The sequence below is a fragment of the Electrona antarctica genome, assembly GCF_951216825.1.
Source record: "Electrona antarctica genome assembly, chromosome: 3".
Lineage (NCBI taxonomy): Eukaryota > Metazoa > Chordata > Actinopteri > Myctophiformes > Myctophidae > Electrona > Electrona antarctica.
This window is the reverse complement of record NC_136808.1, coordinates 22,714,002-22,774,217: the sequence shown is the minus strand read 5'-3', so window position 1 is coordinate 22,774,217 and position 60,216 is coordinate 22,714,002. Positions and strand designations below refer to the sequence as shown.

The following is a 60,216-nucleotide window of genomic DNA, read 5'->3' as shown; positions in this document are numbered from 1 at the left end:
AGGCAGTATCACGCGACAAAGTTTATTACTACAAATACATTTATTACAGGGAATTTATTACAGGGAATACGTTGGAAATATGACGTGACCAGAAGATGACGCATAATAATAACAACCCGATAAGAACAAGGATGACCTTACAGTCGGCGTCTAACAGATGATCAACATCATGGCTGAGGGAAGTAGGGGTGCTGGAGGGGCTGGAGCACCTCCTCCCCCCATGCAATAATGTCAGGTGTCTTGTCTCCCCCCGTGCGTGTGCGCGTGCGTACATGCGTACATGCGTACATGCGTACGTTTGTGTGACGTGGCTTGGCCTGTTGTAGCGCCACCATGAGGCTGATTTGAAAACTGTCAAGTGGCATTTCTTCCAAAGCCTAGTGGGAATATGCATGCACAGTTTCACCACAATCGGACGCTGTGTTGAGTAGTTGTGGCGATTTGTACAAAACGGCTACTCCTGAAAAGTTCAGAAGCCAATCGTAGCCAATGAGGGTGGATTATGAGAAATCAAACAAACCCGCCTTGATCACATGACTATGGAGAGCATGTGTACCGATTTGCGTGAAATTTGGATACAATCTGAAGGAGTAATATGTCGGCCTCCTGGTGGCGCTATAAAGAGCAGATGTGAAAAATTCCAGGCAAAGGTTTTTCCTTGGCCTCTAGGGAGTTGGCATACAAAGTTATCCACAGATCCGTGCAGTTAGAGGTAAAAACACTTTTCTGCCAGTTATAGCGCCACCATGAGGCTGAGTTGAAAATGTTCATGTGGCATTTCTTCCTCGGCCTAGTGGGAATGTGCGTGCACAATTTCACGGAAATCACACGATGTATTCATGATTTGCAGCATTTTGTTTGAAACTGAGCACTCCTGCTTGCTTTGGAAGCCAATCTTAGCCAATCAGGATGGAGTCTGAGAAATCTGAAAGACCCGTTTCGTTGAATGGCTCTAGAGAGACTGTGTACCAATTTGCGTGATGTTTGGACAAAATCTGTAGGTGTACTGTCCAAAAACTTGTTTTGCACAAAGCGGCCTCCTGGTGGCGCTATAACAGGCCGTTCTGGAAATTTTGGGGCAGAGGTTCATCGTTGGCATCCAGGGAGTGTGTGTGCAAAATTTGGCATCGACCGGGTTAACGGTGCCAGAGATTAGCTGATCACAGACGGACGGAAGGACGGACGGACGGACGGACACACGGACGGACGGACGGACGGACGGAGTGCAAAACATACTCCCTTCGGCCTGGTGGAGACAATGACAGACAGCAGTGTGCACACTCAAGGCTGTTCAGCAAGGCCTTTTAGTTTAAGGAAGCTGCATTGCCCACATCCTATACTTTAGGTGCTAGGTGCCGAGGAAGTTCAGTCATGTGTTCAATAACTGAGGTACAAAACGTTTCCATTGATCAATTCTATGTATTCTCTCTGTAGCCGTTGTCCTATACTTCAGCATACAATAAATTCAGATTTTACGGGGGCCAGTTTCGAATTGCAGCCATCCGTAGGTGCCCTTTGAGAGCGGTTTTGAAGGAGTCAAGGGATTCACATGTCTTAATGACTGTTGGTAGGGCGTTCCACATTTTGGTGGCATAGGAGCGAAAATAATTTAGTCCCTTGTTTGTGCCGAATCTGGGTTGTACATGGTTGGTTGCACTCCCTCTGGTGTTGTGGGTGTGGACTTCGTTAACATTAAGGAAGTATTTAGACAGGTACATGGGTATCTTGGTGGTGTATCGAATCTTGTGGACCAGACCCATTGCAAGATGCTGTACTCTGTCGTCAACCCTAAGCCATTCCAGCCTGTCAAAGTGGGCAGGGGGAGGTGGGTTCGGGGGGTGAGGCCAAGTAGGAGCCTGACCAGTTTGTTTTGGGAGGTCTGGAGCCTTGTTTTAAGGGCCTTTGAGGTGCTGGGGTACCAAGAGGTGCATGCATAGTCAAAGAAACCTTGTACGAGGGCTCCTGTTAAGGTCTTCAAGGTGTTTTTGTTGACCAGTGAGGAGATCCTGTTCTTTGATTGACTTTTTTGATTACGTTGGTGGCCATTTTATCACCGGAAAGATTAGCCTCCAGGATGGAACCTAGTTAGGTAATTTCATATTTTCGTGTGATAATATTGTCACCCACTCTAACCAAGAAGCCATCTGCCTTGCTGAGATTACTATTTGATCCGAAGAGAATGGATTCAGTTTTTCCCAGGTGTAAGGATAGTTTGTTATCAGCGAGCCAGGTGCAGATTCTACCGAGTTCAGAGCTGGGGGTCTTGCAGTTTGTTCTTGTCCGAGACCAGCAGTGCTGAGTCATCTGCGAACAGAAACAACAGGAACAGGAACAGGAACAAGTTGCAGTCACAAGCCACAGCCAGTCACAGCCATTAATTTGAATAGATTTTGTGCATAAGAGAACATTTGTGTTGCTTCAAAATTATTCATTGTTCAACTGTTGTTGTTGAAAGAAAATAGCAACGCGACCACAGATTGACCAATGTGCTCTTTCCTTTCAGCGAGACTAAGATGGAGGTAGGGAAGGCTGCAGAAAGTGGCAGGAGTTGCAGCTGTCCGTGCAAGCGCTGGTTCTGTTTCATTTTGCTCGTGGCGGCAATTCTATTCTTCTACAACGTGAACGTCATGGAAATGGCAGCAGACTGGAGCCCACAATGGATATGTTACAACGCGACAACATGGTGGATCCCATACAAAGACCTGTTCCCGACGACAGCATCTCCCGACATCAAGGCAAGCGCTGTCGGCACAAAATTTAAGTCCAAAACAACAAAAGGGAAAATTGTTACGTCCAACTCCTCCTCTCTTTTCATGCGACCTGAGGAGATGAATGCCACGGCAACAGCATCGACCATAACGGTGGTACATACTACAACAGTGTCCACTCCACAGACAACACCGCCTACACCACCTCCCTATGTATCTCCAGGGCCGTACTTAGTGGAGTACCCATATCGCTACCACTTCACCGTGGACGAGCCAGAGAAATGTGAACAACAGAAGCCTTTCGTGGTGCTGGTCGTCCCGGTCGCTCCCCACAACAGAGACGACCGTGACGCCATCCGTAGGACGTGGGGCAGTGAGAGCCCCGTGTCGGGCAAAGTAGTGAGCCTGTTCTTTTTGTTGGGACTGCCGACGGGAGAAGACGCAGAACGAACCCAGCGGCAAGTGCTGGAGGAGAGCAGAGAGCACAGGGACCTGCTGCAGGGTGACTTTCTGGACTGCTACAAGAACCTGACCATCAAGACCATGGTGATGCTGGAGTGGCTGGACTCTCGCTGCTCCATGGCCTCCTACGCCATGAAGATTGACTCGGACATGTTTCTAAACGTGCACAACTTGGTCGACATGTTGCTGTACGCTCCCAATGATGAATATATGACAGGACTTGTGGCACATAAGGCCGCAGTTCTGAGAGACCCCCACTCTAAATGGTACCTACCTTTTGAGATATTCCGAGAGTCACAGTATCCCAATTATGCATTAGGACTGGGCTACGTTTTGTCCTTGGACCTGCCTGGAAAGATTGTGAAAGCATCAAGACACGTCAAAGCTGTTTACATTGAGGATGTATACTTGGGTTTGTGTATGAGGTACCTGGGTATAGTACCCACCGAACCCCCAAATTGGTCTTCATTTCAAGTGTTTCCTGCGACTTATAGTCGCTGTGCTTACTCCAGGCTAATAGCCACCACAACTCATCAAAATACGGATCATATAAACATTTGGAAAGACTTTAAAAGACCAGGCCCTTACTGTCATGGACGTTTAAGTTGAACCACCCCCTTTATCTAGAAAACTAGAAACCTGTGTTGCCATGTGACCTTAAATCTAGTATTAAGCATCCATAATTTACACCTGGCTGTGAAGTTGGGAAGCACATGGGGAAAGTAGAAAACATTATTTTACATTATTTTTGTCGGTCAAAGTAATATTTCGACACATCATGTAAAATGACTGTTATACAAAGCAAAATGTACCTAGGTCTAAAATGTAATATCATACATGTTGATGATTTGCCAATGGATAGAACCATGTGAATCATTTAGCAATTAAATTGTCAGAAGTAGCTTATTCTAGTCATTGTTTTCTAAAATGGTGGCTATGGGTAAGATGAGCCAATGTCCGGGGGTAAATTGAGTCAATGGGAATCACTATTCATATTTTTTTATTAAGTCTTTGCTACTCAAATTATACTGAATGACCTTTAATTGTCATGTACATACTCATTTAAGAGAAGTTTGCAATATTGTATTAACAATATTGCAAATATAAGGTTCTGAATAACAAACTTTTTTTTATTGTCTTAATATTGTTTAAATAATAAATAAACAAATAAATAAGACTATTTGCAAAAGGAAAACTGTTATTATATTATTATTGATAAGTGAATACATTATCTGTTCAAGTTTAAGCTTTTAACATTAAAATATCATGTGGTTCGACTTGCCCCTCGACTTGGATCAACTTACCCCTTACCTGGAGCATTTTTTTTTTAAAAAGGTCATATTTTCATGGCCCTTTGTCGTAGATGCTTACTCATCATTTCAATTGATAGAAGACATCCTGAAATATGGGTAGATCATTAGATTTTACTGCCATCTCATTTTGCCTTGCTTCCAGGACAACTTAAGCAAAAAGTGGTTCATCTTACCCCGTTCTCCCCTACTTGAAAAAACAGAAAAATATAGTTTTTGTATTGTCTTCACATTTTTATATTTGGTTGCTGTAATGTTTAGCAGTTTATGACCAGACAGTGGCCTTGTGGTTAGAGTGTCTGCCCTGTAATGGGGAGGTTGGGGGTTTGATCCCCGCCCGGGTCATACCAAAGACTGTAAAAGTGGGACCCAATGCCTCCCTGCTTGGCACTCAGCATCAAGGGTTGGATTGGGGGGTCAAATCTACTAATCAAATGATTCCAGAGCACGGCACGGCTGCAGCTCACCGCTCCAAGAGATGGGTCAAATGCGGAGAACAAATTTCACTGCGGTAACGTGTGTGACAAATTGTACGACTTTGACTTTGATATTGCACAAATAATGAACATATAAGCCAGACTCCAAGTGCAACCATTTTAATCCGTATCTCTGAAGTATTTCACAATGCAGCTAGCAGGTTTCTCAACTTCGATAGATAACTTAGAAAGGGTTATGAAGTGGCTTCAGGTAACTCCTGATTGGAAGTTTACTTGACTTAACTTTTTGTTTGAGTGGGGAGGGTAATTGCTTTTGAGCCCAGACACACCCACCCCCACCCCCCCAAGGCAATGGTGGGAAACACAGGCAGAAAAAAACAAGATGACACACTAGGCAGTATCACGTGACAAAGTTTATTACTACAAATACATTTATTACAGGGAATTTATTACAGGGAATACGTTGGAAATATGACGTGACCAGAAGATGACGCATAATAATAACAACCCGATAAGAACAAGGATGACCTTACAGTCGGCGTCTAACAGATGCATCGCGTCTCAACATCATGGCTGAGGGAAGTAGGGGTGCTGGAGGGGCTGGAGCACCTCCTCCCCCCATGCACAGCCCCCCCCCCCCCCCCTATCGGACAGGAGGGGAAGATAATAATAATAGAAAAAATCATTTTATGTATATGTTCAAAACAGATTTCTGTTACTATGCCTAATAAGTATGCTGTATGTATCACAGTATCGGGCCATCGGCGCCTAATTCTGGTTAATTGCATGTGTCTGTTTGTTCCAGGGGTCATCAACATGTCCGTACAAGACTGGCAAGACATGTCCATGTCTGTGACATTTTTTTTATGTTGGTTATAATGTCTACAATATATCAAAAATATTTAAATAATTAGTTTGAATTATTTTGGTGACTGGTGAAGTGTCGGGATGACATGCTCATTAATGTCAGGTGAGGATGCAAGACAAGACAGACAGCTAGAAGTAATGTTTGCTAAAAGCTGCCTTTCATTGTTGCTCTTTCATTGTTCCACTGGCATAATTCCTTACATCACACCACCTACCGGTGCGCATGTTCTAAGACTTTCTCATCAACATTGAATACTTGTTCACCTTAACGGAAACCACTACTACTCTTGGCAAACCACAAATCATTTGACTAGAACTTTCCAGCAAACAGAGAACTGAGAACAAGAAATAATTATAAAGAACTGAAATCTCAGCCATATGTATTTGTGTACCATACATGGAACTGGATAGAGCTCTCTCATCATTATTCTACTGTAATTATTTGTCTCATCAGCAAGAACTGAACAGTGATGGTGAAGAAAGAGAACTTGGAAAGACGTTTGCGGACAAACCACAAATCATTTGACTAGAACTTTCCAGCAAACAGAGAACTGAGAACAAGAAATAAAGAACTGAAATCTCAGCCATATGTATTTGTGTACATGGAAGAATTTCAACCATTTTGCCTTATCAAGTCAGGTGCAATCATCAGTATGTTAATCATAAATAATGTTTTTATTATTGTTAGATTTTTTTCATAATTATAGCCTACACATTTGAATTAGTGGTCTATAATAAGATGAAAAGGCAAGGGCTAAATAGATGTCATGCCCACAATGAGACTGTTCTGTTCTGTTCTGTTCTGTTCTGTTCTGTTCTGTTCTGTTCTGTTCTGTTCTGTTCTGTTCTGTTCTTCTTGAATTAGCCCCCCTTTAAAATGTGTAGCACACAGGCATAGTCACTATGGCACATTATGAGGCCATTCGTATACATTTAGGGCTAGCTATTTGGGTTTCTGGTAAAATTATTGACCATTTATTTTGTATGTCCGTGACTAAAATCAAGCGTAGCGTTAGTTCATTGCGGCACGGGAGGCAGATAGTTATTATAGTATATATAGGAAAGTAAAAGCCACTTTTCCGTGTGAAAATGCACAAATGTGCGTGCACGAGGTGTGTGCACGCGCATTTTGCGGCGCACGCTTACACGTGCGCACCCCCTCCTAAACGTTCAGCACCTCCTACTGTAAATACCTTCCCGCGGCCCTGCTCAATGGCAGCGGTGGCCGAACGGATTGCGGAGCGGTCTTGGGTCGCCAGTTCGAATCAGCGGTCCGACACGTTAAAATTACCACCGCTGAAGTGCCCTTGAACAAGGCATTGAACCACTACGATGAAATGTTCTATGAGCAGGGCCTGGCTGGAAACTTGAGCTTAGCCCAGATACCCTGGGTAAATATAGTAATCATTTAATTTAATTTCATTTCTGTAATTAGCTTAAGGACAACAACAAGCTTTATCTCGTATCAAGTACATAGGGCGTCATTAGATGACCATGGACAAATCCTAACACACAATAACACCAATGCGTGATTTGGAATCCCACCAGCGAGCGCTCCAGGATCCCACCGCCGTTCCAGGATCCAGGACCCGCCTTACCGTGTTTCTGATTGGCTCCCGGGCAGGCATAGTCTACGGGAACTGTCAATAGCAGCGACTACTGGCCAATCAGTCGCTGGGTTTCCAAATCACGCAACACCAATACAGCAGCAATAGCAACAGAAAGAAACTAGAAAAAGTGCCCTTCTGGGCACAGGTCTCCACCAGGAGGATAGGAGTGTGAGTGTGATGTTTGGTAAAATGTTTAGGAGAAATATAAACATGTGTGTGCGTGTGCGTGTGCGTGTGCGCGTGCGTACATGCGTACGTTTGTGTGACGTGGCTTGGCCTGTTGTAGCGCCACCATGAGGCTGATTTGAAAACTGTCAAGTCGGACGCTGTGTTGAGTAGTTGTGGCGATTTGTACAAAACGGCTACTCCTGAAAAGTTTAGAAGCCAATCGTAGCCAATGAGGGTGGATTATGAGAAATCAAACAAACCCGTCTTGATCACATGACTATGGAGAGCATGTGTACCGATTTGCGTGAAATTTGGATACAATCTGAAGGAGTAATATTAGAAAATGTGTTTTACATATGTCGGCCTCCTGGTGGCGCTATAAAGAGCAGATGTGAAAAATTCCAGGCAAAGGTTTTTCCTTGGCCTCTAGGGAGTTGGCATACAAAGTTATCCACAGATCCGTGCAGTTAGAGGTAAAAACACTTTTCTGCCAGTTATAGCGCCACCATGAGGCTGAGTTGAAAATGTTCATGTGGCATTTCTTCCTCGGCCTAGTGGGAATGTGCGTGCACAATTTCACGGAAATCACACGATGTATTCATGATTTGCAGCATTTTGTTTGAAACTGAGCACTTGCTTTGGAAGCCAATCTTAGCCAATCAGGATGGAGTCTGAGAAATCTGAAAGACCCGTTTCGTTGAATGGCTCTAGACTCTAGAGCCAATCACGCAAATTGGTACACAGTCTCTCTAGAGTCTAGAGAGACTGTGTACCAATTTGCGTGATGTTTGGACAAAATCTGTAGGTGTACTGTCCAAAAACCCTTTTTGCACAAAGCGGCCTCCTGGTGGCGCTATAACAGGCCGTTCTGGAAATTTTGGGGCAGAGGTTCATCGTTGGCATCCAGGGAGTGTGTGTGCAAAATTTGGCATAGACCGGGTTAACGGTGCCAGAGATTAGCTGATCACAGACGGACGGACACACGGACGGACGGACGGAGTGCAAAACATACTCTCTCCCCATGCCTTCGGCCTGGTGGAGACAATGACAGACAGCAGTGTGCACACTCAAGGCTGTTCAGCAAAGCCTTTTAGTTTAAGGAAGCTGCATTGCCCACATCCTATACTTTAGGTGCTAGGTGCCGAGGAAGTTCAGTCATGTGTTCAATAACTGAGGTCCAAAACGTTTCCATTGATCAATTCTATGTATTCTCTCTGTAGCCATTGTCCTATACCTCAGCATACAATAAATTCAGATTTTATGGGGGCCAGTTTCGAATTGCAGCCGTCCGTAGGTGCCCTTTGAGAGCGGTTTTGAAGGAGTCAAGGGATTCACATGTCTTAATGACTGTTGGTAGGGCGTTCCACATTTTGGTGGCATAGGAGGGAAAATAATTTAGTCCCTTGTTTGTGCCGAATCTGGGTTGTACATGTTTTTTTGCACTCCCTCTGGTGTTGTGGGTGTGGACTTCGTTAACATTAAGGAAGTATTTAGACAGATACATGGGTATCTTGGTGGTGTATCTAATCTTGTGGACCAGACCCATTGCAAGATGCTGTACTCTGTCGTCAACCCTAAGCCATTCCAGCCTGTCAAAGTGGGCAGGGGTGAGGTGGGTTCGGGGGGTGAGGCCAAGTAGGAGCCTGACCAGTTTGTTTTGGGAGGTCTGGAGCCTTGTTTTAAGGGCCTTTGAGGTGCTGTGGTACCAAGAGGTGCATGCATAGTCAAAGAAACATTGTACGAGGGCTCCTGTTAAGGTCTTCAAGGTGTTTTTGTTGACCAGTGAGGAGATCCTGTAAAGGAATCTTGTTCTTTGATTGACTTTTTTGATTACGTTGGTGGCCATTTTATCACCGGAAAGATTAGCCTCCAGGATGGAACCTAGTTAGGTAATTTCATATTTTCGTGTGATAATATTGTCACCCACTCTAACCAAGAAGCCATCTGCCTTGCTGAGATTACTATTTGATCCGAAGAGAATGGATTCAGTTTTTCCCAGGTGTAAGGATAGTTTGTTATCAGCGAGCCAGGTGCAGATTCTACCGAGTTCAGAGCTGGGGGTCTTTTCAACCTGCAGTTTGTTCTTGTCCGAGACCAGCAGTGCTGAGTCATCTGCGAACAGGAACAACAGGAACAGGAACAGGAACAAGTTGCAGTCACAAGCCACAGCCAGTCACAGCCATTCATTTGAATAGATTTTGTGCTAGGGACCCCCCATAAGAGAACATTTGTGTTGCTTCAAAATTATTCATTGTTCAACTGTTGTTGTTGAAAGAAAATAGCAACGCGACCACAGACTGACCAATGTGCTCTTTCCTTTCAGTGAGACTAAGATGGAGGCAGGGAAGGCTGCAGAAAGTGGCAGGAGTTGCAGCTGTCCGCGCAAGCGCTGGTTCTGTTTCATTTTGCTCGTGGCGTGCACAATTTCACGGAAATCACACGATGTATTCATGATTTGCAGCATTTTGTTTGAAACTGAGCACTTGCTTTGGAAGCCAATCTTAGCCAATCAGGATGGAGTCTGAGAAATCTGAAAGACCCGTTTCGTTGAATGGCTCTAGACTCTAGAGCCAATCACGCAAATTGGTACACAGTCTCTCTAGAGTCTAGAGAGACTGTGTACCAATTTGCGTGATGTTTGGACAAAATCTGTAGGTGTACTGTCCAAAAACCCTTTTTGCACAAAGCGGCCTCCTGGTGGCGCTATAACAGGCCGTTCTGGAAATTTTGGGGCAGAGGTTCATCGTTGGCATCCAGGGAGTGTGTGTGCAAAATTTGGCATAGACCGGGTTAACGGTGCCAGAGATTAGCTGATCACAGACGGACGGACACACGGACGGACGGACGGAGTGCAAAACATACTCTCTCCCCATGCCTTCGGCCTGGTGGAGACAATGACAGACAGCAGTGTGCACACTCAAGGCTGTTCAGCAAAGCCTTTTAGTTTAAGGAAGCTGCATTGCCCACATCCTATACTTTAGGTGCTAGGTGCCGAGGAAGTTCAGTCATGTGTTCAATAACTGAGGTCCAAAACGTTTCCATTGATCAATTCTATGTATTCTCTCTGTAGCCATTGTCCTATACCTCAGCATACAATAAATTCAGATTTTATGGGGGCCAGTTTCGAATTGCAGCCGTCCGTAGGTGCCCTTTGAGAGCGGTTTTGAAGGAGTCAAGGGATTCACATGTCTTAATGACTGTTGGTAGGGCGTTCCACATTTTGGTGGCATAGGAGGGAAAATAATTTAGTCCCTTGTTTGTGCCGAATCTGGGTTGTACATGTTTTTTTGCACTCCCTCTGGTGTTGTGGGTGTGGACTTCGTTAACATTAAGGAAGTATTTAGACAGATACATGGGTATCTTGGTGGTGTATCTAATCTTGTGGACCAGACCCATTGCAAGATGCTGTACTCTGTCGTCAACCCTAAGCCATTCCAGCCTGTCAAAGTGGGCAGGGGTGAGGTGGGTTCGGGGGGTGAGGCCAAGTAGGAGCCTGACCAGTTTGTTTTGGGAGGTCTGGAGCCTTGTTTTAAGGGCCTTTGAGGTGCTGTGGTACCAAGAGGTGCATGCATAGTCAAAGAAACATTGTACGAGGGCTCCTGTTAAGGTCTTCAAGGTGTTTTTGTTGACCAGTGAGGAGATCCTGTAAAGGAATCTTGTTCTTTGATTGACTTTTTTGATTACGTTGGTGGCCATTTTATCACCGGAAAGATTAGCCTCCAGGATGGAACCTAGTTAGGTAATTTCATATTTTCGTGTGATAATATTGTCACCCACTCTAACCAAGAAGCCATCTGCCTTGCTGAGATTACTATTTGATCCGAAGAGAATGGATTCAGTTTTTCCCAGGTGTAAGGATAGTTTGTTATCAGCGAGCCAGGTGCAGATTCTACCGAGTTCAGAGCTGGGGGTCTTTTCAACCTGCAGTTTGTTCTTGTCCGAGACCAGCAGTGCTGAGTCATCTGCGAACAGGAACAACAGGAACAGGAACAGGAACAAGTTGCAGTCACAAGCCACAGCCAGTCACAGCCATTCATTTGAATAGATTTTGTGCTAGGGACCCCCCATAAGAGAACATTTGTGTTGCTTCAAAATTATTCATTGTTCAACTGTTGTTGTTGAAAGAAAATAGCAACGCGACCACAGACTGACCAATGTGCTCTTTCCTTTCAGTGAGACTAAGATGGAGGCAGGGAAGGCTGCAGAAAGTGGCAGGAGTTGCAGCTGTCCGCGCAAGCGCTGGTTCTGTTTCATTTTGCTCGTGGCGTGCACAATTTCACGGAAATCACACGATGTATTCATGATTTGCAGCATTTTGTTTGAAACTGAGCACTTGCTTTGGAAGCCAATCTTAGCCAATCAGGATGGAGTCTGAGAAATCTGAAAGACCCGTTTCGTTGAATGGCTCTAGACTCTAGAGCCAATCACGCAAATTGGTACACAGTCTCTCTAGAGTCTAGAGAGACTGTGTACCAATTTGCGTGATGTTTGGACAAAATCTGTAGGTGTACTGTCCAAAAACCCTTTTTGCACAAAGCGGCCTCCTGGTGGCGCTATAACAGGCCGTTCTGGAAATTTTGGGGCAGAGGTTCATCGTTGGCATCCAGGGAGTGTGTGTGCAAAATTTGGCATAGACCGGGTTAACGGTGCCAGAGATTAGCTGATCACAGACGGACGGACACACGGACGGACGGACGGAGTGCAAAACATACTCTCTCCCCATGCCTTCGGCCTGGTGGAGACAATGACAGACAGCAGTGTGCACACTCAAGGCTGTTCAGCAAAGCCTTTTAGTTTAAGGAAGCTGCATTGCCCACATCCTATACTTTAGGTGCTAGGTGCCGAGGAAGTTCAGTCATGTGTTCAATAACTGAGGTCCAAAACGTTTCCATTGATCAATTCTATGTATTCTCTCTGTAGCCATTGTCCTATACCTCAGCATACAATAAATTCAGATTTTATGGGGGCCAGTTTCGAATTGCAGCCGTCCGTAGGTGCCCTTTGAGAGCGGTTTTGAAGGAGTCAAGGGATTCACATGTCTTAATGACTGTTGGTAGGGCGTTCCACATTTTGGTGGCATAGGAGGGAAAATAATTTAGTCCCTTGTTTGTGCCGAATCTGGGTTGTACATGTTTTTTTGCACTCCCTCTGGTGTTGTGGGTGTGGACTTCGTTAACATTAAGGAAGTATTTAGACAGATACATGGGTATCTTGGTGGTGTATCTAATCTTGTGGACCAGACCCATTGCAAGATGCTGTACTCTGTCGTCAACCCTAAGCCATTCCAGCCTGTCAAAGTGGGCAGGGGTGAGGTGGGTTCGGGGGGTGAGGCCAAGTAGGAGCCTGACCAGTTTGTTTTGGGAGGTCTGGAGCCTTGTTTTAAGGGCCTTTGAGGTGCTGTGGTACCAAGAGGTGCATGCATAGTCAAAGAAACATTGTACGAGGGCTCCTGTTAAGGTCTTCAAGGTGTTTTTGTTGACCAGTGAGGAGATCCTGTAAAGGAATCTTGTTCTTTGATTGACTTTTTTGATTACGTTGGTGGCCATTTTATCACCGGAAAGATTAGCCTCCAGGATGGAACCTAGTTAGGTAATTTCATATTTCCGTGTGATAATATTGTCACCCACTCTAACCAAGAAGCCATCTGCCTTGCTGAGATTACTATTTGATCCGAAGAGAATGGATTCAGTTTTTCCCAGGTGTAAGGATAGTTTGTTATCAGCGAGCCAGGTGCAGATTCTACCGAGTTCAGAGCTGGGGGTCTTTTCAACCTGCAGTTTGTTCTTGTCCGAGACCAGCAGTGCTGAGTCATCTGCGAACAGGAACAACAGGAACAGGAACAGGAACAAGTTGCAGTCACAAGCCACAGCCAGTCACAGCCATTCATTTGAATAGATTTTGTGCTAGGGACCCCCCATAAGAGAACATTTGTGTTGCTTCAAAATTATTCATTGTTCAACTGTTGTTGTTGAAAGAAAATAGCAACGCGACCACAGACTGACCAATGTGCTCTTTCCTTTCAGTGAGACTAAGATGGAGGCAGGGAAGGCTGCAGAAAGTGGCAGGAGTTGCAGCTGTCCGCGCAAGCGCTGGTTCTGTTTCATTTTGCTCGTGGCGGCAATTCTATTCTTCTACAACGTGAACGTCATGGAAATTGCAGCAGACTGGAGCCCACAATGGATACGTTACAACGCGACAACATGGTGGATCCCATACAAAGACCTGTTCCCGACGACAGCATCTCCCGACATCAAGGCAAGCGCTGTGGGCACAAGATTCAAATCCAAAACAACAAAAGGGAAAATTGTTACGTCCAACTCCTCCTCTCTTTTCATGCGACCTGAGGAGATGAATGCCACGGCAACAGCATCGACCATAACGGTGGTACATACTACAACAGTGTCCACTCCACAGACAACACCGCCTACACCACCTCCCTATGTATCTCCAGGGCCGTACTTAGTGGAGTACCCATATCGCTACCACTTCACCGTGGACGAGCCAGAGAAATGTGAACAACAGAAGCCTTTCGTGGTGCTGGTCGTCCCGGTCGCTCCCCACAACAGAGACGACCGTGACGCCATCCGTAGGACGTGGGGCAGTGAGAGCCCTGTGTCGGGCAAAGTAGTGAGCCTGTTCTTTTTGTTGGGACTGCCGACAGGAGAAGACGCAGAACGAACCCAGCGGCAAGTGCTGGAGGAGAGCAGAGAGCACAGGGACCTGCTGCAGGGTGACTTTCTGGACTGCTACAAGAACCTGACCATCAAGACCATGTTGATGCTGGAGTGGCTGGACTCTCGCTGCTCCATGGCCTCCTACGCCATGAAGATTGACTCGGACATGTTTCTAAACGTGCACAACTTGGTCGACATGTTGCTGTACGCTCCCAATGATGAATATATGACTGGACTTGTGGCACATGAGGCCGCAGTTCTGAGAGACCCCCACTCTAAATGGTACGTACCTTTTGAGATATTCCGAGAGTCACAGTATCCTCATTATGCATTAGGACTGGGCTACGTTATGTCCTTGGACCTGCCTGGAAAGCTTGTGAAAGCATCAAGACACGTCAAAGCTGTTTACATTGAGGATGTATACTTGGGTTTGTGTATGAGGTACCTGGGTATAGTACCCACCGAACCCCCAAATTGGTCTTCATTTCAAGTGTTTCCCGCGACTTATAGTCGCTGTGCTTACTCCAGGCTAATAGCCACCACAACTCATCAAAATACGGATCATATGAACATTTGGAAAGACTTTAAAAGACCAGGCCCTTACTGTCAGGCAATGTGAAAGAGACAATCTTTTTTTTTGCAATTATCTTGCCGGATACATTACAATTCATGTTGGACAACAGGGAAGTTTACTTCCATTTCAAATGGTGAATGTGAAAGACTGTTTTGCATATTTCATGCAGCGTTTTTACAGCATCAGAGCTAGCTTGTGTTCCGGCCCAGGGCGTTCCCGGAGGTATCATGTGTGACACCTCTTATTTGCTCTCCCTATAATGGATGTGTGGTAAAACACTGACTGTCTGCATGTGCACATTTATACGAGATGCATGTTCTATTCCTGTTCATCCTGTTCTTATCCTCGTTTTTACATCTGCTGTGTCTATAGGCCTGACGTCGACATTTAAAAAAATTCTTCTAAATCATGACAGTTTTCTGAAATACCTATGTTTCTATATCAATGGTGCTCATTATTTCATTTCAAGGACCCCAAAAATTATATGTAATTGGCCGCTGACCCCAATCTGAAAATATGTTGTTCCATCCAGGGACCTAAATATAGCTGCAAGCAGCGATAGGCGGGGCCAAGAAATAAGACAATACGCAATAAGAACAATATGCACAAATAAGACTCACGGGCTGAGTTGTAACTTGTCAGTACCCAGATTTGAACACACAACCTTGTGGTCAAAGGGCAAGAGCTCTAGTACTGACTGAGCTACACGGAGACAATCGGTTACTTCATTGTAAAAAGCAAAATCATTCAGTGTTTTTGATGACAATTATGTGTGTCCTTGTTTTGGGCATGTTCATTACTACAGTGTGTTCGCTGTTCATGTTTTCACATACAAACTTCTCTTCAACTGGGATTTCAGATAATGGTCCATAGATTGTGTGCAGAACGTTTCACGCAAATCTCTCAAAGATCCAGGCAGAACTGGAGAGGGCTAATTGAAGTATAACGGAGATTGTTGATGTTGTCATTGTTGTTACCAATGTCTACTTGTCATTCTTGTTGTTGTCATGTTGTTTATTTATGTTTGTAGCACAGATGATAACAGTCAGAAGAAAATCATGCATTTGATAGTTCTTTATACTAGGAAGGGTCGGGGAAGGGTTGGGGTTGTTTAGTTAGGAAATGTATTTATTTATAGGTTGAATTTTGTAACTGTATGTAAATGAAATGTTAAAAGCAAATAAAAGATAATAATTCAAAAAAAGAATATAAGGTATAAGCATTTTTCAAACTTCTCAAAATGGGGGAATATCTGAGGGCGGAGCTTACTTGTCAAAGCGACAGATGTGTTCCCCATTCCTTTCCCTGAAGAAGGCAACTTGTTGCCGAAACGTTGGAAAAATAAAAATGTGTTGGCATCGTGACTACGAGCTGTGCGGCCTCTCCTTTCTCAGTCAGTTTTATTTCCCGCGGTCAGCACCTCCCCACTACTGGTGTGCGCTCCTACCTTCCTGTTTGTTCGATTACCCCATGAGTCAAGGAACATGTGGAAACAAGTGCCATCACTTTTGGCCAAAAGAGGCATGAGCTTTGCCTGTTCAAAGGTGTCATTTTCAAAAAATTGCTATAGGGTGATCTAAAGGTCAGAGGACTCAAAAGTCAGAACACGAAAGTTGTTCGGCATGAGGAGACAAATATGTGTATCAAAGTGTCATTGCCAACGGTCATACGGTTCATGAGCTAAGCACGTTCAAAGTTTGCATTTTCAATTCAGTGCTATAGCGCCACCCTTTGGCCAATGGTCATGGGCTTCGCACCGACTGCACGGTTCAGCCAGAACTGCTATATTTGGCGAAGGAGAAGAAGAAGGAGAAGAAAAAAACACAAAAACAAAGTGACCAAACTCACTTCGTGACTTCTTGGTCCCTTAAAAAAGGATTTTGCAAGTGGTTGAAAACCACTGCTCTACACCAGACACCGCAGACAGAGCTGAAGTAACAAGTAGGGAAATAATTATGTCACGACTATTGCACAAAATACAAAATGATTTAAATAGTGTGTGTGTGTGTGTGTGTGTGTGTGTGTGTGTGTGTGTGTGTGTGTGTGTGTGTGTGTGTGTGTGTGTGTGTGTGTGTGTGTGTGTGTGTGTGTGTGTGTGTGTGTGTGTGTGTGTGTGTGTGTGTGTGTGTGTGTCTGTCTTGAGGTTGGTGAGGTTGTAGAGTCCAATCCACAAAACATTACAGCCTGAATTATTGTCTATGCAGTCAGTCAGGAGTCGGACCTGTAATTCACTGCCCACAATTTCATCATAATTAAGAAACACTGATCAGCTAAGAATGTTCCGTTCCGTGACATAAATGACAATATTCACACCATTGAAACTCTAACCCCGACACTTTCTAATTTACAGGAATCAGCATCAATTTGACCCAATGTTTTCTTTCAGGATGCAGAACATTCAGCTATCCTATTAACATTTCCCCTTACTTGTTTTGTGTTATTTTTATTGTATTAAATATAGAAATGGAAATATGACTAGTCCTTGCACCTACCAACATTAACCCATTCAGGATGGGAACCAATGTTGGTGTTCATATGTGCTATTCATAGATCTGCTATTTTTGAAAAACCATGAAAATGTGGCGCAAATCTTTGAATATATTCTTTCAGGGCGAACGTTTTTAACTCAAAAACAAAAAAGGTTCTGTGGTGGGGGGGGGGGTTAGTGGTCTAAATACAGATAATTCTGGGGGTCCTTGACATGAAAACGGTTGAGCCCCACTGACATTGAAACATACTGTAGGTTTTTCAGAAAACTGTTAGGATTTAGAAGCCATTTTTTATTTAGAATCGGCCTCGAGTCTAAATGGGTTAAAGGTACATGTTGCCACCTACTGCACCATGTCTGCCAATGCCAAACAGCTTATTCTGCTGTTGCTATTGACTCTTGTTTTGAGCTTCCTGCCACAGGTGTACCCATGGTATCTTTAGTTAGTTACTTACTTTATTCACACAAATGTATAAAACATTGGGTCCCTGCGATGCGTTGTGAGCTTGTAGATCGGCTATTTTCTGCAAGTGTAAAATCTGTCATTACGACGGCATCAAGGCCCACCGAAATACATTTTAGTTGACTAAATCAACTGTAGATTTAGTCGACTTAAAATCTCATGACATTTAGTTGACTAAAACTAGACTAACAGTAAAACATTCCAGGTGACTAAAATGTGAAATGAAACTGGTATAGGACACTACCAGTGGAAGGTGAAGAACTTAAAAGGAACCCTGGCTAATAAGACAAATGTGCCTTAAAACATTATACTTGCTCTCTATAACTAAAATAAATAAATAAAAACACCTTAAATATTTTATTTCTTTCTTAAATAGAGAATCTTTCACTCAATAGGAAGTGCTCATGTCGCAAGTTGATGATGTCATTATGCGCATAATTTTTGAAGTTTGGAGTTGTCCTCTTGGAATCCTGTCGTATAGGCTTTGGAAAAGTCTATAAAGGCACCATACAGTTTCAGCTTCTTTCTGACACAATGTCCAATTATGCCACAATGCCTGTGTTCTATGCACAAAGTACAAAGTCAATAAAATAAAATAAAATAAAACTACATTTCCACCACATGCTTTTAGTCTTAGAAAACAAGAGAGACACACACTCCTGAATGTTGAGTGTGTGTCTATACAATATATATACAATATTTATGGTCTAGCCCTATGGAATGTATGGAATGCTTGGAATGTATGGAATGCATGGAATGCACAGACCATATATATACAATATGGTCTAGCCCTATGGAATGTATGGAATGCATATGCTAATAAAAACACAACTTAAAGGTAAATATGAGCATCAAAGCAATATTTTAAATACTTTTTATTAACACATGCATTCCATAGGGCTGGACCACACATGGACATATGACATCATCAACTTGCGACAGGAGCAAGTTGAGTGCAATTAAAAGGTTATCCTTAAATGTTTTTATAATCGTCATGGGGGCCCGCCCTCTCCCCCCGGTTTCACACTAAACCCAAGCGGTTTAGGTTATGGATTCCGGTTTAGGACCTGGCGCGGTACAAACGGGAGTTACGGGACGGACCGAGGCGAATATATATATTCCATAGAGTAATGATATATTCAGGTCTAATTCTTCATGGGGGCTCGAGCCCCGCCGCCCCAACGGAGTCTACGTCACTGATTCTTAACATGCACACTATCCCAGGTACAGGCAGCTTGCACCGTTACCATAATAGGCCTACTTAGTGAGCGCAGTGCAGTGCAGTGCACACGCACGCGCCCACACGCACGCACGCACACACGCACGCACGCACGCACGCACGCACGCACGCACGCACGCACGCACACACACACACACACACACACACACACACACACACACACACACACACACACACACACACACACACACACACACACACACACACACAGTATTGAAGCCTGCAGAGTGCACAACAACAGCTAGTTTATTTCAACTCACTTCCAAATTACAAATTAGCAGCAGACAACATGGGGCACAATCAATGAAAATCCATTCGGCAAAAAATACAATTATCATTATTTGATGTCGGCGGACAGCAGACGCTGGCTATTGTTGTGGAGTTGCCCAGTAAAAGGTGAAGTCCTCAGGATACAACTGTTGATTCTGTATAAAAAGTGATGGGACAAGGGACAGGACCAATGTAGAAAATCTGTCTATAATTCTAAGATTTGTAAGTAAATCCATACCAGAGGAGCATCTAATTGGATTACTTAACTTGCACCAACTTGATGCTGAGTACACCAGCACTGAGATATTAAAACACATTTCTGAGGCTGGCTACAGTGCTGACAATATAGTTAGCCAGTGTTATGATGGTGCTTTGGTGATGAGTGGAGTACGAGGTGGTGTCCAAGCACTACTTCAAAAGAAGGTGGATAGATATGTGCCATATATTCACTGTTACAGTATACAACGACCAGTTGCATTTAATGGTTGTGCATGCTATGCAGGGTGAGCCATGTGCCAAAAAGTTTTTTGACCTCTGCAATTCCCTGTATAACTTCTTCCGTCACCACTATGTGTCAGAAAGGTATGATGCTCCTTGTCTCAGACGACTAATTGGAATTCGTTGGACAAGCAATTATGATGTGACAAGGTGCATTGTTGAGAACGAAGAACATCTTTGCACTATCCTGTCAAAGATTTCAGAGGATGAGGAGGCCTCAGTTGATTTGTGCACTGAAGCATCAGGCCTTTTAATTCAAATGAAGAGGCTACATTTCTTTGAGATTGCCACATTTCTAGTGCGGGTGCTTAGTGTCTTAATTCCAGCAAATGTTATTCTACAGTCTCATGCTGTAGTCTCATGTCTTCTGCTGGTTTGGTTGTTACTGAATCACTGGAGTCCTTGAAAGACATCCGCAAAGAGGATTGCTGGACTGATCTTTCTCAGTTATCTGCGGAGGATCAGGATGTGTCTCATCAACCTAAAAGAAGAAGCATATTGAGCAAACGCCTTGGTGAAAGTGAAAGTGTACAGATACTGATAACCCCACGGTCCCCACCATCACCCCCTCTCAGTCTCTCAAAAGATCCTTGCTCAGCATCCTCGACGGGGCCATTTCAGAAATGGAAAACAGATTCTCAAAGAAGAATTTAGAACGAATGACAAATGAAGAGCCCCCCCCCCACCCTATAACATTCTGTCTGCCCACCCTAGTGGGCCTGGCTGAATCCGGCCCTGAACGGGACGGACCGAGGCGAATATATATATTCCATAGAGTAATGATATATTCAGGTCTAATTCTTCATGGGGGCTCGAGCCCCGCCGCCCCCACGGAGTCTACGTCACTGGTGGCGGTGGTTTCCGGTGTGCATGTTAAGGATTCCTTAACATGCACACTATAGTGGTGGAAAATAACGATTGATTGATTGATTGATTGATTGATTGAAATATTTATTAACAGTTTGCAGAATTACAGTACATTTCAAGCACAAACTCAATACAAAGACTGTTAACTGTGAGTGGACGACCCAATTAAGCATTACACTTGTTTACAAGAGGGTCCATGTTCAATTCATCAAAACATTTAGAGACGTTACATTTACACGGAAAAAATCGTACTTTTAATCCGCTACATTTAAAATCGGACACCTCGTTACTCGCTATAAATTAAAATCGTATTTTGTATAATTATCCGTCTGCATGGAGAAATGCGCTGTGCCCCTGTGAGAACAGAACAACGGGGCTGCCACTCACTCTCAGGGGCTGCCTTCACGAGGACGTCGCGGGCTGTTCCCCGCCTAAGTTTTGTGAACGATATAAAACTTTACTGCGTCTACATTGCGGTTATGTTAATTATGTAGGCCTACGACGTCCACTCGAGACCGGTAAACTGCTCCGTTTTCAAGATAAAGATGCAGTACACATGGCTGGCCTGTAGATGGCCATCAAAAAAAAGAAAAAGCTTCTAAAAGTAGGCTATATGAAAGCGTTGGTATTTCACACAGGTGTTGCCAAATAACTAATTATCTTGATCAGATGCGCATATGACATATCTAGGTCATATCAATTTAATGAGCAGAGCAGTGCTGCTTCTCTCTCTGAGTCTGCACACACTGACTGACCAGCTAAAGTGTATGCCTACTAAACCATAATATATGACAAACCTTGGATTAATTCTTCTGAAAACAGCAGCAAGCACAAAGTAAGTGTGAGAGAGAGAGGGAGAGAGAGAGTGTGTGAGAGAGAGAGAGAGAGAGAGAGAGAGAGCGTGCGCGCGCGCCCCTTCTCTCGGTCAGATCAGCATACACAGCTCACAACGAGGAGCGGCATGGTACATTGTGAATTTATGAGTTTGACTTTGGAGATTGAAATATATATATTCGCTGGTGCGCAACACCTCTGAATGTCAGATAATTGCTTGATTCCTTCCACCTGCTGGCAGCACAGTGCTAATCATTGCCTATTTTTTAACACGCAGCATCTCTCTCTCTCTCGTTGTGACTGTGAGACTGACACAGACTCGGTCAATAATATATAGCATAAATAATAGGCCAAATATAACACTTTCCCTCTATCTGTGATCAGCTCCTCACACACAACTCCTCTCTCGTGCATGCCTGCTCAATTGTTTGCGTGCGTGCGGGCTGCAGATCGGCTATTTTTGGAGAAGAGATTTATAGACATTATGTGCAAATATAAAATAGCTGTGATACTTATATGTAAGTGGTTATGGTGAAATAAACCATTAACACTGGTTAGTTTGGAGGGGGCGAGGGGACTATGACATCACCGTTTCAGCAAATTAGGCGGCATTCGCTGTACACACGGAGACGTGAAAGTCGCGTCTCCAAACTTTCCCACTCTGGAAGGTAGTTTCAAAATTAGCCGTTAAAGTCCCCCAAAACGCCGTCTCCGTGTGACAAAAAGGGCAGATCGGCTAATTACTTGCCCGAGAAACACCGAAAACGTCCTCGTCTGGATTGCCCCTCAGTCTCCACTCAGAGTAAAAGGGGGGCGGAGTTCCCCCTCCTTCCACACGCTGCCTGGCTGCTTGTGACACACAGTTGATTCCGACGTGACCACCATGGATTCGTCCTCGCAGTCATCGGATACAGAAGTGAAAGTCACTGCCACAACTTCTGCTGCTGATTGTGAAGCAGGTGAAGAAATACACCCGTGGCCTTATCTTTCGCCAATGTCTGCATTTGTCCGGAAGGAAGATTCCCCCCCCCCCCCCCCCCCCCCCGTGGCCTTATCTTTCGCCAATGTCTGCATTTGTCCGGAAGGAAGATTCCCCCCCCCCCCCCCCCCCCCCCCCCGCGATGCTAATACCTAGTCAATTATGTGATCCACGCTACGCGCCTGAGTGGTTGTACTGATAATATTGGAGCTATGAGCCAAACAGACAGGAACAATCAGGCTTTAGTGTGTCTCAGTTCTGTGTCCCCAGAAGTTTGGACAAAACATTTTGTTTCTTCAGTTGTGTTTATACAGCAGTGGTTATTATCAAAGTGGTGTCTGGGGACCCCTCTGGGTCACTGAGGCTGCGTACACACCTAAAGAACAAATGTTCGGTCCGTGTGCGATGCCTGATTGCTATTTGATTGCTGCTCCAATTCATTTTCAATGGGAGTCACGTCGTTTGATCGGACAAACCTGTCCGATGTGGGGGCGGAGGGCACAACAAACACACCGGACACCTTGTAGTCAAAACAGCCAACGAACAGGGTGGGACTTCAGATCGGACAGAAGGGTGTTTTTTAACCGCCAACTAATAGGAGAGAACTTCCGTTCTTGACAGCACTGGGTGGGGTTTAGGCTGTAGTCTTCTGAGTTACGTGACACAGACTATTATATCGCTTGTTTGTATGTCTTCTTTTGGCTACGGCCGTGCGTAACTTGGCGAGTCCAAGTTGCGCACGGCTGTCTCCAGTGATGAGTCCAGTCTGGTACTAAGTTCTATTCTATATACAGAAATACAGGACGATAGCCAAAATATCCGTCGGTTCACATGCGCAAATATAACAGATGTACAAGTTATCGACACGAATGGTACTTAAAGTATGGTACACGGTGTAAGCTTGTAGATCTGTTTATTTTAAGCATGCGCCACCGCCACCACGCAAAGTTATGACGCGCGCACATGTGGGGGGAGAGACCCGATATATTTTATAGCTCTATGGGAGAGACGCAGACAGAGAAATATTTAAAATCATCCTGTCTCGCTCTAGCGCACGGCCGCACGCATAAAGAGCCAATGGAGCAAATGTTAAATAAGCTACACAGGTGGTCCTAAATGATTAATTGATTACATCACTATAGCAAAAGACGTGATATAGGTCAACTGCAGCGGAGCTGTTCTGACTTGAAGCTTAACTGACCAGTACGGCTTCAAGTTTAAACCATAAGATGACATGGAAATGCCCGTCGATTTGATGCGCAGAAATAACATAGGCCTATATCGAATCAGGTTAAGGTGCACACATAGAAGAAAAGTAATTTTTATCGGGATTCGGGGATACTTTGTTGTAGGCTATGCACCAGCAGCAAGCACATTATTGTTCAAACACCTGCTCCTCTGTTCATCTGTTGTCTTATTTGGCTAATAAAATAATTATTAAGAATGAATGCAATTTCAAGTTGTTGCTGCAATCATGATTCATGTTGCTGTTCTCTTCTCTCTGTGTGACTGAAGGTTGCGCCCAAAAATTGTAGACAGTGATTTCCCGCACCCCCTCATGTTATTTTTCCCTCCGTCGTAAAATGACCTCTTTTCTTTTTTTCACTATTTGGTTCGCTTAACATGTCCACGTGTCATTTGTTTACATATTTGGTACGCTTTACAAAGTCCAGTGTGAACACCAAACGGACCAAAATCAAAATGCAAATATTTGGTCCTTGGTCCTTGATCCGGACCTTCTAAGTGAACTTTGAGTGTGAAAAACGGCCTCGACAAACTACCGCTAGCTGCTGCTGCAGTCAAGAAAACTACACTGAACATATGTGCATCTATTTCCGCGTATAGTAGCACCGCCCAAATCGCGCAAAGCATTGCGGGACATGGAGGCATCAAATCATAAAAATGTAATCAGTGGTCGGTCGGACAGATCTGTGTGTCCGAAAGGTGTGTACGAAGCCTGAGCGTTCAGTCAAATGTATTAATACTATCACAATTACTTAAACCTATGTGTGGTTCAGAACCTGGGAGGACGAGGTTCAACTAGCACTGAGGAACTGGGTTCTCCAGTGTTGTTGAACCTCTGCATCTGAGGTTCAAAATGTTTATTATTTTTTATTGTCTTTTTGTTTTTCTTTCTCCCCCTGTGATTTACAGTGATTATACAGCAGTGAATCTCCATGATAAAAAAAAGAGTATAGGGGGAGATATTTGTCACTGCATACTACAGGCTGGGGTGCCACCTGTCAGCGGGGCTCATCTGGCAGGTGAGCCAGTAGGGTACAGCAGCAGTGACAACTAAGCAAAGGGAGGAATTAAATGTAATGGAGACAAAATGGGTCAAAATAATAACAATATACTCACCATTATTTGGAGTTCATCATGGCAAGCTTAGCTAATAGCTACCTAACCAAAACCTCTATCACTCTCCTCTTGCTCCCTATATGTAGAGACCTGATATCTCTTATTCCCTCTCCCAATTACACAGACATTCCCTCTCCCTATAGGTAGACGGGACAGTGGTTGTTATCAACGTGGTGTCCGGGACCTCCAGAGGTCACTGAGAGAGTTCAGTCAAATTTGTTAATAGCATCACAATCACTTTAACCTATATATGTGTGGTTCAGAACCTGGGAGGCAGAGGTTCAACTAGCATCGAGGAACTGGATGCCCCAGTGCTGTTGAACCTTGGCCTCCCCAGGTTAAAAATGTTTATTTATTTATTATTATTTACACACACACACACACACACACACACACACACACACACACACACACACACACAGTATTGAAGCCTGCAGAGTGCACAACAACAGCTAGTTTCTTTCAACTCACTTCCAAATGACAAATTAGCAGGAGACAACATGGGGCACAATCAATGAAAATCCATTCGGCAAAAAATACAATTATGACCTTTGATGTCGGCGGACAGCAGACGCTGGCTATTGTTGTGGAGTTGCCCAGTAAAAGGTGAAGTCCTCAGAATACAACTGTTGTACAGTAGGCTAGGCTAGCTCCTCTAGGGACTGATGACTTCCTTTCTTTCCAAACATTTTGCAATAGATATGTTTGACATTGTGAGCCGAGGCTAACATTTAGGCTACTAGGTAGGCTACTGTTACGAGAAGCCCTGTTTATATTTAATCATAAACAAAGACGCAAGTTTCTGGCATTTCTGACAGGCATCAGGGAGGCATGACCAATCAATCTATGCAGGTACAGAATACAGATGGACAAACTATAGGCAGTGCCAGTACAGTGGCTACGGATCCAAATAGGGAAAAGATTAATAATAATAATAATAATAATAATAATGACAATAATAATAATAATAGATGTAATAATAATTAATAATAGTAATAATGATGATGATAATTATAATTATACACCCACTGCCATATTTTGCTAAATTGAATGTGGTGATTGCATCCACATTATGTTATCTAATGGCACTACTGTTATCATATGATATTAAAACGTTTTTTGGCTGGGCCCCGCCAGTTCAGACATTCTCGGAACCATCGATCACAGAAAAGGTGAATTAACCAATTTAACCCTGTGTACTTCATTGAACAGAGTCCCTCATGGGTCTATCCATGGCCCCTTCACCCCCCCTCCCCCCCAACACTAACCAATCTACAAGCTCACAACGGGTTGCAATGGTCGAGGCCAGTGGTTCTCAAAGGACCGCAAATAAATATGTATTTGGCCGTGGACCTTGTTGGACAAATAAAACATTAGTAGCCTATTCCAAGATTTCTTTGATGCAATGCGTTGTGAGCTTGTAGATCGTCTATTTTCAAATAGTCTATGACTGTACAGTACACGGTTGAAGTGGTTCAACCGATTTTGATGTTGAATTAACTAACATTACTGGCGAGTGGCGACTCACTGTGGAACACCCTCAAGGACGGCTGGGGGTCCCTGGAACCCACTTTAAGAACCACTGGTCTAGCTAGCCCAGGGGTGCCCACACTTTTTGACTTGAGAGCTACTCTCAAAATGACCACTGACCAACTCAACAAGATCTACTGACCAAAATAGAGGATAGAGATGGAATTGGTAGGTTTTCTTGTATATAACTTTGTAATGTTATACTGACGTTTGTGTGCAACACTCTTGAAAACAATGTATTGCTTTGTGGGTTTGAGCTGACGGCCCTTTTCAATGTCAATAAATCAAGGTCACCTTAATTCAAGTGATAGATTGTATATATTTTATGTCATGTGATCTACCTGCATAGCCTTTGTGACACGATCTACCTTTAGGGCACCCCTGGGCTAGCCCCTTCCTACACCACAGACCTTTTCACCCTACTATGAGCCAGAGTGCAGTGTAGAGTGAAGACAAATGTGATGGGGCTGTTAACACCCACAGGCATAAAACCAATCTTTAACGGTCAAAAGAGCCATTTTTGGCCACAGAATAAAAATAAAATCTGTCAAGCCTTATTTTGAATTCAATTCAATCTTTATTAGCAGACTCTAGGTCCATATAAATACATAAAAGAATACAAGATAGGATCATAATATCATAAAAAGGTAAATACATAAGACTTAATTCACAGGCAGAAGCCAGGATGTGTAGTACTGTGAACAGAGCACCATAATGATGCTGTTTTCACATACATCCAGGCAATAGGCATGCATGAACTTGAACATTTCTTAGAAGTGCTTTAAAAGTCCTCATTCCTCCAGGGACTCGCACTTCCCCCTCTGGGTTTTTTAAGGAGTATTCTCATATCCTGCAACCTTTGCATACCTTTAAAAATAATAATAATAACCACAAGTGAGCAGCAGGGCGGTGTGCAATATGCCTAAAACAGAGACACTTTCACTTTAGTACCTTATGAAGGTTTACAACACATCTCATTAAGTTTAAATTTGCCTATCAACATTACTAATAGGTCTGCAACTGCCTATAGGCTACACATTTTAACAAATGGAGACTAAGAATAACTTAGCCTGGCCTACAACAATGATAAAATAAATTGAAAAAATATATATATAAAGAAACTAAACAAATATAAAGTTATTCATATCCGTAAAGATTTTGCCAAAGCAACTGGAGAAGGGCTAAATAGCTGCCTGGTTGCCTATACCCTGGTCTAGAGACTAACATAATGCAGTGATCACCTCTTGTGTGAAAGAAACACTTTGTAGCACTGTTTGTATTCTATTCAGATAAAGTTTATAATCATGGTTATTTTAAATGACTAGGACTTTGAGAACCACTGATTTCAACCAGTGATTCTCTACCTGTGGGCTGTGGCCCACTGGTGGCCCGGGAGGATATTGCATGTGGACCAATTATAAATTATAGGAAAAACACTGATATTTAAATGGTAACATAATGATAACATTCATGTTTGACAAAAATATAGGAACTTAATGTTAGCTCCATTGATCCAAGCCGGAACACAAATATTATAACATATTATAGATATTTGAGAGCCACTGTTCTAGGCCAGGGGTTCTCAACCTGGGGGCCAAATTGTTTTTGGGGGTGGGGTCCCCAGATTATTTAAAAATAGCATGGCAACTGAATGTCTGGAAAGAGTTTACATATAGTACACAATAGTGCATGCATAAACTTTCCTTAATGATTATATCTGGTTTCAGTATTTATGTATGTATTTTCTCTATTATTAAGGTTAATTGAAGCGGTCAATTTGTATTGGTGGTGGGGAGGGGGCGGGGCGGGGGTCGTGAGACATGGCCAAAGCATTTCCGGGGGTCCCCAGCCCAAAAACATTGAGAACCCCTGCTCTAGGGCACCCCTCTAGGGCACCCCTGCTCTAGGAGCACACAAGGCTCTTTCCTTCCTGGGCTGTGACTCTTTTAGCTTATAGGCTACTAACCTGAGTTCTGTGAAACCACATGGGAAAAGCACAAGTGCTGTTGCGCTAGATTATCCAAATTGTTCAGGTTGACAAAAGTATAAATCAAGTGTAAAGCCGGCACAATGCCTAATTCATAATGTAGCATATAGCTTAAGCATTATTATAAATAATGTGTGACAGTCCAAATATTAATGGTCAGTTAGTACCATTCTAAAACAAATGCTGTGCGGTCCTAGCCCTGAGGATATTTAGAAAAAAACAATAACAACTTTAAAATTAAATAAAATACAACAAAATAAAAGGCATTTAAAAATAACGGAGAAAAAAAGGTCATGTAGGTTATTGTGGGTTATATAAAAAAATAGCTTATTTAATTTAAGGAGTTACAGAGCATGACTTTAAGCTGATGCTATAATTGCATCATAATAATAATTGAATTCTCTGTTTTGTCAACTTACACGTTTGGGCACAACACAAGTGCAGGCCACAGGGATTCGAACAGTAAACTCCTCGAACGAATATCGTCCCGGATCAGTTGGGCATTCGGTCTTGTTCAGGAATCTTGATTTGACATACACAGGCACGGAATTGTACCCCTTTTCCTCGCGCCGGTTGATGATGCAGCCCTTGCATAAGCACTCAGCTACGGCAATTTCTTGTGGAATTCTGTTCTCCTGTTTATCTATTCTGAAACACACAGACAAAATCACAGTCACAAATATGTTGGAATTAAAAAAAGAGCATCTGGAAAAAGACAGTACAACAGAAATATTGCAATGTTATTTCATTATTTCATCTTCCAATCAGTTACTTCATGCATTGATTTATTGGATTTCATGCATTTTAATGCAACATTAGATCACAGAAAATATTAATATAATTAAATAACTAATAAAAGTAGTCTTAAACTAGAAAAAGTGCCCTTCTGGGCACAGGTCTCCACCAGGAGGATAGGACTGTGTGAGATGTTTGGCAAAATGTTTAGGAGTAATATAAACATGTTTGCCTTTGATGGCAATTGGATGATTTGAGGCATTTTGTTCCAAAAATGTGTTTTGCAAAAATCAACCTGTTGGTGGCGCTATAACAGGCCAATGTGAAAAGGGTGGGATATATTCCTCAGCCCAGTAAGAAAATGTGTGAAAGATTTCACGTAAATTGCATGCTGCGTTCACGATTTGAGGCTTTTGTTCAAAACGGGGCAATCTTGCAAACTGTGAAAGCCAATTATAGCCAATTAGGATGGAATATGAAATATCAGACAGATCCGACTTGAGCACATGACCATAGAGATACTGTGTAACTATTTGTGAGATTTTTGGACAGAATCTGGAGGAGTAATATCAAAAAATGTGTTTTCCAAAAGTCGGCCTCCTGGTGGCGCTATAAAAGGCAGATGCGGAAAATGCAGGTCAAAGGTTTGTCCTTGGCCTCTAGGGAGTGTGCATGCAACGTTTCACGCAGATCCGTGCAGTTTTAGGTAAAACATGTGAAAAGCTGCCTCATGGTGGCGCTATAACAGGCCGTTCTGGAAAATGCGGGGCAGAGGTTCATCGTTGATACTGACCATGATACTGACATGATACTGACCATGATACTGACCATGATACTGACATGATACTGACATGATACTGACATGATACTGACCCTGATACTGACCCTGATACTGACCATGATACTGACCATGATACTGACCATGATACTGACCATGATACTGATCATGATACTGACCATGATACTGACAATGATACTTTTTTCCACTGATGAAAACTAAATGGAAACTAAATGAAAACTAAGCTATGATGACTAAAACAGAAAATATACTGACAATTTCGTCAACAAATAAAAACTAAATGTTAGGAAGGGACTAGTGGATCCAGTATAAGTAATTTTACAATTGGTGCTGTAGATCTGCTGAAAATAGCAGATCTACAAGCTCTGCGACGCAGAGATACTGTGTAACTATTTGTGAGATTTTTGGACAGAATCTGGAGGAGTAATATCAAAAAATGTGTTTTCCAAAAGTCGGCCTCCTGGTGGCGCTATAAAAGGCAGATGCGGAAAATGCAGGTCAAAGGTTTGTCCTTGGCCTCTAGGGAGTGTGCATGCAACGTTTCACGCAGATCCGTGCAGTTTTAGGTAAAACATGTGAAAAGCTGCCTCATGGTGGCGCTATAACAGGCCGTTCTGGAAAATGCGGGGCAGAGGTTCATCGTTGATACTGACCATGATACTGACATGATACTGACCATGATACTGACATGATACTGACATGATACTGACATGATACTGACCCTGATACTGACCGTGATACTGACCATGATACTGACATGATACTGACCATGATACTGACCATGATACTGACCGTGATACTGATCATGATACTGACCATGATACTGACAATGATACTTTTTTCCACTGATGAAAACTAAATGGAAACTAAATGAAAACTAAGCTATGATGACTAAAACAGAAAATATACTGACAATTTCGTCAACAAATAAAAACTAAATGTTAGGAAGGGACTAGTGGATCCAGTATAAGTAATTTTACAATTGGTGCTGTAGATCTGCTGAAAATAGCAGATCTACAAGCTCTGCGACGCGTTGCGAGCTTGTAGATCGGCTATTTTCAGCAAGTGTAAAATCTGCCATTATGACGGCATCAAGGCCCGTTAAAACACATTTTAGTCTAAAACTAAATGAAGTTTCATTCCAAAGAATATGATTCATCTAAAATAGAAATGTTGCTGCCAAAAACAAGTGACTATATAAAGGCAGCCTTACCTGTACCGCCAGGGGGAGAGTGAACGGTGGCTATGGTCCTCCTCCTGGTTCCAGGTGTGGGCTGTGATGAAGTCGGCGCAGGTTTTCGGGTGCATCTCCATCTCCCTCGTGCCTTTCGGACGGTCATACTTACTCACTTCCCAGTGGTGTGTCAAAAACATTGCAGCCTCCAGTTCCAGCCTCTTCCGAGTGTAACATCGTCGTTTCCCACAAGACTGGCCACTGAAGATGATGCAAAGCAACCCAATGGAAATCTGAAAATTCAATAAATTAAATGATTTATATTGATTGGATCAATTCGGATGTTTATCTAACAAATGCATTCCTAAAAATAAAAGATATAAACACAATCATCCAGAAGTCATATTTGCATTTGTCCCACCCTGGTGCAAGAATGGATCGAGACATATCAAATATATTTAATTGATTAAGAATTGTCATCATTGTCGATGCACAACATCCTAATTTAAACTAGCTAGGCAAAAGTCGGTTTACCATTTGCAGATTGCTGGCCGGTGTCATCTTGCACCCGCAATCTGGGATGTTGTGGTGTGGTGTGGTGATCCATAGTGCTCTTAACTATATATAGGCTACTTAACCTCGCGTCACCACGCTTAATATTATACTGTAGTGTAGTGTACAATAACTAAGGTTACCTCTGGGGAAATCCTCATTCCTCACAGCGCTGCATGTAAAACGGCATGGGGGGGTTGGGGGTTGTCCTAGAGTCTAGACGTCACGTGAGTACTTGACTAGTCAATACAACAACGTGGTACTCAGTGGGAGCTTCTTCTTTTTTTTTTACCGTGTAACCCTGTAGCAAGGAGGATTATCTCTATGGTTGTTCGACTATTAAGTGACCGCTTCTGACCGAGGCTAAGTCATTGATTTTGTTTTAATCTTCGTTTTTTCATGTCATATGAAAACAGGGAATCAGTAGCTACAAATTGACATATTGGTTGTTCAGTTTGACCCACCAGTTTTGGAGATAAGGCTTATAGAGTAATGTCTTGCAGAACACAGAGTTGAGAAAACACCTATAGCACGCCACATAGCCATGACTGTCTCTGTCATGTAATGCTCCCATACAGCCCCAACAGGGCTAGCTGACTGCATGGCAATCCATGTTAAATTAAAGGCAAAAACGACCTTGTGCTGTCAGTGTACTAGTATCACTATACAGGCTGCCCTGCCCACTTTTTTGTTTCTGGTGTGTGTGTTTATAAATAATAAAGTAAAATAAATAAATACAAATAAAATAACGAATTGGATATCTTACAATTATACATTCATAATAATAATAATAATAATAATAATAATAATAATAATAATAATAATAATAATAAAGATGTAAAACACCTGTTGCATTGTGTGTATGAGGTGACATTGGAGGTATGTCATCATCACACTTCAGTGACTGGCTTGTCACAATGAGGTGATGTAATGCTGTAGTAGCGAAACTCCACCCCCTCAGTCCTTTCTCCTCATTACAGTATAAATGTGTGTATCCTGTATTTAGACCATGATGCAGCCAGAGGCATGCAGGAAAAGGTGCTTGCAGCTTCATCATCAATGTTGCCAGAGAGTCTGGGAAACTCTTCAACATGTTGATCGCATGTTGTCATATAGTTCTAAAGAAAAAAATCACACTCGTGTGAAGTGAGCTTGGGGCGCTAATATGTTAAAGTCTAACTCATGTTGATTAAAGGTGATGTAATGGTGATGTAAAACAAACAGTGACAAAACAAACATTAAATTATCTTTATAGTTTAATGGCATTTAATGTTTGCATGTTAGGGACAAGATGACATTTTCCCTTCATTGTCAATGGCGTTTTTAAAACAAATATTGAACTAAAAACAAACATTAAACTCTCTTCATTGTCAATGGCGTTTTTAAAACCAACTGTTTTTTTATTATTATAAAAAAACATGATGTGAACTCTATCATGACCTCTTAATTATTCATAAAGGAGAACCAAAGGAGAACTATCCAGAACTATCCATGGGGTGGTGGTGATGCAATATTAAACTAACTCCTCCCCTCGATCCTTGCTGAGTATAAACGTGTTCCTCCTGCATTTAGACCAGGCCCAGTCAAAGTGCCTTGTCATAACACAAGCTGCTTTCACTCTGTACTTTCATGTGAACATTTCCTGTTCAAAGGAAATGTAACCCAGAGGTTCCCAAACGTGTTCATTAAGGACCCCCCATTTGAAATTATATGCCAAGGACCCCCATGAGAGAAGATTTCTAATATGGCTCTATCAGTGATTTTCAACCATTTTCAATTCAAGGGCCCCCACGGTTCGACCTGAATTAGGCTACGGTCCCCTATTTAATGACATTTCTATCTCTGGGACTCCAATATCAAAGTTAATTTCACTCTGAGTTACAGACCCATAAGGGTCCATTTGGTTCCTATAATTATCATTTAGCTGGCGATCCCCTGGAACTCCCTCAAGGACCCCTAGGGAACCACTGCCATATCCAGTCCAATAACAATCCAATTAGTTATTGCCATTTCAATGAGTACACTGAGTCACTGACTGCACGCACAAACAAAACTAATTGCACTGGCTGCTGCATGAGGGGGGTCTGATTATTGTTGCACTTATCCTTGGAAATTGAATCAGGTGGTTGGTAAATCCTGAACAATAAAGTCAGCCTTTTTAACCTCATTTATGTCATCAACTGAACAGTTGTCATACCAACTGTGATAGAATATGTAAGAACACTCTATCAAGTCACGCGTATACCTGCCTTTGACAGAATGTCTGCACAAAAAGCCTTACATCGACATTGATGTTGACATTTACAACCGAAGAAGACATTTGAAGCTATAGTCTCTCGACCAGCTCAGTGGCCCTGCGATTGCAATGGTTTTCAAACCTTTTAATTTCAAGCACCCCATAACTCTAGAGTGTACGAATGGAACCAAATTGACTGATGATTGATTTGATTGATTGATTTGCACACTCTCAGATTACAGGTGTGTATGGGTCCATTTTGGAACCCCCTGAGGGTCCCTGGTCCCCGCTGGGAGCTAGGATTCAATCCCAGACAAAGTCATACCAAAAAATTTATGCCACAGACGAAAAACAGTCTAAGTCCACACTATTGATCCATAATGTATAAATGATAGATAAGGGTTCAGGACAACGAGGCCTTTTCGTGGAGGGATCAGAATGAAATTTGGACTGTTTTTCGTCTGCAGTACTCAAATGATAAAAACAAGACTGGGCAATATATAACAGCATGGCTTCATGTGGGTCTTCTCTTGAACCCACATGAAGCCATGTGGGTTCAATGATGCCAATCACATATGATACATTAATGATGTATCTATGATGATTGTTTCATTTGTTTGGCAGAATAAAACAAATCAGTTCACCAGCAAGTACACATGTACTTAATTGATTGATTGAAGTATTTATTAACAGTTTGCAGAATGGGTACATTTCACATGAAAGCATAACTCAATACAAAGACTGTTACTGTGGACGACACACTGATAAAGCATTACACTTGTTTACAACAGGGTCCACCTTTTTCAATTCATCAGAACATTTAGAGACGAACAAATATACACTTCTATATAAAAAACAGGAAATCATGTAAGGAGGTAAAAAGGGAAATGAAACATATACAGTAAGGGGGCGGGGGATTCAGATTGTATTGTTTAGCCATCCGTATAGGTGTCCTTTGAGAGCGGTTTTGAAGCTACTGTTGAGATGTTCCCAATCCTAATTTGGACATCCTCCTCTGCTCCTCAGACACTTTTTTCTTCTTCATTCCAAACAAGAATAAGCACACATGGGTTACGGTAACTGTATAAATTAGCACACATTGGCTGGCCTATAACCTGACATACTGGCTGCAATGAAAGCCAGAGACAAAAAATGCTCTGAATTTCTAAAATGCAAGTCAAAGCTAGCCAAGCGCTTCGACAGTGTTCGCCAAGCTCGTTTGGACAACCTAAATACCCAACGAACCAAGCTAAGAAACAGTGTAACTGCCATGACCAAATCAGCTAAAAGTAACTTCATCAATGATAAAGCACAGGAAAACAAAAACAATCCTCGTGAGCTCTGGAAGCTACTAAACAATCAACTAGGCTGTGGTCAGAAACTAAAAACCAGGTTTTCAAACATAAACATCAAATCGGACGACACTCTCATCACTGACAAGCTTGATGTGGCCAACTACTTGAATATCTTCTTTACAAACATAGCAACAACTCTGGTTAACAAACTGCCCTCCCACTCTGGGCTCTTTGGTGTAGAGCACATTACAACCTTCTACAGAAACCTAGGTGTTTGTAAAGACGATTTTAAACTAGTTATGGTAACAACTGATGAGGTAATTAAGAAACTGAGTGCCCTCCAACCCCACAAGGCCACAGGCCATGACAATATTCCCTCCAAATTTCTCAGAGACTCAGCCATCTCTATAGCTCCAATCATCACCCACATAGTAAACCTCTCCATCAAACAGGGACAGGTCCCCCAAGATTTCAAACTGGCCAAAGTAACCCCCTTGCACAAGAAAGGGAGTAAATTAGACCCCGGCAACTACCGCCCTATTTCTATTCTAAGCTCCATCTCGAAAGTGATGGAAAAAATAGTCTATGAACAGGTTGAAAAGTATCTTGCCACTAATAAATTAATGTACGAGTTCCAATCTGGCTTCAGAACGTCCCACTCCACTGACACATGCCTTCTCTATTTGAGGGACCACATCAAACATGAGGTGGATGCTGGCAAATACTGCGGCATGGTCATGCTGGACCTCCAAAATGCTTTTGACACCGTGAACCACTCCATACTGGTTAACAAGCTAAAAGCAATTGGTTTCGATAGCACATCAGTGAGCTGGATGCAATCCTACCTGGAGGGGAGAGAACAGATGGTGGAGGTGAATGGAACACTGTCCCCCCCCCTCCCAGTGAGCTGTGGCGTTCCACAAGGGAGCATACTAGGGCCTTTACTGTTCCTAATATATGTTAACGACATGACTTCAGCTTGTGACTGCAACTTGTTCCTGTTCGCAGATGACTCGGCACTGCTAGTCTCGGACAGGAACAAACTGCAGGTTGAAAAGGCCCTCAGCTCTGAACTCGGTAGAATCTGCACCTGGCTCGCTGATAACAAACTATCTTTACACCTGGGAAAAACTGAATCCATTCTCTTTGGCTCTAATAGTAATCTCAGCAAGGCAAATGGCTTCTTGGTTAGAGTGGGTGACAATGTTATCACACGTAAAGATGAAATTACCTACCTAGGTTCCATCCTGGAGGCTAATCTTTCCGGTGATAAAATGGCCACCAACGTAATCAAAAAGGTCAACCATAGAACAAGATTCCTTTACAGGATCTCCTCACTGGTCAACAAAAACACCTTGAAGACCTTAACAGGAGCCCTTGTACAGGGTTTCTTTGACTATGCATGCACCTCCTGGTACCACAGCACCTCAAAGGCCCTTAAAACCAGGCTCCAGACTTCCCAAAACAAACTGGTCAGGCTCCTACTTGACCTCGCCCCCCGAACTCACCCCTGCCCACTTCGACAGGCTGGAATGGCTTAGGGTCGACGACAGAGTACAGCATCTTGCAATGGGTCTGGTCCACAAGATTCGATACACCACCAAGATACCCATGTACCTGTCTAGATACTTCCTTAATGTTAACGAAGTCCACACCCACAACACCAGAGGGAGTGCAACGAACCATGTACAACCCAGATTCGGCACAAACAAGGGACTAAATTATTTTCGCTCCTATGCCACCAAAATGGGGAACGCCCTACCAACAGTCATTAAGACATGCGAATCCCTTGACTCCTTCAAAACCGCTCTCAAAGGGCACCTACGGACGGCTGCAATTCGAAACTGGCCCCTGTAAAATCGGAATCCCTCAAACACGGACGCAAGGACAACACAAGAGACGGTCGCGGCCACACAGCCAACTCAAGGTATGGCCACTGAGCCGACTTGGGGACCCAACACAAGGACAACACAAGAGACGGTCACGGCCACACAGCCAACTCAAGGTACGGCCACGGAGCCGACTTGGGGACCCAACGCAGCTCCTCCAAGGAAAACAAACAAATTAACAGAGCTGAACGTGAATCCCCCCCACCGCCCACCCCTTTTTTTCCCTCACTGTATATGTTTCTTTTCCCTTTTTACCTCCTTTATGATGAATTCCTGTTCTGTCCTTTGTCTATATAGAAGTGTCTATTTGTACGTCTCTAAATGTTTTTGATGATTTGAACATGGTGGACCCTATTGGAAACAAGTGTAATGCCTAATTGGGTCGTCCACTCACAGTTAACAGCCTTTGTATTGAGTTTGTGCTTGAAATGTACTGTAATTCTGCAAACTGTTAATACATTTTTCAATCAATCAATCAATCAATCAATACAGCACTACACAAGCCAGCCCTGAAGATTACATACTGTAGCAACAGCCAAGAACTGTGGTGGAAGTCTGGATAAATCAGGCAATGTAGGACTCAAGACAATATTCTCAGGTGGTGATGGTTATGCTTTATGTAACATGATATCATGGGGAGAATAACACTCGGGTGGTGGTATGGTAGTTCTGCCAAGAGCACAGGGCAGAACTCATAGTTATATACTATAGCTGCCTCAAACTAAACCATTTTTTTGGGGGCCCCCCTAGTCGGGGGCCCCCGGGCTGCAGCCCACCCTAGCCCAACAGTAAGTCCGGCTCTGCAAGATAGGCTGTAACATAAGCTATTAGGCTTAGTGGAGACATCTAGGATATAGGCCCTTACAGCTACCAAATATCACTGCTGTATAGCTGCAAAGCTCGCATTCCTTTATCTTTTGCACATTTCTCACCTTTGAATTCATTCTTCTAAACTGGGCATCTGATGGTTTATAGACAGAGCCTACTGACCCTGAGCCCCCCCCAACCCGCCCCCCTCCCCCTCGCAGCTCATACCTCCTGTCAGACTGCATGGCTCCCAGACCCAGGCAGCAGACAGGCAGTAACAAACACATTAGAATCACAATGTAAATTCACCCGCATGGTGACATAACTTGCGTCATCACAAATGAGGGATGAAATACCGATCGTACAAGTTTATTATTCAATTCCCCCCCCCCCCCCTCCCCCCACCACCACCGCTGAAGTAAAGACAATAGGGTTGCATAATTGGCCCATGCATGGCCAATTTGACCATTATACTGGCCATGGCCGGGCTAGCAGATTACAAAATCTGTGCCACAATTTGGTGAATCCGAGTCACATTAACTTCTATTATAAAAGTCAATCAATCGATCAATCAATCAAACTTTATTGTCACACAAAGTAATAATGGGTGCAAGATCTCAACATTGCAGTGTTGACCGAGGTCCCTTTTCTCCCCTACTCCATCATCTAAATCTCTTCACCGAAAGTAGCTGATCTGTTCATTTCACAGAATGTTCGCCTATTATTACGTTAGAGCCAGAATAGGGAGGATAAGGTTCATGTGTTTAAATGAAGAGTATTCAAAAAAATGCACATAAAGTGCACAAAGACCCACACACCGTCTGCACTTGCAATACGAACTTTATTTATAGGCAACGTTTATAGGCAAACTCCTCAGTTTGAATTACATTTCGCTCACCGCAGAGTTGTGGGTGACCAACTATACTCTGTACTGTACAGTACGAGTATGTACTCATACTGTACTCGTACTGTAAGCGTAGTGTACTTAACCGAATATGTACGCATACTGTACTCATACTGTGCTGTAATGTACTGTACTGTACTGTACTGTACTGTAAGCATAGTGTACTAACCGAATATGTACGTATACTGTACTCATACTGTACTGTACTGTACTGTACTGTACTAATAATAAATAATAATAAACGTTATTTATATAGCACCTTTTTAGGCCAAGGAGCTAACAAATCTCAGGTCCAGTGGCAGGCTGTTCTAAAGCCTCATGGGAGCCCTACTTGCAAAGGCCCTATCCCCCTTTGTCACCAGGTTTGTTTTTGGAACCTCAAGTAGGGCTAAATGTGAGGACCGTAATTGGCAAACAGGCACGTGGGGTTCAAGTCGATCCGCTAGGTATTGCGGTGCAAGGCCATTTCGAGCTTTAAAAGTCAGTATTAAAATCTTTAAAAAATGTACAGGGAGCCAGTCCAGTGAGGCCAGTACCGGGGTGATGTGTTCAGATTTTCTTGTTCCAGTGATCGAGTCTTGCAGCTGCGTTCTGTACTAACTGTATAGGCGGTGTATGGATACTTTGCTGAGTGTTGAATAGAGGGCGTTACAATAGTCCAAACGGGATGAAATGAGTGCGTTGACAATTTTATGAAGGTTAGGGGTGGAAAGGACTGGTCGGATTCTGTAAATGTTGTGCAAAATCACGAATACTGTACTGTACTCTGTACTGTACTGGGACACGTTTATTGTTATAGTTACAGTGCTCAGTGTGAAGCTCAACAGCGACAGGCCTAGCGGTAGGCCTATTGCTGCTGGTGAGGCCTCATACTCAATACAGACAGACAGACACAAAGTTAGTCATTGGAGAGACAGACAGACAGACAGACAGACAGAAATGAAATGAAATGAAATGAAATTAAATCTATATTTACCCAGGGTATCTGGGCTAAGCTCAAGAACTTGTTTCCAGCCAGGCCCTGCTCATAGAACACATTTCATCGTAGTGGTTCAATGCCTTGTTCAAGGGCACTTCAGCGGTGGTAATTTTAACGTGTCGGACGGCTGATTCGAACTAGGAACCTTCCGGTATCAAGACCGCGCCGCTATCCGTTCGGCCACCGCTGCCAGACACACAAAGTTATTGGAGCCGTTCGGCCCAGACACACAAAGTTATTGGAGCGCTGTGCACCGGTCAGAAATAGGGAATAATCAAGCTGTCTCAAGGATCTTGACCTATGGGGCACATGGTCCGGGAACCATTGGTTCCCAAGACTACTTACTTACTCCCTCGGCAGCTGAATAGGCTCCCTTTTGAGCGGTGCAGAGTGGTCTGACGTTAGATACCTCCTTGGTTTTGTAAATGTTTATGTATAAGTGGTTACAAACACATCACTCAGCTAGTGAGGACTGGAGATCTGCTGGAGATCTGCTCTGTATTTCATCATTACAGGAGCTGCTGTGCTATCAGAATGAGAACAGTTGTTGTCACCGGTGGAACTGCTGTGCTCAGCTGTCGTGTTGGCTCACCCTGGAATTACTAAATGTAATCCAAGTAAACTATACTCAAACAGTTAAACGGTAACCTAACCTTATTCCTAACAGTATAACCTCAGCAAAACGGTGCCAAAACCTAACCCTATTCCTAAACTTAACCCCAGTAAAACTATGCCCGGGCTAACCTTAAACGTATGTCTAACCTTATTCTCAATAGGCACTAAAAATAAATGGGAATCCACTTTCATAGCTTGTTTTTAACTTTAGCAACTCGTGATCTATTGGTCAAAAGGTCACACAACAAAAGTACAAGTTCATTTCCCAATATATCTGACTGAAACTATACTGCAGTGCTAGCCCAATTGGCACATTTGGATACACTGGATGGAATCGTTCCCGGGACACACTGTCAGGCATCAGAGCTTATGTGGTACGTGCCTTTACCACTCGGTGTGTGTGTGTGTGTGTGTGTGTGTGTGTGCGTTCGTGCAGGCATTCACTGCATTTATGTATAGTATGTTGGTTACTTTAACTTCACATAATTATGTTAAAATAGATAGACATAATGTTGAGAGCGAGAGAGTTATTCATACAGTAGAATGGATATAGTTTTACTTACACATTCATTTCGGTCAAAAAGGAGGTCACTTTTTACCAGGAACAGTAAAGGTGTAAGAAAGTTAAATAAACCACTGTAGGAAAGTGGCTTGTGTGCGACACAGCGAGGCGGGTGAAGCATAGAGGATTCCCACATTCTACCAGACAGTGGCCTTGTGGTTAGAGTGTCCGCCCTGAAACTGGAAAGGTCGGGGGTTCGATCCCCAATACCAAAAGACTGTAAAAATGGGACCCAATGCCTCCCTGCTTGGCACTCGGCATCAAGGTCTGGATTGGGGGGTCAAATCAACTAATGTTTCCCGAGCGTGGCGCATGCTGAGGCTCACCGCCCCAAGAGATGGGTCAAATGCGGAGAACAAATTTCACTGCGGTAACGTGTGTGACTAATCGTACGACTTTGACTATCTGGGTGGTTTTGGGCGGTTATACTTAAATTGGGCCAGGCAGATTGGTGTAGAGGGCGGAGAGTGCCGTGAAGGGCAGGGATTTTTTTCCCGAAGTCTCCTGAACTTGAACACAGTATTTTGCGTTGAACAAATTAGTTTAGAACTCCAATGTCGTACACCGCGGGTGCAGTACTTAGTTTAGACAGTACTTGGTTTAGACTAGTCATTGGTTAGACCAGTCATTAGTCCTACAACTACAACCTATCTCAAAACCTCTAACCCAGGCCTGTCTAACTCAACTTGGGGTGAGGGCCGCATTGATCAAAAGGTCACTTGATGGGGGCCACAGCCAGTTGCGGACGCGCGCTCGATGTCTCTGTCAGTCACTGCTATAACTACATATATGTGTGTGTATGTATATATATATATATATATATATATATATATATATATGTAGGGTTAGAGTCTAACCCTAACCTCCCACGGGGCAGCACAACTAAACCTAACCTTAACCCATGTCTAACCAATGACTAGTCTAAACTAAGTATGCACCCCGTACACCGCATCTCCACTAGCTAAAGAGTGCTGGGTTGCGCCCCGAAAATAGCTTGTAGATCTGCTATTTTTGTCCAAAAGTGCCCTCTTACAGGATTTCAGCCCTGCATGCACTCTCTTGGGTACAACGTCCAGATGCCTTCTCTAGAAGCATGGATCAATTTAGAACAATCAGAAAAGAATGTTTGCTGCAGAGAGAGTCCAGACTTGGAAGTTGGAACAGCTCCATGATGAGGGTAAGTGAGGGATACTCAAAAGTTCAAAACCCATGCCCTGGCTGTGACTGTGAGCCACACTTGATGGACATCATGTTGGAAGCTGTACAATTATGTTTGCCCCTTAGCCACACAGAGGTTCCTCAAGCCTGCATGCATCATATGGAATCATTTCATTTTCCTAGAATGGTAGGATAAAACAGTAGACTGTTTAGTCATACTATTCTATTTCACACTGTCACTTTGACTAATGTTTGGTCAAACACACAGATATTTTTTCTTTCAAAACAACGTCAAACTCACCAACATTGCAGCTGTACGAAAAGCTTGAATTATTCTCTTTCTATCCTCAAAGTGTTTGTTTCATAAAAATCCACTGTAGACATGTTATGAGTTACTTTCTGTCCTTGCAGCTGATTCTTGTGAAGAACACTGAAGTGTTGCAGTTTGGAAGTTCTCGTTAGATATCACTCAACTGCCCTGCGTAGGCTACCACCTGTTTTGAATTTGCACATAGGCCTAATGCAAATGCAGGAGACAGCATGACATTGCTTTACTGAAAACGAGTGCTTCCAAACTCTGATGGCAAGATCTGGCCGCGGTCTGAAAATGGTCAATAGGGACAGACAGGCCCAGGCGGTGGCGTAACCGTCTGGGCACCCGACTGGTAATCCAGTCGCAGTGTGCCGCGGGTTCGACTCCCGAGCCCGACACGGCCTTTACTGCATGTCTTCCCCCATCTCTCTCCCGTTTCCTGTCAGCCTACTGTCTGTCCCTTCAAAAACCAATATAAGGTGTAAGCCGCAAAAAAAATATCTTTAAAAAAAAAAATAATAGGGACAGACAGACACATTGCTGTTCATTGGAGTGGCTGCACCACTCAAAAAGGTCTGATGAAATTAATTAAGAAAATGTGCACTTGAATATATGCTGCTGAGTGGACTCGTCCAAAGGTGACAGTGAGTACAGATTCTACCACGTGTCATAATATTATGGAAAATGAAGAACCGCTTTATGTAAATGAAGAACATGCCACAATCCACCTCTTAATATCTCCTCCCATCGCCACACCCTCATCTGTCACTAAGTGTTGTGACAACAGAAGTTGCGAGAAGTTTTTATTATTTTTACTTTCTGTTTCTGTGTGTGTGCGCGTGTGTGTGTGTGTGTGTGTGTGTGTGTACGTACTATACTTGAGATGAAATGTTTGGTAACCCCTGCTGTACAGTATCCTAAAACAATAACTGTATAACACATGATTGATGTGATTGTAATATTATTTTTCTGGTCACATGTATAGCTTGTTAATGTATATTTTGTGCTTTCAGTTGTCCTATAGTGAGCCGGCGCTCCCTTACTGTTAAGTATTTATTAATTGTATTGTTTATTTATTGAATTGCATTTTTGTTTTCATTGGGGTATTTATTATTAAAGTTTTAGTATTTATTATTACATTTTGGACCTCTGGACTTCCATAGTTAGGCCTACTGTATATTAATGATTAAGGCAACACTATGCAGATGCACTGGTGCAACAAAAACAATAGGACAAGGCAGATAGGCTACTGTCTCTACTCTCTAGTCAGTCTAGTGTATATGTTTTGTAGACAATTGCTCCCTCTGCTGTGCCAATTTGATAACTGCAATTAGTTGATATTGAAGTGCCTAGGCATGGGGCTGCATGCTTATTTAAAATACATTTCAATATTCCTTTAGGACTTAGGAGAATATAGTTAACAGATGAAAATATCTGTTAGTAGTGTGATCTGTCATAATGTAGATGCATTATTCAAATAATGTACATATGTCTTGTCTGTACAGATCAAAATGGAGTTGGAACAACTGAGGTCCGGGAGGTTTGACCAAGCAGAGGACGACCAAACACAACTCCACCAGCCATTACCAACTCCATCCTTGTGCCACCCGTGCCAACCACTCACCAGCCTTCAATCAGGCTGTCCACTCCTACCATGCCAATCACTGGGGTATTCAAATGCAAGTTTAAAAAATGGCAGCGTGGCCTGGGCCGTGGCTCAGCGGTCCAGGCACCTTGGCCGGTAGCCATGTCACCCCTAGGTTACGTCACCCCCCCCCCCCCCCCCCCCCCCATCTCTCTTCCTGTCAGCCTACTGCTGTCTGTCCCTCTATAAAACATAAAATGAAGGCGAAAACCACAAAAAAAACATTTAAAAAAAATGGCGGCATGCATAGTTTCCAGTAACCCTCCCTCCCTGTTTTCTTCTCCAGGTTCCAGAGTGGCAGGCTTATGCCTCGACCCCTAAGCCAAAGTATCTGGCTCATGCACAACCCCCCTAATCACACTGCCATCCATGTCCCGTGCTCTTACCACCACTACACGCCTTCGTGTGGTGATGACCTTAGTTAGATGATCATGCCGGCACCTTTAATGGCAAGGATTTTTGAGTTAAACTTAAAGAGCCCTAAGCCAGCTGTGTTTCTTAACCTTTCTTAACCTTTTGTTATCTGTGCATCGACATGACCACGCTGGCTCGCCAAACGTAATTTCATGCCGTGGTCATTCTAAGCCTTAGATCTAAGGTCTAAGGTCATCACTACATGCAAGCGGAGAGTGATGACCTTAGATGACCATTTCGGTTACGTAATAGGGTTGTGGCTGGGCTGAGGGAACAAACAGATACGCTCCCCCGTCTGTGTGTCCATCCTTCCGTCTGTTACCAGCTAATCTCCGGCACCGTTCGCTACGAATCTGTGCATGCACACACTCCCTTTTTTAAATAAATCAACACATGCTGTACCACACCATCAATATATTACAAACAATGTGTATTACATCATAGAATCTGATAATTATGAATCATGTGTCATTATAAAATAATGACACGTCCATTTTACATACCTTTGTATAACCAGACAAATAAAGGCCTATTCAGTCCAGTTTTCGGTGAAGAGGTGACCACGTGGTTAGTAAAAACAGAGAGATGTGCTGTGTGAGCGCTGAGCACCGCAGCGTGACGTCATGTTGTAGTTGGCAGTGGTGGATTAACCCAAGCTTTCATGTCATGTCATGATAGGCAAACATTAGGTTATTTTTCAGCGAAGAGATTTGGTGTAGAGGTGGAAGAAGGATAGGATATTTAGAGCGCTGAGGGCTCAACAAAGTATTTGTCGCTGTCAGGCAGAAACGTCTTGTCTACATATTTTAACTTTTTTTAGTTTTTTGCGTACGGCCTGCGTACGTGATCAAGCTACTGCGTCACACAAAAGCATCAAAAGTAGCAGATGGACAAGCGACGAAGCGCAATCTCCTACCTTTTTATTTTGTATTTCTTTCATCATGAAAAGTAACTCTGTTAAATGTTTCCTCCTGACAGAGACAATATAGGCTAGTATAAGTGTAATGGGGTTTAAGTGGTTACAGATACAGATCATGTTGGAGACCAAGAATTCTGAAAATACTGTAGGGTTTCCCGATCGGATCGGGTGATCGGAGATCGGAGAGAAAAGATCGGATTTTTAATTGTCTAATGTAAATCTCAAAGAAATATGTATAAGCAATGAGATTTTGTAAAAACTGTTGTGTTTATGCTAGTTGTTTTCCTTCTGGTCCCAGTCAGAGATCATCAAACAAAGACTAGTCACACTCAGAGGCGTGAAAGACACCTGCTTGATGGCATAGGTGTCTGTAGTACTCTCTCTGAATGAGAGAGATACTCTTGAAGAGTCTTAACTTGACTTCAGTTCTATAAGCTGTAGAACTGTATTCACTTTTAACCAATACATAATTATTTTGCTATGATTCCATGCTTTCATAGAAAGAAAAAGAAAAACACAATGACAGACATTCTAATAAAAGTATAGTCCCATTTTGCCTTTCAATAATTGAAAGGCAACACAAAAGACTAGACTAGACTGACATACATTAGGATATTTGCTATTGTGATATGGCATAAGTGTTATATAAAAATATAAAGATCGGATCGGGAAAGATCGGTATGTCTCAAAATCAATTGATTGGAATCGGATCAGGAACAAAAAAGCTTGATCGGGACATCCCTAGAAAATAGCTAAAGATTTAATAAACGGCTTACATATGTATTTATTCCATTTTAGCCACTATACCTGGTGTTTTGGAATGTCTGGGTACTGTATACTGTATTATGCTATTTGTTAGTTATTTAATCAGTATTTCCCATTACATAATATGTTTGGGAAAGATCAGTGTAAACATTGATCTGATGACCATACTGCATGGCATCATGTCATACAGAAAAACAGTATCCATGTACTTGCTTTGTAGTGCTTTAATATAATCGTTGCTGTCAGGAGGAAACTACACCTTTTTGAGTTTTCCTTCTCCATAAATCAGTGCTATTGAACACCCTTTACGCCTGTGTGTTGTTACAAAACCTCTTAACTCCACTGGACCCTCAAACTGTCTGCTAAAGTAACCAACACCTCTCCCCCTGTCATGCAAGTAATTGACAATATATAAAGTCACAACACCACCTTTGATGAGGCAGTATTGTTTTCAAAAATATAAAGGTTTTCTTCATTTCCAGAAAATTTTGGAGTTAGGTGGTTTCTTCCCCGACAGCAGAGAATATGATATATTCTCTGTCAACAAACAGGACTTGGTCTTTTCAAATCTACCCACAATGACATAATATCAGTGTTGTTATACGTTGTGGTGGCTATTAGCCTGGAGTAAGCACAGTGACTATAAGGCACAGGGACCACATTAAATGAAGACAGATGTGGGGGGTCGGTGTGTGCTATACCCAGGTATCTCATACACAAACCCAAGTATACATCCTCAATGTAAACAGCTTTAACGTGTCTGGATGCTTCCACAAGCTTTCCAGGCAGGTCCAAGGACATAACGTAGCCCAGTCCTAATGCATAATGAGGATACTGCGACTCTGGGAATACCTCAACAGGCAGGTACCATTTAGAGCCCGGGTCTCTCATAACAAAAGCTACGTTGAACACACATCCAGTCATATATTCGTCCTTGCTAGCGTTCAGCAGCATGTCGACCAAGTTGTGCACGTTTAGAAACATGTCCGAGTCAATCTTCATGGCGTAGGAGGCCATGGAGCAGCTGCTCTCCTCCAGCACTTGCCGCTGGGTTCGTTCTGCGTCTTCTCCCGTCGGCAGTCCCAACAAAAAGAACAGGCTCACTACTTTGCCCGACACGGGGCTCTCACTGCCCCACGTCCTACGGATGGCGTCACGGTGGGCTCTGTTGTGGGGAGCGACCGGGACGACCAGCACCACGAAAGGCTTCTGTTGTTCACATTTCTCTGGCTCGTCCACGGTGAAGTGGTAGTCGTGTGGATAAGCGACAAAGTACGGGGACGCCGGCGCGGCGTCCTCGTACTTTGTCGCTGTGGCTGTTGTTGCATTTGTTATTATACTGTCATGCCTCCACATAACAGTGGCCCCCCACGACGGCAGGAACTCACTGTCCCAGATTGTGTACGTTGAGATGAGAAGAAGTAAGCATACGGACGGGATGAAGTATCGGAGGCAGAACCGTTTAGTCTTCCCTCCATGGTGCTGGATGTCTTCATTCCTGTGATTGAACATTTTCATAGAAACATTTGTCACAGACGGCGCATTGTGAGCTTGTAGAGCTATTTTCAAATAGCCGAAATGTATAGGATCGAAGTGGTTAATGTATGTTTTGTAATAATAATCACAATCTACTATAGCTAAAGTTTTCAAATAAATGTAGTGGAGTAAAAGTACAATATTTGGATTCAAAATGTACTATTGGAAATTGGAAATACTCATGTAAAGTACAAATAACTAAAAATAACTCAAAGTTAATTTAGACCTCTGGTCACGGAACACATTTATGTGAAGTCAAGTCACACACTTATAATAAGTAGGCTATATCTGAATAAGCAACTGAAAGGAATACCAGACACAGATGCTCACCATTAGGTTCAGTAGTTTTCTTAGAGACATATACGGTAGAAGTTACATGAATGGTTCTCCGCCAAAAATAAATCACACATATTGGCTGTATAGTTACAATTACTCATTATGGGTTCAATGACTTCTTTGCGCGCTATGAGCTTGTAGATCTGCTATTTTTCAATAGCTAAATTATAACATAATGTTTAAAACACCAAAAGGGGTTAACTGTCCTTTTGCGCAGATCACGCAAACCTCAGCAAAAAGAAAAAGGACAATATCGATGGCCTCCAACTGTAACTATAAACAGATTCCTTTCACAGCAGACACGATGACGGGTAAAGTAATACTGAAAGTAAATACCGTAGTAATGGATGCGTTTCATCTTTACAAAGAGACACTTACATGAAACACAATTACGAATTGCACACAATTACACGAACGCATCTGTGTCGCTTCAGCGTTTAACCACTTAAACCATCATTTTAAATTTAGCTGTTGAAAAATAGCAAATCTACAAGCTCATAGCGCGACACGAGTGCCGTGCTACGAGCTTGTAGATCTGATTATTATTCTTTTTTTAAATCGTGAAAATGTGGCGCAAATCTTTGAATATATTATTCTTTCACAGTGAACGTTTTTAACTCAAATGTTTGCTTCTGGGGAGGTCCCTGTCCCTGGAACAACATAATTTCAGATGGGGGGCCAATTACATATCATTTTTGGGGTCTGGTTGACATGAAATAGTTTGAGAAGTCCACTGACATAGAAACATAGGTTTATCAGAAAACGATTTAGAAGACATTTGTAGAATCTGGTCTCCCTTCCTAAATGGGTAGCTGCATTTACCTGTCAAAATGTTTGCTGTGAAAATTAAGGGTCCATTGTGACAGTGTGTCTTTTGTTCTCTGTGGCTCACCTGGATTCAGACACAACATGTGTTAGTGTTGCTAAGGCTTTCTTCATGTTTTCAACAAAACAAAGCCGCGTCCGGCCTGCGCATTAGACACCAAAAACACACAGCTCCTCCGCTGTCGATCCGGGATCTCCTCCTGATGCAGTCTAGAGCGCCCCAGTCCTTTGAGACACGAAGGAAATATAGACGGATACATCATCAGCTTTCATCTGAACGTGATGTTAATTTTCTCTTTTGACACTTATAGTACGTGAGTAGACTATACAATTCACACAGACTGGCCCTACGTATAAAGAGTGGAATGAGAACTGAAAGTTGCACCTGGAGTCTGGAGAACAACATTTTGGTTAGATTGACTGACGGTCATTCCTTTGCCTCAAGTCTGCGCTTGTCTCTCCACGCCCACACGGAGGGGTCTGAGAGAGAGGTTTGTTTTTGTGTGTGTGTGTGTGAGCACTCGGCACACCATTTCTGATGGTTCAACAAACATTCAAGGTGCTATTATTGTCACATGATGGACTCAACATTACAGCTGTATAGCAGCATTGCAGGCAGTGACTTTTTTTTTTTTTAACTATTAACTACAGTACCATCAGTGAAAATCTAAGAAAGAACCAATGTTAGTTTATAGAGGTGGCACTTATTGGAGTTGCTAGGAAATGTATTGCAATAACATGGAGGTCTCACTCCCCCTTTCCTCATTGTGAGAAGGTCCTCAGAATTGAATAGCTGTGTTTCTCTTGAGAAGATTACTTATCTTCTGCTTTCAATCCTCTGTGGGAGACAAACATTAAAAGATTGGAGAGTGAAGTGTGGTAATCAGGGACGGCTCCAGGGGGAGGGGGCGGCTTTAGCCATTATAATGTCTCCAACATATAATGAGGTGGGCAGGGTGGGGTTGGAGAGAGGTGGTATAGTAAGCAAACACAATATTAAAAAAAAAGATACAAATAATAATATCATGTATCATCAAATCAATAATCATGTTTGATGCAGCAGACCTTAAAGCTGCTATAAGCAATAATATGTCAACATTTTGTGTTTTATTTTTTAGTATTCAGACAGCCAGCAAATGAGTAAAACGCTCCCAAAAATATTTAGTCTCTGTGACACATCTAGGGCCACAATCTGCATTCAAAGATGTACCTAGAACGTTGGGAGCATTTACCCATTGCTAGCTGTCTGAATACCAAAAAATAAAAAGGTCATTACAATTTTGACATATTATTGCTTATAGCAGCTTTAATGCCAGGGCGGGAATCTATAATCCATTTGTAAGTAAGTGTGTGCGCCCACATGGAAGGAAGGCTTCACATGTCATTGGAAAATGTGCATTTTGCTGCCACTAACACCCAGCCACGAACCCAAACATGTCTACACAGTGCACACCCCACCTCACCTGTATGAGTTCATGATGAAAGATTAGTCAATGAAACTGTTAAGCCTTTTCATACTCAACTGACAGTTACAACAGAATGGTGTATTGCACTTGTAAAGTTGCCCAAAGGGCCATGGCTCCAAGAACAGTCAGAAATGCAATTTAAGGGTCTTTATTTTCCCCCAAAACTCCTCCACTAAAGTCCAGTACAGATTCAACAGTGCGAAAACAGAAAACATGTTGTGCTCAGCAACGTCTTATGTCTTGAGAGATACGTCCCGATGTTCTTATCGAGCCCATGTGTACCGTCCCAGCGTCACTTTAAAAGCGTAATTGTGTTTCCCCGGACAGTGCTAGTTGGCAGGTATCAATACACTTTTAGACAGACATGTTTGTGCCAGCATGGATGATTACATTTATTTCTTGATTGCCTCTTGTATTGATTGTTTAAACATGATGACGTCATGGGCCACTATGCTCCATAACAGGCTTGATAAGCCCAAAGCTTATTGATAACGGGTACTCAATAAGCTTGTTATCAGATGTTTCCGGGTATCGGTAATCATGCTCCATCCCTATATACTGTAGCTACACAGTCCATATGCACTAATTCCATCTCTTCTATGCCAGTGGTTCCCAAGGTGGCGTCCGGGGACCCCCAGGGGTCATTGAGGCAGTTTCAGGGGGTCCCCAGCTAAATGACAAGAACCAAATGGACCCTTATGGGTCTAACAGGTTCCATTTGTACACTCTCAGAGTTAAATTAATATTGATTTTACCATATGAATTGGGGGTCCCAGAGATAGAAATGCCATTAAATGGGCATCCGGTTGAGAATCACTGCTAGAGCCATAGAATTCTTCTCAAGTGGGGGGGTAATGGTATATGGGCATATATTTTTCAAATGGGTGTCCGCGGGCTAATACATGTCAATTTGGGGGTCCTTGGCATGAAAGGGTTTGGGAACCACTGTTCTATGCAACACAAGAGATGTATGTGTAACAGTGTTACTGTATGAATAACTAACAAGAGTCGTAGCATGGTCTTACACAACGTACCTTCATAATTAAAAGGTGCCACAATGTTCTTGTTTAAGGAACTCTCTTACATGATTTAGTAGCAGCCAACCAACAATAGACATGCAGCTACTTCTCCAGTGTCAGTGGTTTAACGTAAGGATATAACGTGTCATACTGAGTTTCCTTGAACCTGCCTCTGGGGATCAAATATAACGTTCACCATCTCACCTTATGTAGCAGTTACAGTATATAGCAGTGGCTCTCAATCTTTGCACAAATGGATCTTTGCACAAATCTTTTCGCAATTGTGTTGTACAGACCTGTAATTGGGTCAATATGGAACCCCCTAAAGGACCCTGCCCCTGAGGGCCCCTCGATCGCACTTTGAGAACCACTGTTATCGTGTTATACTATAAATTTCAGCTTTCTATGCGTTATCGCAAGATCTCGTATACACTTTTTGCGTTTAGCTAATTTAAGTGGCATAAAATACACAAATCATACAAACAACAATGGACACAACACTATGAGGTTATTCTGAAACGTATCGCTGCAATGATACTAAGATAACAACGTAACAATGGGGAAGTGACTCGCTTTTCCATGGGAGGACATGCATGGCATAAGATATCGAGAATGGCAAGTAGTAGTTCCAGGCAACTGGAACTAATGTATGTGATGCTGTATAGGTAACCGGAAGGCTCACCCCAAAACACGTTTGTTTCTGCCCGACAGGCAGTACTGTACACTGTACAGTAATCTGGCAGTAATAGTAACTTGAACCTGTAGCCACCTTTCAAACAAACTGAACCACAACGGAACCCCAATTGTTGTAATCTATCTCCTCAGTCTTCTCATGCTCAACTCAGGTCTCTAGAGGCAAACCCACTACATTGTGTTAACTAATCCAAGCCATTAAAAACTGTACCCTGCTTCGGGTCCTTGATGCTTTCCACACTACAACGCCCCTTAAACAAACACTTAACCTGTTTCGGAATCTGTGTCAATACATGTTAAATCACAGTTTTGGCTATGTGTTGTACATAAACAGATCAATTTTCACATTAATGGTTGTATTTTACATTCCCACACCCCAAATTCAACAAAACTCTACCAAACTTAGTTTTTTGGCTTTTCTGTCTTTATTGATAGTATCAAGTGAAGACTGATAGGAAAGAGAGAGAGAGAGAGAGAGAAGGGGAGAGACATGCAGCAAAGGTCGTCATGAACGGGAATCGAACACGCAACGTGCTGTCAGGCCAAAGCCTATTATGTGGCATGCGCCTGGACCACTAGGCCAGCAGGCGCCCGAAACTCAATGGCTTTGCTTCTTTTTAACGTGTCAATTGTTTTTAAATGTGACAAGCACCATGAGTAGTGGAGAACGGTATTTTGCTCCCCTGTATGCCTAGTGTATACTGTGGAAGTGACAATAAAAACTGATTCTGAAATCAGATGGGGCGGCAGTGGCTCAGGGGTAGAGTGACTGGATGGGAACCGCAAGGTTCCCGGTTCGATCCCTGGGGCTCCCCCAGAGTTAGTGTTGAAGTGTCCTTGAGCAAGACTCTGAACCCCTAATTAGTGTGGTTGCCCTAACAGGGCAACCAGACTATTGTTATTGTACATTTGGATACTTTGCCGCACTACTCCTCCCACAGTTAGTGTGGTTGCCCTAACAGGGCAACCAGACTATTGTTATTGTACATTTGGATACTTTGCCGCACTACTCCTCCCACAGTTTTTGCCGCACACACTCGAGCCATATGTCAAATCGACCGGCTTCATCGGGAATCGTGTGCTTGTATTTTGCTAAGAGATCCATTGTATAGTTTAATTGATATTAATTAATTAGTTCTCCATAGACTTATAATGGGGAAATCGAAGACAAAATTTAAGTATTTTTTTCCCTTGGGAAAAGACTTGGGGGGGAGGTTCATAATAATTATGAAAATTAATTGAAAGGGAATTACATCAGTCGGCCTCATGGTGGCGCTATTACAGCCCACTTTGCGTTTTTCCCTATAACTCTTGAACCGTAAGTCGTCAAATCTAAATTTCTTTTTCCATGGATTCCTTGGGTCATGATGCATTTCCACATATAGGCCACGCCCATTATCATCAGGGAAAAGAATCCTGCAAATTTGAATTTTCTCCAAAACACACTTTTGGCTCCTCCTCCTACAGATTTTGTCCAAATCTCACAAAAATCGGCACACATGATCTCCGGACCTATCCGATTAAAAGACCAACTGCAGAATTTTGGTAGTGCGTATACTTCGGCCGTAATCGTCGTCCGAAGTTAGTAGGAGGGGCCTATTTAAAAAAAAATGCCACAAATCACGAACGGAATGTCCAAACCATCCCAAATTTTAATCACATGTCCCGGGTGGTTCAATCAACCAAGTTCCAAAAGGAATTCCATTTTCATCCATAGGGGGCGCCGCAAATGCGAAAAGTGTAACCGATTGTTGCAAAAACATGATTTTGGGGGGATAAATCCCCTCCGAATTACTTACGCATGATCACAAGGTTGACGGACATTGTAATTGGCTACCAACATTAGTGGGAGGGGCCTATGTAAGCGACTGCAGCAACCACACTTTACACTTTTTCTAAATTGCAACCTTTCCAGTTTATATTCATATTTGAACAGAAAAGAGAGGTCGAGCTTGTAGATCAGCTATTTTCAAATGGTCGAAATGTATATAGAGTTGAAGTGGTTACAGTAATGTATGTTTTTCTAATGAAAATGTAAATCTTCAAAGTAACTAGTAACTAAAGTTTTCAAATAATTGTAGTGGAGTAAAAGTACAAATGTTGGCTCTGAGATGTAGTGGAGTAGATGTAAATGTATTGGAAATTGGAATACAGTCAAGTAAAGTACAAATACCTCAAAATTGTACTTAAGTACATTATTTGAGTAAATGTACTTAGTTACTTTCCACCACTGGGTTAACGGCAGGAGGATGAGTTAACAAAACGTCAACAAAGAGAGAAGTATATGACAAAGCTGTCCGTCTGATGACAAAAAAGATTACGAAAGAAAGGAGAGAGAAGTATGACTAAGACACAGAAGTGGTCAATGTTATCCTCAACTTCATATTGACATCTGTTGTCCACATCATATCTCACACCAGGGCTGCAGGGCTGAATCATTCAGGCCGCGGTAGTCAAGTCATACACCCAGCCAGGCCACCCTATCCCTATACCCACACGCATGTACGTTTGGATTACAACAGAGCCATAGACTAGTATAGACAGAGTTGCGACATTGAGGGGGCAGAAAACAGCCCGGTCACGTGGTTCATGTACTCACGCGAGCCCTATCGACTACAATAGATCTCTTAAATACCCTCCGAATTACTTACACATGATCACAGGTGTGACTTGAAATTGTAATTGGCTAGCAACGTTAGTGGGAGGGGCCTATGTAAGCGACTGCGGCAACCACACTTTGCAATTTTTTAAAATTGCGACCTTTCTAGTTGCTATTGCTCCCGATGTGCAGGTTGGTGCCTTGCATGGTTTCCTCCGGCATCGGTGTATGAATGTGGGTGTGAATGGGTGAATGTAATGCTGTGTAAAGCGTGTGTAAAGTGCCTTGGATAAAGACGCTATATAAATGCACCATTTACAGATGACTCTGTTTTTCCACTCCAGAAATGACATGGGTTGCCTTAAATCTCTTTTATTCAAATTATTATTATGTCAAGTACGACAAGTGCTGAACACGTGTGGAGTTACAACAAACCAGTATGTGTGTGTGTGTGTGTGTGGGTAATGAGGTAATCATTGTAATGTATGATATAATGAGGCTTGTGTTGGTGGTAGATATGAAACTATCAGCTCTGTCTATACTATGGAGTCTGGAGTAGAGCACAGGCAGAACAAGAGAAGAGGATGTGGTTGTTATGAGTTGTCCATGTACATCTAAGTCTGTGTACTTGAACTTGAGATACAGTGTACAGTGTAGTGATATGTGATAGCCTGTACTGTAGCCTACTTTATAGATAGGCCACGAGAGACATCTTTTAGTTAGCGCCAGTAAGGTCAGCCTTGCTGCCTTGTCATTATCATGTCACGTTTCTATGTCTCATATCTTGTTGTCACGTCACTATGATCCAGCACTATATATATGTTCCCCGTTTGTGTAATAAACTTTGTGAACCTTTAGCGTGATACTGTCTCGTGCCGCGTTCTCCCGGGCCCGCCGATGTCGCCCCCGTACCAAAGGAATACTTCAACTGGATTATCACACACCACCCAGCCTGCACACACTACCAGCCTGTCAGAACCAGACCGGGGGTCCATTTAGAGATTACAACAGTGGTCACAGAGTATAGCCTGTCTCACCTTTAAATGTAGACCTGAGGCTTCATTCTAAAATCAGAAGAAAAACGTTTTTTATTTGGCGCCGACACCCATCTGAAAATGTAGTTCCAGAGATTTGAGTTAAAAATGTTCGCTCTGAAAGAATATATATTAAAAGATTTGTGCCACATTTTCACGATTTTTCAAAAATAGCAGATCTACAAGCTTGTAGCGCAGCACTCTGTGCCGCGCTATGAGCTTGTAGATCTGCTATTTTTCAATAGCTAGAGTATAACATAATGCGTCAAACACCCAAAGGGGTTCCCGTCCTGAATGGGTTAACAAATCTTAACCCGATGTTGTGCAAAGAACAACAACCTGCAAGCACCTTCTACATTTAGAACAACAACCTGCAAGCACCTTCTACATTTAGAACAACAATCTGCATGCACCTTCTACATCTAGTGGTGGAAGGCAACTAAAGAACAACAACCTGCAAGCACCTTCTACATTTAGAACAACAACCTGCAAGCACCTTCTACATTTAGAACAACAATCTGCATGCACCTTCTACATCTAGTGGTGGAAGGCAACTAAAGAACAACAACCTGCAAGCACCTTCTACATCTAGTGGTGGAAGGCAACTAAAGAACAACAACCTGCAAGCACCTTCTACATCTAGTGGTGGAAGGCAACTAAAGAACAACAACCTGCAAGCACCTTCTACATCTAGTGGTGGAAGGCAACTAAAGAACAACAACCTGCAGCACCTTCTACATCTAGTGGTGGAAGGCAACTAAAGAACAACAACCTGCAGCACCTTCTACATCTAGTGGTGGAAGGCAACTAAAGAACAACAACCTGCAAGCACCTTCTACATCTAGTGGTGGAAGGCAACTAAAGAACAACAACCTGCAGCACCTTCTACATCTAGTGGTGGAAGGCAACTAAAGAACAACAACCTGCAAGCACCTTCTACATCTAGTGGTGGAAGGCAACTAAAGAACAACAACCTGCAAGCACCTTCTACATCTAGTGGTGGAAGGCAACTAAAGAACAACAACCTGCAGCACCTTCTACATCTAGTGGTGGAAGGCAACTAAAGAACAACAACCTGCAGCACCTTCTACATCTAGTGGTGGAAGGCAACTAAAGAACAACAACCTGCAAGCACCTTCTACATCTAGTGGTGGAAGGCAACTAAAGAACAACAACCTGCAAGCACCTTCTACATCTAGTGGTGGAAGGCAACTAAAGAACAACAACCTGCAAGCACCTTCTACATCTAGTGGTGGAAGGCAACTAAAGAACAACAACCTGCAAGCACCTTCTACATCTAGTGGTGGAAGGCAACTAAAGAACAACAACCTGCAAGCACCTTCTACATCTAGTGGTGGAAGGCAACTAAAGAACAACAACCTGCAAGCACCTTCTACATCTAGTGGTGGAAGGCAACTAAAGAACAACAACCTGCAGCACCTTCTACATCTAGTGGTGGAAGGCAACTAAAGAACAACAACCTGCAAGCACCTTCTACATCTAGTGGTGGAAGGCAACTAAAGAACAACAACCTGCAAGCACCTTCTACATCTAGTGGTGGAAGGCAACTAAAGAACAACAACCTGCAAGCACCTTCTACATTTAGAACAACAACCTGCAAGCACCTTCTACATCTAGTGGTGGAAGGCAACTAAAGAACAACAACCTGCAGCACCTTCTACATCTAGTGGTGGAAGGCAACTAAAGAACAACAACCTGCATGCACCTTCTACATTTAGTGGTGGAAGGCAACTAAAGAACAACAACCTGCAAGCACCTTCTACATTTAGAACAACAACCTGCAGCACCTTCTACATCTAGTGGTGGAAGGCAACTAAAGAACAACAACCTGCAAGCACCTTCTACATTTAGAACAACAACCTGCATGCACCTTCTACATCTAGTGGTGGAAGGCAACTAAAGAACAACAACCTGCAAGCACCTTCTACATCTAGTGGTGGAAGGCAACTAAAGAACAACAACCTGCAGCACCTTCTACATCTAGTGGTGGAAGGCAACTAAAGAACAACAACCTGCAAGCACCTTCTACATTTAGTGGTGGAAGGCAACTAAAGAACAACAACCTGCAAGCACCTTCTACATTTAGTGGTGGAAGGCAACTAAAGAACAACAACCTGCAAGCACCTTCTACATCTAGTGGTGGAAGGCAACTAAAGAACAACAACCTGCAAGCACCTTCTACATCTAGTGGTGGAAGGCAACAGAACAACAACCTGCAAGCACCTTCTACATTTAGTGGTGGAAGGCAACTAAAGAACAACAACCTGCAAGCACCTTCTACATTTAGAACAACAACCTGCAAGCACCTTCTACATTTAGAACAACAACCTGCAAGCACCTTCTACATCTAGTGGTGGAAGGCAACTAAAGAACAACAACCTGCAAGCACCTTCTACATCTAGTGGTGGAAGGCAACTAAAGAACAACAACCTGCAAGCACCTTCTACATTTAGTGGTGGAAGGCAACTAAAGAACAACAACCTGCAAGCACCTTCTACATCTAGTGGTGGAAGGCAACTAAGTACATTTACTTAAGTACTGTACTTGTTTCCTAGGCTGTGTTTTCCACTTCCTGTCGATTTCATTGGATATCATTGGTCATCTGACCAGTTTCATTGGATTTCATTGGATCAAATCGACAGGAAGTGGAAAACACACCTAGGAAACAGGTGAATACATTCGGCTATTTTCAAACTTAAAATGGGACACTTTTGTAGCCTGGCTAATAACCCAGACTCAAATCACACTGTAACGGCTGATTCGGTCTGGCTTATTAGCCAGGCTAACACTTTTGCACAATGAGTACTTTTACTTTACATTTAACATGACTGTAGTGCCGTGGTCAATAAAGGCTCTGTAAGATTATCACATATTTTACTTTCCTGACATGTAAAATCATGTACTGAAAGCTTTGATGAAAATGTACATATAATCTAAGGCGTTGAGAGAATGTCAACACATCGGAGTCACAGTGTATTATGAAGTTTGGCTTCCCTGCCAAACTTTCTTAATCTCATCTCACATTGAGTGGCTTATAGTCCCATTCAGTTCTATAGTGTTGTGGGGTTAAAGTCCACCTAATGTACTAAACTGACTGAACTACGTGCTGCTTAAGTGACTGTAGTATTACAACACAATCAATCATTATTCGGAGGGGTCTCAATAAAATGTGTTTCTCATAAAACAAAAGTGTAATGTTTTTGTTTTTCTTCTTTTCCACAAACATGCATGTCCACTGGAGACCAATACAAGCAAACAAGCACACAAGCATACAAGCAAATAAATACATATAGACATAAAATACTGTATTGGTTGTGGATGCAGTAAGCATGTATGGGTTGATGTTGATTTATATATTTTTTAAATCAATACTTTAACATAACTAAGCTGTTAGAGGGTCAGAGAAAGTGCATGTGTAAGAACCATGACAAAAATGATTAAATAATTACATCTTCCTTGATTTCAGAACATGGGCTGCTATTATTTCCTCACAAAGTAGCCTAGTATAGGACATGCAGAATGCATCACAAACTCACTCAGACACAATTACACTCACCTACTGAAAGTGTGGTTTTCCTCTTTGGTGGTCTTGCAGTCACGTTCCAAATAAGGTGCCTTAAATGCAGTCCAATTCAATTATTACCATGAAATATTAAAAGAGAGGGGATTTGTGTAGTAATCCATCTGCAACCACAGCACAGAGTTGTGAAAACGATCCACAATGATACTCCACTTCTTTTCACACGAAACAGCAAAAAGTCAAAAGTGCCTAATGAAAAACAAGGACGAGCCTATATCATGCCCTTATACCAACAGCACAAACTGGAGTGAAAGATGGACAAATACACACATAATGCCATACCTATATTAAAACATGCTCATTGCTCACGCACAGACACACATGGAAAGACCACCAGACTGCATGGTGGAGTGACCCCGATACCCGAGAGTGCAGCTCAGGTAAATCCATCTCACCTAAAGTAGTGTTGGCGTCGCCCTCTAGTGCTTCATACACTGCACTACATTTCAATTCGTTTCGAACAGAAGTCTACAACGTTTTTCAGGCAAATACAAGGAGGAAGGGGGCCCTTATAGACCAATGAATTGTTTACAAACATTGGGACTGGGCGCACGGGTGACTGTTTCATGTAATCAATTCCCAACAGATCTCCAAACCTGTTGTTTTGGGGAGCGCTGGTTTCAGTCCATTTAACCTCCTCTTGTGAGTTGGCTAGTGAGGTGCACCCTAGGAGACATTTATACTTCAAAGCCCAACAGTGTTGCGCACAGAGAACAGCTGATATACAAGCTCACATCGCATCGCGGATGCGACTGTTGTGAGCGTAGAGGTCTGCGTGCGCGACACCATCGCGGGACGAAGCATACATTTTACTTGATGGGCTGCAGGTGCGCGTGCAGCCCATAGAGTGTGCAGCCGTGCACAAATAGGCTCTGCTGACGTGAATCCGTGATCATGAGCGCACCTCCCGTTCTTATGACAGCGACTGGATGTGTGGTTTTGAGGACAACTGTTTTGAATTGCTATTATTGTTCAAACACAACGGAAATCAAGGATTATATATTTCAAGGGCGAGAGAT

General features: G+C 42.9%; 3 protein-coding genes across 7 annotated transcripts; 2 read left to right on the top strand and 1 right to left on the bottom strand.

The window, feature by feature from the left end:
* Positions 1–2,513: 2,513 nt before the first annotated feature.
* On the top strand, positions 2,514–3,779 carry LOC306919698 (beta-1,3-galactosyltransferase 1-like; the record flags this gene model as incomplete). Its single annotated transcript, XM_079496252.1, has 1 exon — positions 2,514–3,779. The coding sequence occupies one exon, from the start codon at positions 2,514–2,516 to the stop codon at positions 3,777–3,779; it is 1,266 nt and encodes a 421-aa protein (XP_079352378.1).
* Positions 3,780–13,595: 9,816 nt separating this feature from the next.
* LOC306919697 (beta-1,3-galactosyltransferase 1-like) lies at positions 13,596–14,855 on the top strand (the record flags this gene model as incomplete). The annotated part of the gene is made up of 1 exon (XM_079496251.1): positions 13,596–14,855. The coding sequence occupies one exon, from the start codon at positions 13,596–13,598 to the stop codon at positions 14,853–14,855; it is 1,260 nt and encodes a 419-aa protein (XP_079352377.1).
* Positions 14,856–44,803: 29,948 nt separating this feature from the next.
* On the bottom strand, positions 44,804–59,775 carry LOC306920302 (beta-1,3-galactosyltransferase 1-like). 5 transcript variants are annotated; one of them, XM_079497014.1, is made up of 4 exons: positions 59,593–59,775; positions 59,174–59,301; positions 48,853–49,011; positions 44,804–47,586 (listed from the first exon to the last, which is right to left on the bottom strand). In XM_079497014.1, the coding sequence occupies exons 3-4, from the start codon at positions 48,897–48,899 to the stop codon at positions 46,629–46,631; spliced, it is 1,005 nt and encodes a 334-aa protein (XP_079353140.1). In that variant the 5' UTR covers positions 48,900–49,011; positions 59,174–59,301; positions 59,593–59,775; the 3' UTR covers positions 44,804–46,628. The 5 variants fall into 5 exon arrangements, with proteins under 5 accessions (XP_079353140.1, XP_079353142.1, XP_079353141.1 ...); XM_079497016.1 differs by having other exon boundaries at positions 59,178–59,301; XM_079497015.1 differs by having other exon boundaries at positions 59,174–59,232.
* Positions 59,776–60,216: the final 441 nt, after the last annotated feature.

Coding starts and splice junctions, on each gene's coding strand:
- LOC306920302 (XM_079497014.1), bottom strand. CDS start 48,899: ATGAAGAAAGCCTTAGCAACACTAACACATGTTGTGTCTGAATCCAG. Junction 47,587..48,852: donor CATGTTGTGTCTGAATCCAG/GTGAGCCACAGA, acceptor GTTCAATCACAG/GAATGAAGACATCCAGCACC.